This window comes from Cetorhinus maximus, chromosome 22 (assembly GCF_964194155.1).
Source record: "Cetorhinus maximus chromosome 22, sCetMax3.hap1.1, whole genome shotgun sequence".
NCBI lineage: Eukaryota > Metazoa > Chordata > Chondrichthyes > Lamniformes > Cetorhinidae > Cetorhinus > Cetorhinus maximus.
This window is the reverse complement of record NC_135900.1, coordinates 103,361-169,810: the sequence shown is the minus strand read 5'-3', so window position 1 is coordinate 169,810 and position 66,450 is coordinate 103,361. Positions and strand designations below refer to the sequence as shown.

The 66,450-nt window shown below is 44.7% G+C and overlaps 1 protein-coding gene and 1 long non-coding RNA gene across 2 annotated transcripts; both read left to right on the top strand.

The window, feature by feature from the left end:
- Positions 1-5,972: 5,972 nt before the first annotated feature.
- Positions 5,973-21,381, top strand: LOC144696386 (uncharacterized). Its single transcript, XR_013580163.1, has 3 exons — positions 5,973-6,009; positions 6,145-6,195; positions 20,541-21,381. It is a non-coding gene; the product is annotated as an uncharacterized LOC144696386 (long non-coding RNA).
- Positions 21,382-61,260: 39,879 nt separating this feature from the next.
- Positions 61,261-61,863, top strand: LOC144696336 (pleckstrin homology-like domain family A member 1). Its single transcript, XM_078567551.1, has 2 exons — positions 61,261-61,499; positions 61,584-61,863. The coding sequence occupies exons 1-2, from the start codon at positions 61,261-61,263 to the stop codon at positions 61,846-61,848; spliced, it is 504 nt and encodes a 167-aa protein (XP_078423677.1). The 3' UTR covers positions 61,849-61,863.
- Positions 61,864-66,450: the final 4,587 nt, after the last annotated feature.

Genomic DNA, 66,450 nt, shown 5'->3' with positions numbered 1-66,450 from the left:
TGCTGTGCTAAATGGGATAGATTTAGAAGAGATCTAGCTATTCAAAACTAGGCAACTACAAAGCGCTGTGGGCCAACAGCAGAATTGTATTCAACCACAACCTGTAACCTCATGGCCCGGCATTTAGGAACATAGATCTTAGGGGCAGGAGGAGGCCATTTGGCCCTTTGAGCCTGCTCTGTCATTCAGTAAGTTCATGGCTGATCTAGTTGTGGTCTCGACTCTACCATCTTCCTGTCTGCCCCTCCATAACCCCTGACTCCATTGTCTATCAAAAGTCTATTTAACTTAATGACCCAGCCTCCACTGTTTTCTTAAGAGTGTTCCACAGACACACACAGTCTCTCTCTCTCTCTCTCTCTCTCTCCCCCCCCCTCTCTCTCTCTCTCTCTTCCCCCCCCTCTCTCTCTCTCTTCCCCCTCTCTCTCTCTCTCTTCCCCCTCTCTCTCTCTCTCTTCCCCCTCTCTCTCTCTCTCTTCCCCCCTCTCTCTCTCTTCCCCCCCTCTCTCTCTCTTCCCCCCCTCTCTCTCTCTTCCCCCCTCTCTCTCTCTTCCCCCCTCTCTCTCTCTTCCCCCCCTCTCTCTCTCTTCCCCCCCTCTCTCTCTCTTCCCCCCCTCTCTCTCTCTTCCCCCCCTCTCTCTCTCTTCCCCCCCTCTCTCTCTCTTCCCCCCCTCTCTCTCTCTTCCCCCCCTCTCTCTCTCTTCCCCCCCTCTCTCTCTCTTCCCCCCCCTCTCTCTCTCTTCCCCCCCTCTCTCTCTCTTCCCCCCCTCTCTCTCTCTTCCCCCCCTCTCTCTCTCTTCCCCCCTCTCTCTCTCTTCCCCCCTCTCTCTCTCTTCCCCCCCTCTCTCTCTCTTCCCCCCCTCTCTCTCTCTTCCCCCCCTCTCTCTCTCCCCCCCTCTCTTCCCCCCTCTCTCTCTCTTCCCCCCCTCTCTCTCTCTTCCCCCCCTCTCTCTCTCTCTTCCCCCTCTCTCTCTCTCTCTTCCCCCCCTCTCTCTCTCTCTCTCTCTCTCTCTTCCCCCCCCCCCCCTCTCTCTCTCTTCTCTCTCTCTCTCTCTCTCTCTCTCTCTCTCTCTCTCTCTCTCCCCCCCCCCCCCCCCCCCTTCTCTCTCTCTTCCTCTTCTCTCCCCCCCACCCCTTCTCGCTCGCTCGGGTGACCCCCTCATGTTCTCAAAAGGAGATCTCATATTAAACTGTGCCCCCTAATTCTAGTGTCTCCCCACAGGAGACAGTATCCACCTATCAAGTCCCGTCAGGGTCTTGTATGCTTCAATAAGATCACCCCTCTACTAAACTAATAGGTATAGGCTCATCCTAATTTTTGTTCATTCACTTAATCTATCTAAATTCCTTTTGTAGACCCTTTATCTCCTCTTGACCACTTGCTTTACTACCATATATTTAGTCCCTCCATCCAAGTCATTGATATAAATTGTAAATAATTGAGGTCCTAGCACTGGTCCTGGTGGTACTTCACTGATTACAGTTTACCAACCTGCAAATGACCTATTTTCCCTACACCCTGCCTCCTGCTAGCCAAACAATCTATCCATGCTAATGTTATCCACTACACCATGAGCTTTTATTTTGTAGTAACCTTTGATATGGCACCTTATCAAATATCTTTTGGAAATTCAAGTTCACCACATCTACAGGTTCCCCTTTATCTGTCTTACTTCCTCAAACACCTCTAATCAATTAGTTAACATGATTTCCCTTTCACAACAACCATATTTGACTCTGCCTGATCCCATTTTGATTTCTAAGTATCCTGCTTGAACCTCGATGAATTGGAGCAATTCCCCTATGATAGATGTTAGGCTAACTGGTCTGTAGTTCTTTGTTTTCTGTGTCCCTCCTTCCTTGAATAAAGGTGTTGCATTTGCAATTTTCCAATCTGCTGGGATCCTTCCAGAATCTAAGGAATTTTGGAAGATTATAACCAATGTCCCTACGATCTCTGCAGCCACTTCTTTTAAGTCTTAAGATGCTGGCCATCTGGTCCTAGGGACTTGTCAGCCTTTAGATCCAATAGTTTTTCCAGCACCGTTTCCCTGGTAATGGTGGTTTTAAGTTCTTCCCTTCCTTTTGCCTCTTGATTTTCAAGAATCTTTTGGGATTTTTTCTGAATCTTCTACAGTGAAGACAGATACAAAACACCTGTACAACATTTCCACAGTTTCCTTGTCTCCTACACTGTAATGACCAGCATTAATTTTAAAGTGTCAAGTCCCCTTGATACTTCCATGTCATTAACATTGCTGAAACCCCCACTATCAACATCCTGGGGGTTACCAGTGACCAGAAACTGAACCGGACTAGTCATATAAATACTGTGGCTACAAGAGCAGGTCAAAGGCTAGGCATCCTGCAGCAAATAATTCACCACCTGACTCCCCAAAGCCTGTCCACCATCTACAAGGCACAAGTCAGGAGTGTCATGGAATACTCCCCACTTGCCTGGATGAGTACAGCTCTAACAACGTTCAAAGCTCAACACCATTCAGGATAAAGCAGCCTGCTTCACTGGCACTACCATAAACTTTCACTCCCTCCGCTGATGCACAGTGGCAGCAGTGTGTACTATCTACATGATGCACTGCAGCAACTCGCCAAGGCTCCTTTGACAGCACCTTCCAAACCTGTGACTTCTACCACCTAGAAGGACAAGGGCACAGATGCATGGGAACATCACCACCTGCAAGTTGCCCTCCAAACCACGTATTATCCTGACTTGGAAATATATCACCATTCCTTCACACTGGGTCAAAGTCCCTTCCTAATAGTGCTGGGCATACCTATATCACATGGACTTGCAGTGGTTCAAAAAGGCAGCTCACCACCATCTTCTCAAGGGTAATTAGGGATGGGCAATAAATGCTGACCTTGCCAGTGATGCTCACATCCCACGAGCGAATAAATAAAAAGAAAGTTATTTATATATTTGGAAATACTTGAAACTCTTACTATCTGTTTCTATATTTCTAGCTAGCTTTCTCTCATACTTTCTCCCTCTTACTTTTTTTTTGTCATTCTTTGCTGGTTCTTAAAATCCCACCAATCTTCTGCCTAACACTAATCTTTGTAGATTTGCACTTGTGTTTCTTTCATTTTGATACTATCCTTAACTTCCTTATTTAGCCACGGGCGATGCATCCTTCTCAAATCTTTCTTTCTCACTGGGATAGACCTTTGAGAGTTATTAAATATTTCCTTAAGTCTGTCACTGCATCTCTACTGTTCTACCTTTTTAACCCAGCTACCCAGTTCACTTTTTAGCTCTGTCTTTATATCCTTATAATTACCTTTTTAGGTTTAAAACACTAGCCTTAGACCCACATTTTCCCTCTTCAAACTGAGCATGAAATCCTTTTGTGTTAGGAGCAATGTATAACTTTAAGTTTACTTTATACTTATATTTGTGTGTTAATTGTGGAACAAGGTTTCAGTTTCACTTAGTTTTTTTTGAGCTTGGTACTGAAGTCTGGAGGGCCTCCTAGCAAGGAGGTCAGGTGCCTGGATTTGTTTGTATGCATTTTTAATGGTGTTTTATAACCCTTGAAGTGAAGAGATGGGTTACAAAGGGGTTAGCAGTTTAATGATTTTGGAGGAGAACATGGTAGAAAAAACTCCGTTGTTGCCTAGTACCGGGTCCAGTGAGACACTGGGAAAGACAGAAAAGAAGTTCCGAGTGTGACAGAGAGTGAAGACAGGAGCTCTAAGCTCTCTGATAAGAAATACTGCAAGGCTGCTGGGGAGTGAGTTTGGGAAACTTGTGTGTTTGCTCTGCAGTTGAAGTAATAGTGAGTGCAGAGTGGTTTTGGGTGTATTGGAGAGATACCAGCTGGAGAAAAAGCATACAGTGAAAGCTCCGAAATCTGCCAGAAGAAAACTGTTTGCAACCTGGCCAGCCTAAGCAAGAAGATTTGGTGTTAAAACAGTGCTAAATCTAAACTGGGTTTTGTCTGTAAGGGTATTGGTGCAAGTTTGAATCATTTTTGTGCATTTGTACTGAGATCTTCCCAGCCTTTTTCTCTGGTGTAATGTAGTTCATTTTTTTCTTGTTTAATGTTTTCTTCTTTGTTAAAAGTTCATCAGTGAGCTCCTGCGAATTTGTTCAGTAATCTTCCCCCCCCCCGCCTGCCCCAGCCACCACCGAATTGTTTGAAAAAAAATGTTAGGACCCATAAAGCCAGGTTTCACTCTGGGATCTGACTTGTCCAGTATTGGGATCGTAACACGTGTTATGATCACTGTCCCCGAGAGGCTCCTTTACCATGAAGTTAGGTGGAGTGGTGGTAACATCACTGAACTAGTAATCCAGAGGCCCAGACAAATGCTCTTGGGACATGGGCTCGAATCCCACCAAAAAAGAAATTAAGTGCCATATATTAGGCTTGTCAACCCCTGGAATAAAAGGAACAATGGTAGCATGGATATGAAGTTGTATGAGAGAAAGAAAACTGAGTGGTTAACAGTTGGAGGAAAGTATGCTGTGGGGTTCCCCAGAGGTCATTACTAGGATCACTCCTTTTAATGATTTAGATGCACAGGACACAATTTCAAAATCTGAAAATGACAAAACATGAAAATATTGTGAACTGTGAAGAGTATCGTGATTGGCTTCAAGAGGAGATAACCTGATAGAATGAGCAAACAAGTGGTAGATGAAATTTAATGCAGAGAAATGTGAAGTGATAGACATTTTGGTAGGAAGGAAAGCCAATATAAATTAAAGGGTACAATTCTAAAGTGGGTGCATGAACTGTGGATAATATGTGCACAAATTATTGAGGTTGTGTAAGGTAGGTTGAGAAAGTGAAGGTAGGCATTTTGTACCCTGGGCTTTATAAATAGAGGTATATAAGAGTACAAAAACAGAGTTATGAAGAACCTTGATCATTTTAGGATTTCCTTTTCCTTGGTACATCCCATTCAATGTGATTGAGGGCAATGTTGTTGCTTCCAATAACTGGAACAGATTTGCTCCACCCTTACTGGCAGTGAGTTTCAGGTCATTAACACTCGCTGTGTGTAATTTAAAAAAAAAACTCTTCCTCATATCCTCTCTGAATCTCTTGCCCAACACCTTAGATCTGTGACCACAAATCCTTGTGCCAGCAGCTAATGAGAACAGCTTTTCTTCATCTATTGTATCTAAACCAGTCAAACTCTCACACCTCTATCAGATCTCCTTTGCTCCAAGGAGAACCACGAAAGCTTTTCCAACCTAACCATGTAGTTCCCTCAACCCAGATTCTGGTAAATCTCCTCTGCCCTCACAACCTGAATATGTGGCGACCAAAATTGGATGTAATACTCTATTTGGGGCCTAACCAGAGCTTTATAAGGTTGAGCATACCTTACTTGCTTTTGCACTCGATACCTCTATTCATGAAGTCCAAAATCCCATATTATTTGCTAACTTTGTTAAACATACCTTGCGACCTTCAAAAACCTATGTACATGAATCCTCCAGCTCCCTCAGTTCCAAGAGTGTGCAAGGACAGAGGGCCATTAAAGATATACTTAATATTTCTGAAAAGAGAGACAAAGGAACATAGGAAATAGGAGCATGAGTGGGCCATTCTGCCGTCAATCCTGCTCTGCTATTCAAACAGAGCATGGCTGATCATCTACCTCAATGCAATGTGGTTGACTCTGAAATGCCTACTGAAATGGCCTAGCAAGCTACTCAGTTGTATTGAACTGCTACAAAGTCTCAAAAAAGGAATAAAACTGGATGGACTGAAGGAGCTTTTAAAAGTGCTTGCAATTGAATTTTTATAACTACTCAACTTGTACAATTAAACATGCAAGAAGTTGAGCGCTGGGTGGTAGGGGTTAGAATAAGGCTTATGAAATACTCTTGAATTATACAAACTGACTTGAGGTATGTATTGTTCTCACTGTGGCAATGATTTTCTCGTTGAATATGGAATGCAAAAAGCCTGATTGTTATTTCTTCTTTTAATACAGTATGATGAGGAGGGCGAAGAGGCAGATGATGAGGTAACGTTTTTCCATTTATGATGGGAGAAATACTAAGCAAGTTTGTAATTGCATTATGTTTGTCTTTGGATTGTCTTGTTGCTCTGACAATGGAAAGTAGCAGGGCCACCTTAATTATTCTCTTTCTTTAAACAGGAAGGGGAGGAAGAAGCAGATGAAGAAAATGACCCTGATTATGACCCTAAGGTGGGAGTTTGAGTCGTTTACTTTCCAGAACATTCTTTCTCCCTTGCAGGAGAAGTGTTAGTGTCATACTAAGCCTGTACATAGCTGTATAATATGTACAGTATTTCTGAAGGTTAACATTATTATGAATTATTTTAACCACCTCTCTAATCTCCTTTGTGGTATCATGTCAATTACAAACAACACTGAAATGGTTTTGAAACATTTTCCCAAGTCTTCATCCTAGCTAAAATATTGTGTGGTGGAGGGGGGAGCGGCGGGCAGGGTGGGGGTGATTGTTGGCAGCTTAAGCCTGTTGTGAGCAGGCTTAAGCTCCAGCAGAAATGGGCCTGTCTCAAACTGGTTCCTCTTTTTGAGCTGAAAGAATACCAACGAACACTGGAAAGGTGAAAAATTGCCAAATGTTGCAGTATAGATATTGTGAGACTTTAATTCAATGGAGAGGTTGGAGTTCTTCTCCTTGATCAAAGAAGTTTAATGGCGGTGTTCAAAGTCATGAAGGGCTTTGATAGAAGATATGATAAGGTAATTGACAAAAGTACCAGAGGGGAGATGAGAAATATTTTTACATTGCATTGTGATCTGAAATGCAGCGCCTGAAAGGGTGGTGGAAGCAGGTTCATTTAGTAACTTTCAAAAGGGAATTCGATGACTACTTAAAGAGGAGAGTTGCACGGCTATTGAGAAAGATCAGGGGAATGGGTCTAATAGGATAGCCCTACCAAAAAGCCAGCACACACAAGTGCATTTGTTTGGTGCTGTTGTGTTCTCGTTTAGGAAAGGTGGAGGATATGTAGGACAAACTTCAGTTTTATGAGCATTTCTGAAAAACATGAGCATTGATGAGAAAACAGGGGTTAGAGGAGATTAATCTTCCGTCAGATGTTTCCCATTTGTGCTGAATTTGAGAGATACTGGTAGTAATGAAGTCTTTTGACAGGTCTGAATTATTGAGGGGAAGAAAGTGTTCAAAATGGAAGAGAAAGTTATTTAAAAGCAGTTTTCAGAATTGAGATTGAAAATAAGTGCTGAAATAATCAGCAGGTCAGGCAGCATCTGTGGAGAGAAACAGTTAACGTTTCAGGTCAAGATGACCTTTCATCCTCTTGAGGATAAAAGGTCATCATGACCTGAAGTATTAACTCTTTCTCTCCGCAGATGCTGCCTGACCTGAGTATTTCAGCATTTTTTTGTTTTCATTTCAAATTTCCAGCATCCGTGGTAGTTTGCTTTTGTTTCCGAATTGAGGCGTTCAGTATCATTTCAGCTTCAGATGGTGAGGCTAAATGTTTGTTTAGGTAAGGACAACTAAGTTAGCCATCAAACGTGAGTTGATAGCCAAATGACCGCAGATGTTGGGAAAACTGGGACAATGCTGGAAACACTGGTCAGTGAGCAATGCCCCTTTTGAGCAGCTGAGAGCTATTGATTCAATTGTGTCTCTAAAATTTAAAGCAAACAGACTTTGCTTGCTGTACCAAGGTAAAGATGAAGTGAATCTGAGCAGAGTAGAGGTCATGTAAGTTGATGTCAAATGAAAGCATTAAATAGAAAAAAGGCCTAATTTTTGCCATAATTCTTGCACATTTCTGAGAGATCAGTGTTTGTGGGAGTCAACACAATGTATTTTAAAACTCAGGAAATGTCCTGTGTGTGAGCTGATTAGGACCTGCACAGTTACTTCGTCACAAAGGTGAAAAATTGAATCTGTTCACCCATTTTAAATATTTGTTGTCTGCATGTCCAATCGTTGCATTGCTGGACTAGACAATGTCGTATCAGAAGTGAAACTAACTTTTTGGTCTATAAAACACTCTGGTACATGGAGTTTCACATTAACGTTAAATACAAATAACTTCAGTACACAGTGTCTCCCCAGTTTCTGGTTAGTGCAGATTTGATTTGCATTGAGTCGTTTCTACTCCATTCCTACTGAGCTGGAAATTGTTGTGCATTTAATTAGAAAGGAGGACAGAGCTATAAATATTCATAGATTTTAATTTAGAGGACTTCCTTAAATTCAGCTGTTTAACCTGTGACCATATTAATGGCTGGTAGAGAAATGGATAAAAACAATAGTGTAAGATTTGGGGCGGTGAAGGGGTAGAAGATTATTACTATATGTGGCACTTCTTTGGGTGGGTATCAGGTTGAGGGTGGATAAAATGGAAGAAGCATACAGACACACACTGCCTATTCGGGAATCAGTGGGACTCTTCCAAGATCTTATCTAGGTGCTGAATAAATTATAAAGATTTTTCTAGGATATTACTGGCCTTTGGTAATGAGTTTCTTGTTTTTGATAGGCCAGATGCCTTTTTGGAAAGGGTTAGATTTACAAAGATGGGAATGTTTTCAGGTTAAACTTGGAGTAGGAAGAAGGTTGATGGATGGCAAAACAAGTGGGTTTTGAGCTCAGTGGGCCAATGACTTGGTTATCTGAAACTAGCTGTTCAAATATTGAGCCTTTGAGAGCCAAACCTTTGTGGTGTGGTGAAATAAATCACCAGTACAACTACTGCAGCATGTATCTCATTTACAATTTTTCAAACCAAGGATTAAAATAGAACACCATGGGTTTGTTTGGTTCTGATCCTCACTGAAGAAACTTAACTGGGCCAAGAGAGCTTTATATTGATTTATACTTGTACATCACACCTGGGTGTAAATGCAAATTTGCTTTCACCACTTCCCCAGTTGCCGTTAGTTAATGAGGTTGCATTGTCTGATGGCCTGGGTAAGCATTGATTGGGCTGATGGTATATTTCTATATATAACTTTGTCTAACTGCTGTAAACTGAACTTCTATAATGGAGGGTGTAGTTTACCTTGAATGATTGATATATAATGTTCCAAAGAGTCCAAATTTAACTTAGCTTTTGATGTTTATTTGCACTAAGATATCTACTTTAAATGTTTTTACAGTATAAAACAGCATAGTATTGAGGTTTTAACAGTTGAGAAATTATATATGGATTTAGGTATATTTTTGTTACTGATAATTCCTTTTGGAATTTCAAAATCTTATACTGGCTTCAAGTCTTGTACTTTCATGTCAGCTGCTCTCTGAATTTTTCCTTACTAGGTTTAAATGATGGCTAGAAATAACCCTACCCCTGGTAGGTAAGGCTTGCTGATCTTTATTATATAATACTTTTCATTTAACTAACTTGCTCTGTTTTTGCTTTTGTCAAGTACTAATTAGTGAGTGGCACCTTAATCTGACTCTTGTTGCAGTAATAACCAAAGTTTTGACAGGTTCTTTGTTTTGAAAACCAGCAATACAAAAACATCAAGTTGTGACTACTGCAGAGAGACAGAATAATTTGTAATTGAGTTTAAATCCACCCGAGCGCTTGTAGTGCGTGCTGTACAACTTACACATTCAAAATCACTTTCATGTGTGGGCCTTGGAGGTGCTTTGGGATCTGTAGAATTTTAGTATTTAATTAAAGATGCAAAGTGAATGGGCTGTTAGTTTTCTTTTTCGCAAACTGGCTATGTTTAAGTACCAGCTCGAGTGCTTTATTATAGCTCTAAATTCTCTTAACATGTGCCTGAAGTAGCTGATCATTCAGTTGATAATGCCAACTCCTGCATCATGTATAGCCAAAGTCTAAAATGAATGTGCCCTGGAGTTGGAGGGGAGTTCTGTGACCATTGAGCCCTGTCCATTGTTTGGAAAGTAGGAAGGCATTCAAATTGCTGTTGGGACTTCTTACAAAATATTTAATCTCATCTATAAACACTGCAGATTGTGCCAGAAAGTAAATCATTCTTGATCAAGAGGTAAACATCCCAAAGAATCCTCTTAAACCCAATGAATTACAGTAATAAAAACAGAAAAGGCTGGAAATAGTCAGTGGGTCTGGCAGCATGTGTGGAGAGAGAAACAGTTCATGTTCTGAGCTGGTAAACGTTAAAGATGTAATAGGTTTTGAGCAAGTGAAAGGGGAGAGGATGGGAAAAACAACACAAGGGAAGGACTGTCATTGGGTGTAGGGAAGGAGAAATTAAATGACAAAAGCTTTCAAAGTAAAGGAAATGAGAGAATGGGACAGATACAGTCTAGGGCCTGTCAGCCAGGGTTGGGGGGTGGGGGTAGATTCTCGGTTGAGGAAAAATTTAAGACACATATGGGAGGCTGCATCGCCTGAACAGATGACATGGAGAAACTGGGAGAATGGAATAAAGTCCTTGCGTGAAGTGGGGTTTGCAGATATGTAGTCAAGGCAGCTCTGAGAGTTGGTGGGTTTATATTGAATGTTGATTGATGCCCTATCCCCAGAAATAGAGACAGAAAAGTCAAAGAGGGGAAGAGTTCGAAATAGACCATGTGAAGGCAAGAGATGGGTGGAAATTGGAAGCAAAGTCGATTAAATATTCTTATTCAGGGCAAGAGCAAGAAAGAACACACCAATACAGTCGTCATTGTACTGGAAAAAGAGGTGAGGGTGGGGGCCTGAATGGATAGGACTGGAACAAAACTGTTTTGCATATCCCACAAGAAAGCAGGCAGTGAGGATCAATGTGGGTATCCATAATGACACCTTTTATTTGAAGGAAGTGAATGAGGTTGAAGGGGAAGTTGTTTAATGTGAGAACAAGTTCAGACTGATGGGAAGAGGGTGATGGTGAATGGGGACTAGTTGGGCCCCCATTCAAGGAAGAAGCAGAGGGCTTTCATGTTTTTGGTGGGAGATGCGTGTGTTCAAGGATTGGATGTCCATGGTGAAAAGGAGATGTCTAGGGCTACGAAACTGGAAACTTAAAGAAGAACCACAGGTGTAGGGGGGGGAAGAGACTGAAAAAGGAAAAAAGTATATAATTGAGATAGGAAGCAATCAGTTCAGTGAGATAGGAATGGGTTGAAACAATGGGTCTACCAGGGTGGTCCTATTTGCGGGTTTTGAGAAGGGGGTAGAAGCAGCTTGTTTGTGATTGGGGGGTGGGGAGAGGTTGTAGGTTATGGGGCACTATCTGCAGAGATGAATTCAGTGACGGTCCTGGGAACAATGGCTTGATGTTCAGTGACGGGGGTCATGGCCTGGGTTTGGGAGGGAGGGCTGTGTTGGGTGGGGGGGGAGGAGTAGGAAAAGGTGTCAACAGTTGACTTTAGATCTCAGCTATCAGTGTGAAAGGTTCGAGGATATCCTGAGTACATGGCAAGGGGTCAGATTGGAAGAAGGGATTGAGTTAGAGGGCAGTAAAAGGAAAGAAGGATCCAGAGAGGTGAGGTAACCATGAGTTATTGAAGCTTGTGATTCTTCACACCTGAAAGGAAGGGAAAAAATGTTAATGCTACACGAGGCGAAGGATTAAATGAAACTGCAGACCAGGACAGTCAAGATAAGTCAGTGTGCTGAAAGAAGAGGTCAAGAGCTTGCATATAGCAAGCTCTCCCTACAGTAGAGAGAGAAACCATTCATGTCTTGGGTCTGACCTTTCATCAGAACTGGAATTAAAACAGTGCTGGAAAATCTCAAATTAAATGCAAGTCTGGCAACTTCAGTGGAGAGAGAAACAAAGTTAACAGGTTTGTCATCAACAGAAGTGTGAAAGAAATGGGTTTTGAGCCTGTCTGAGGGGGGAGGGTGAGAAGAACAAAAAAAACGTAAGGCCTGTGATGAGGTGGAGGGCAGGGGAAATTAAAGACATGGTGCAAAGCCAAAGAGAGTGATAATGGGACAAGTAAAGAAATGGCTAGCGGTGGTGTGGGTGTGAATGGCAGGATCCTGAATTGTTGTCATCTGAAAACAAAGGAAATGAGAGAAAACAAACCAGCAAAGTATCAATATACACTAACAATTGTGGTTCATGTACTTGGAGACTGTCTACTTGTATTTGGGGTAGTTGCTGAGCCTGACAGTTTGAGATTGCTGAAGTCCTGAGTTATTTTCACACTAAACTAATAAATCAATAGTTAACCTTCCGCTCCAATGAGCCTGAAAACAAATAGGAGCAGGAGTAGACAATAAAGCTGATCGAAACTGCTCTGCCACTCACTATTATCATGGTTGATGTTTGGCCTCAACTCCATTTTCCTGTCCACTCCCCATCTCTTGATTCTCTGAGACTAAAATTCTGTCTCAGCCTTAAATTATTCAACAATGCAACATCCACAACCCTCTGGGATGGAGAATTCCAAAGATTCACAACCCTTTGAGCGGAGAAATTTCTCATCTCAGTCCTAAATGATCGGCCCCTTATCCTGAGACTCTGTCCCCATGTTTTAGATTCTCCGACCAGGGGAAATAATCTCAGTATCTACCCTGTCAACCCACTTTGGAATCTTGTATGTTTCAATGAGATCACCTCTCATTCTTTTAGATTTCAGAGAGTATAGGATCAATTTACTCAGTCTGCCATCATAGGACAGCCTTCTCTTCCTTGGAACCAATCTAGTGAAACCTTCGCTATACTGCCTCCAAGGCAAGTATATCCTTTCTTAAATGTGGAGACTAAAACCGTGCACAGTATTCCGGGTGTGGCCTTGCCAAAGCCCTGTACAATTGTAGCAGGACTTCTTTATTCTTATACTCCAATCCCCTTGCAATAAAACGATTGCAAATGGCTACACCCTTGTTCAAAAAAAATAAGCGCAGCAACTACAGGCCAGTCAGTTTAACCTTGGTGGGGATGTTTCTACAAACAATTTGGGACATAATAGTCACATGGGCAAATGAGGGTTAATTTAAAAAGCCAGCAAAGATTTAAGGGTAAATCAAATTTGAACTTGCTTGAGATTTTTGGAGAGGTAACAGAGGCTTGAAGAGGGCAGTGTTGTTGATGTGTACATGGACTTCTAAAAAGCATTTGAAGAAGTATCGCACAACAGACTTGAGCAAAGTTGGAGCTTGTGTAATAAAAATAACAGTCGCAACATGGATAAAAAATTGGTTGAGTGACTGGAAACTGAGAATAGTGGTTAATGGATGTTTCCAATGGGGTTTCCCAGAGGTCAGTGTTAGCACCCCTGCTATTCCTGGTGTATATGAATGATGACCTAGACCTTGGTGTACAGGATACAATTGCAACATTTGCATACAAATACAAATCTTTAAAGTATTGTGAATGGTAGAATTCAAAAGGACACAGGTGGGTGGAATGTGCAAACAAGTTGAAGATGAAATTTAATGCCGAGAAGTGTAAAGCGATTCATTGTGGTAGTGATATAAAAATGGATTGAATTCTAAAGGGGGTGCAGGAGCAGAGGGACCTGGGTGAATATGTACATAAATCATTGAAGGTGGCAGGACAAGTTGATAGAGCGGTTAAAGTATACAACATCTTAGGCTCTATTAATAGGTGCATAAAGTACAAGAGCAAAGAAGTTATGTTGAACACTTTAAAACGCTGGTTTAACCTCAACAGTAGCATCGTGTCCAGCTCTGGGTGCCACACTGCAGGAGGGATGTGAAGGCATTAGAGTGCAGAAAAGATTCCCAAGAATAGCTCCAAGATTACGGAACTTCACTTGTGAAGATGGATTGGAGAAGTTGGGACTCTTTTCCTTGGAGAAGAGAAAGTTGAGAGGAGATTTGATAGAGGCATTCAAAATCATGAGTCTGGACAGAGTAGATAGGGAGAGACTGTTCCCATTGGTGGAAGGATTGAGAACCAGAGGGCACAGATTAAAGGTAATTGCAAAAGAAGCAAAGGTGCCATGAAAAACGACTTCACACAGCGACTGTTTAAGATCTAGAATGCACTCTGAGTGTGGTGGTGGCAGCAAGTTCAATCGAGGAATTCAAGAGGGAATTGGATGATTTTCTGAAAAAGAAGAATGTGCAGGGCCATGGGGGGAAGGTGGGGAAATGACATTAGACCAATTGCTCCACAGACAGGGTGGGCTGAATGGCCACCTGTGCGGTAACCATTGTGTTTAAGACATGCTATTTGCCTTCCTAATTGCTTGTACTTGCAATACTAACTTTGTTCCTAGTATGAGCACCCAAGTCCCTCTGAACATAAAAGCAAAATACTGCGGATGATGGAAATCAGAAATAAAAACAATGAATGCTGGAAATCTCCAGCAGGTCAGACAGTATCTTTGGAGGGAAGCAGAGTTAATGTATCGGGTTGATGATCTTTTGTCTGTTCTGATGAAAGGTCATTGACCTGAAACATTAATTCCATCCCTCTGAATATCACCATTTGCAAGTTCAGTGCCTTTTAGCTGTCAGCTCTCCCCTCATACCCGTGCAGCTGGCTTTAAGTTTAAGATTGTTGTCTGGGACTGGAGCACAACAGATGTCAGCAGATAAGTCGACCTTTGAAGTCTCAAAATCCTTCCAAAAACTGAGGCTGACTTGAATGCCGAATATAAAAGTGAACTGGTGGTGTGGGTGGTGGCCATTTTGAAATGTCATCAGTATCCAGTGCAGAGTGGCGTGTCTTAACACTCTTGCATCTTTGCAATACTGGTTTTGTATCACTTGTTTGATCCTGTGTGCCCAGTTAAAGGTACTGGTAAGTAAAACGTGTTTGTGGGGTAAAAATTTGAAGCTGACTACTAAAATTAGTATAGCATATCGTGACTGATAAGGAGGTTGACTTATTCACCAAGTATATGTAAAAACATGATTTTTGAGGCTGGGAAAATGGGGTTGACTTCTACGCTGTGATTTATAGTATTCCACTTTCAGACTTGGTACAGAATTTAACTATTATGATCACTTTTCTCCAGTGGATCTTTTACAATGAAATTGCTAATTAACCCTATCACATTGCAGAATACTTGTTTCCACAATGTATTGTTCCAGGAAACTGTCAGGAAAGCACCCTACAAACTCATATGCCCCAGGCCATCTTTGCCAATTTGTTTTGCCCAGTCTATGTAGATTAAGGACCCCCCCCCACCCAGACATTACATTGCCTTTGTTACAAGCTCCAATAATTTAAAAAAAAATATTCATTCACAGGATGTTGCCTTTGCTGGCTGGACCAGCATTTATTGCCCATCCCTAATTGCCCTTTGAGAAGGTGGTGGTGAGCTGCCTTCTTGAACCGCTGCAGTCCATATGGTGTAGGTACACCCACAATGCTGTTAGGGAGGGAGTTCCAGGATTTTGACCCAGCGACAGTGAAGGACCGGCGATATATTTCCAAGTCAGGATGGTGAGTGGCTTGGAGGGGAACTTCCAGGTGGTGGTGTTCCCATCTATCTGCTGCCCTTGTCCTTCTAGATGGTAGTGGTCGTGGGCTTGGAAGGTGCTGTCGAAGGAGCCTTGGTGAGTTGCTGTAGTGCATCTTGTAGCTGGTACACACTGCTGCTACTGTGCGTTGGTGGTGGAGGGAGTGAATGTTGGTGGATGTGCTGCCAATCAAGCGGGCTGCTTTGTCCTGGACGGTGTCAAGCTTTGAGCATTTTGTGGGGTCTGATGAGAGTCGGCATCAGGCGCCTTAACCTGGCGTTCAGTTCACCCCGCAGCGCCAGTCCTGCTTACCAAAAGTGGCCCACTGGGTGCGCTCATTCCACGCCAGCGAGTCAGGCTGCTTAGCCGTTTGAAGTTTGAGAATAGGTTGCTTAATGTTTTGTCCAATGGTATTAGTACTGTTGGGGGATCTATAAACTGCTTCCATCAGCATTTCCTGACTCTTGTTATTCCTAAGGCTGCGTTTATTTGTGCCATCACTCTAGGGGAAGCACTTCCTGCACATGCGCAGATGCAGTCAGCATCACTGTGTAAGTGAGGTGCTTTTAAGCTGCTGTTGGTGAATTCTGCATTTTTTTGCAAGTTGGTGTCTTTTTTAAATGTCTCCTTTACAACAAAATGAGTTGATGGGGAAAAAAACTTGCAGCTAAGAACAACCATTTTAACAATAATGCTCTTGTAGTGGCAAAAATAATGTAAACTTATGGTTTGTTTCAACATTGTGATATTTTGTCATCAGATGTTTAGACAATTGTGTTCCCATTCCAGGCTAATTTGACTGATTATGATGGACCATGTTTTGGTGTTTTATGATGGAGAGTTTAACTTTATGCAAAGGTTTGCTAATTATTTTTTGAAAAAAGCATTACTGTTCGGCAAATAGTTATTTCAATAGTGAATACAAAACGCCTGGGAATGGCAGGTGGATAATTAAGATAAGCATTTAAGAAAAATATAAATTCTTTTTCAAAAAATCACCAAATGTGGGGCCCGAAACCATGATGCTGGCATTAAGAGTCCCATTATCTCCTAGCTGACTGGAAAATCCCTGCGCTTGTCGAACTTGTTTACCTTATAAACACAGCCTTTCAATAAAACAGGGACGGATTACACTGGGTTGAAATACAGCTCCACATGTGACCCCCACCCCTTCAAATATTTCAAAATCACTTCCTACTACCTGCCGACCAGAAAGGCATCCGGCCCCAGCTGCTGCATTGTGGGCGGAGTGTGCACACACGCAACTGTTCCTGATCACTTCCAGGCAGCGACAGAAGTTAATGCATTCCTAATCTCCACTCATTCTACCTCTGATCTTCTGAGCCAAGATCCTTTCTCATTAATGTTCTTGCATCATCCTTTATCCTTTTCCATTCTGCCTTGCTTTTCAAAGGGTTACGTGCCCTGGACCTAGATCCACATCTTTACCAAAAACCATTTGCTTCTTCCTTGGGCCATACTGTATCTGTACCAAATTTCATTGAAATCTGTCAGTTTGTTTTTGAGATGTTGTATACAGACAGACAAATGGGGTGAAGGCATTACTTCTGCCCACCTTTAATAGAAGAGGTAATAATGAAATGCTAACAAGCTCAAAAACACTCTTTCCATCAAATTAGGTGTGAACATAATTTTGTGCAGGTCAATAACAATTAATCCTGGATCAGCTTGCTGAGTTGAGTAGGGTAGTGCTGTTATTGGATAGCTAGCTCCAGCAGAAGAGTAGCTGTACATTGAGCACAGCAGGCAGGGAGGGAACAGTTGAAAAATCAGGACCCCCGAATAGTGCATCAGACATGAGGCATCACCTTAGTCTTGATCTGTGACATTGCATCAATTTTCTACAATGTTAATGATTTTAAACTAATGGCTTCTCCTGGGTGAACATGAAACCAACCCAGGTTTCTAAATATAGCACATTCCTGTTTTGAGAGAGCTGCACAGTTTCAATCAGTTACTTTAGCAGCTCACAGAGGGATTCTGATGGCTGGTTAAAGAAAGAATGCTCTTTGTATTAACACTTCTTGGCCTGTTGACTGTAATTCCAACCCCAAAATAGCTTGATTCTTTCTATCCTAGAAAGTGGTTTAAATAATCTGTATAGTGAAACCCAAGTGCCCTTCCCCTCCACCACCCCATCTCTAAAAGTGATTAGAGCTAAGATGCCTGTGGCCATTTTAATGTTGGCTTTAAGAGATGAATTTCAAGGATGGTGAAGTATTTGAACTCTGCTACAGTGGCTTCTTAATTGGCTTCTTAGTTGCCTGGCTGAGTGCAGCTTCAACAACACTCAGGAAACTTGACTACCGTCCAGGACACAGCAGCCCGCTTGATTGGCACCCTGTCCACAAACATTCACTCCCTCCACCACCGATTCACAATGGCAACAGTGTGTACCATCTACAGGATGCACTGCAGTAACTCACCAAAGCTCCTTTGACAGCACCTTGCAAACCTGCAACCCCTACCACCTAGGAGATGGGTAGCAGGTACAAGTGAACACCATCACCTGGAAATTCCCCTGCAAGCCACTCACCATTCTGACTTGGAAATATATCACCGTTCCTTCACTGTCACTGAGTCAAAATCCTGGAACTCCCTCCCTGACAGCACTGTGGATGCACCTACACCACGTGGTCAGCAGTGGTTCAAGAAGGCAGCTCAGCACCACCTTCTCGAGGGCAGTTAGGGATGGGCAATAAATGCTGGCCTTGTCAGTCATGCCCACATTCTGTGAATGAATTTTTAAAAAAAATTGAATTGGCACATCGAGAAGCCAACTTGTCCCTGTCTTGTGTCAAATTGTTAACAAAATTCTTGATGGGATGCAATTGTCAGCAATGCTGATGTAAAGGAAGCAAATTTTGAGTTATCAACTTACATTTATTTTGTGCCTTTAACATAACCATTGCAAAGTGCTTCACAGAAGTGCTATCAAATAAAATTTTACACTGACCAAGCTGTGGTTACCTGTCCTAATATCTCCTTACGTGGCTCAAAGATGTAGATTTTAAGGAGCACCTTAAAGGAGGTGAAAGGCAAAAAAGTTTGGGTGGGGGTGGGGGTGGGGTAAGTTGTCAAGGTTAGGGCTTACACAGCTGAAGGCCCGGCTGCTAATGGCGAAATGATTAAAATTAAGGATGCCCGAAACCAGAATTGGAAGAGCACAGACCTCCGGGTTGGAGGGCTGTAGGAGGCTACTAATGGGGTGGGATAAGGCCGCAAAGAGATTTGGAAAAAAGGGACGAGAACTTTAAAATTGGATGAATGGGACTTTTGCAAGTTAGTATGTAGGCAGCAGGCTTTAGAATGAGTTTAAAACAAATTGCAGTTTGGACCAGTTTCGAGCAACAGATTTTTTTAGGCAGTAACATATGATGAGGATAAGATTTGAATAATAGGAGCTGACATCTGGCACATTGATGTTTTACTTTTTTCTGTTTACCCAAGCTATCTCCTGTTCCACGCTTTAAATCTCGTAATGAAGGTAGAGTTACCCATGCTGCTGCATCAGAGAGAATGAAACAACTGTAAGGACAATGGCGAAGGCCATATATATTAGCATGAAATTCTATATTTTGCATATGTACGAGCTTCAAGGTGTGCTGTAGAAATTTGAGTCTCCTATGCTTGCTCCCAACTATGTTTGAAAATGTTGGTGACATTTTGGTACTGTTAGCATGAATGCAGATGAAGAACAGATTTGGAGTTTTTTTATAAGAAATCTGGGTGCATGAGGCTCAAAGATTGGAGGGTGCGCTTCCATCCAAAAATGCCTGCTTTTTGTTGCCTTCAGTAGAATTGCTGGAGCTGAGTCAGTGTGAATGAAGTGTCATCAACTTCATGGCTGCCCAGACTCCCAGCCAAGCCCAACGTTAGTGTGTGTATGACTAGGGAATGTGTCTGCACTCCCTCAACCCTCGCTGTGTATATGGCACTGCATCTTGGGATGATGCAGACATTTAGTTTTATTCTAATAACATAATGCGTTGATCTAAAATGACAGGCTCTTTCATCTTGCTGTGCTCAAAATTGGCCTCGCTCGTAACTACCCATCAAGTATTCTACAAGCAAAATACTGCAGATGCTGGAAATTTGAAATATAAAAATGCTGAAAATATTTGTTAGGTAACATCTGTGGAGGGAGAAGCAGAGTTAATGTTTCTGGTAATTTTGTTAGATCTGGGAACAGTTAGTTTTAGGTGAGTGCAGAGACAGGGAAAAGGAAGGTGGAAGAAAAACAAATGGAAGGCCGGTGATAGGGTGGAAGGCAAGAGAGATTGGTTGATAATAGTGGTGCAGGGTAAAAGGAGATGGTAATAGGACAAGTAAAGAAACAAAAGTTGGGTCTAGAGGAGGTGTTGTTCCCACTTAACCCTCGAGGCCCATTTTTGTTAATCTTGCTCCATTGGAATCTCTTGCCTTGCAACACTATTGCTTGTCATTTACTCCCTTCTGCCTATCCCAGACCTTCCCTTTCACTTGCCCTTCCTACTTTCCCCGCCTTTGTACTGCTCAAACCTGTTACATCTCTTGTTTTTTTTCCAGTTCTGACAACCAATCACCAAGCTGAAACATTGAATGTTTCTTTTTCTACATGCTGCTGAACGGTGTTTCCAGCATTGTCTGCTTTTATTTCATGGAGTGTTCTGGTCTCTTTTGTCGTCTTTGTGTGAAAGTTGAACAATGAAAATTGATGACCCGCTTTTAGTATAAAGTTCTTTTGAATGCATTTTGGTCTCATGCACCAAGTTCTTTTCCCTACTTATCCTTCTGTTTTCTCACTGAAACTCCGCTAGCTCTATCCTTCCAATATTTAGAGTCCATGAGTTGCAGTGACTTTAGGCTATGAGCCAGCCTGTTGTGCAGCTGAAGTTTTCCCCAGTGCTCTTCTAATTGGAAAATTTGTTCACTAGTGTCTATGCAGATAATAGCACTGAGTGAATCAAAGCAAATGAAGGATGGGTAATATTCTGCCTTCAAGAATTTAATTTCCCTGAACAGCTTGTGCAATAGATTACAGAATGTTATAATTGATGTTTTTAGTGAAGGGGTGTAAATTGCAATTCAACATTGAACCTTTATGGTCAACCACTTCATGTAACATTCCTCTTATACATGTTAGCACTACATTGGGCCATTTGTATGTGCTTACGATTCTCATGTGCTTTTCTCTCTCATTAACAGAAGGACCCAAACCCACCATCTGAGTGCAAGCAGCAGTGAAGCCTGCTCATGTGGCCTTGAGGAACAACTGCACTGTACTGGCTTATTATAAACAACTAATAGTTACTTAACAGCCTTATAATGTTTTGTATTTTCTTGGTAGGACAAATTTCAATTAACATTTTTTTTGGTTAATCTTTGGTTAATCATGAATCCTTGAATCAGCCAGTTCAGAACATGGTTACTACTCTTGCCTTGTGTTTTTTAGTTGGTTATTGATGGAATGGAGTTTTTAAGTTGTGAATTTGTCATCCCACTGTTACAGAATTTGCGTTCTTCAGAATTCTTGCGTTAGAAGCAGCACCAATGGAAGGCTTTTAGAACGACAAAATTCAGAGACCAATATTTGTTTAGAAATATTCTGCTGGAGAACAATCAACCAAAGTAATTATCCTTTTCTTCAGCCCTGTTGTCTGAATATATAAAACTGTGGAAAGATTCATTTTGTAGTTGGATGGGTGTAACGTAGACTTTATACAAAATGATAGAAATAAAATTGTGCAACATGTCTGTGCTTACACTAGCTGTGCCTTCATTACTCACATTCCTGTAAAGATGCAATTAGAGTTACTTACCAGGAGACACTCATTGAAACTGTGGCTGGCTCCATGTATGGAGTTGCAGAATAGTTAATGGGAGTTATTCAAAATGTCCAAATGTGTACTGCTCATACATTGTTTGCTTAATTATGCTATGGTTTTTGTCTCATTTGTTTTAGTGAGGTTGTAAACAACATGAAAGCTTAGCCACCACCTGAAGGTCATACTGTACCACTTGGTGTGAATAAAAACTAGTATTTTCATATTTTCTTACTGAACTTTCTTCCAACTGGTGTGATGCATCTTACACATTGGTACTGCACAATAGCATTTCTTGCTGATTGGACTATGACCATGGGACAGCGCTTGCATCTTTGACTGAAGACCTGAGTCCCAGTGGTTAGTCATCAGCTCAGTGCTTTTCGTTTCAAAATCTTGCCGAGTGTACACCTTTATGACACAAAATTAGCTTTGCCTGTGTTTTCCTGAAGAGAGACATGTCTAAGCTTTTTATTCTGCACTCACCAGGACACCTTGACAGAACACCAACACGGAAACAACAATCTACACTGCATGTGAAGGGAGCACTGATTGGCCAGCAAGTGGCGTTGCCATGGAGAATGCACCAGTGATGGTGACTGACAGTTAACTGCCAAGCATTGTTTAGCACATTTGCATGTGTTAGAAGCTACATATATTAATACACCGGGCCCTGTTCTTCGCAGACAGAACTTGTACACACACTGCCTGTTTCAGTTATACAAATAATGATAGCCATTCACTGACTCATTCCTCAGGGCAATGACTTGACCAATCAGGGTCAAGCTATCTGGTTTGAATTTCAAACAATGCTTGGCAGTTAACTGTCAGCCACCATGACTGGTGCATTCTCCATGACAATGCTACTATCGCTGAATCCCCCACTATCAATATCTTGGGGTTACCATTGATTAGAAACTCACCTGGACTAACCATATAAATAATGTGGCTCCCCAAAGTCTGTCCACAATCTACAAGGTACAAGTCAGGAGTGTGATGGAACACTCTCCACTTGCCTGAATGCAGCTCCAAAAATACTCGAGCTTGACACCATCCAGGACAAAGCAACCTGCCACCCCATTCACTGTAGGTTTACCTACACCACATGGACTGCAGCAGTTTAAGAAGGCAGCTCACCACCACCTTCAAGAGCATTTAGGGTTAGGCAATAAATGCAGGCCTAGCCAGCGAAGCCCACATCCATTGAATGAATAAAAGAAAAGGACCCAGGGGACTCCTGCACTACCTGCCTTGTGCTCTTACTCTGTCTGGTGGTCACCCATTCCCTTTCTGCCTGTGCAATCTTTACCTGCGGTGTGACCGCCTCACCCTACGTGCTATCTATGAATAGATCATCCTTGCGGATGCTCCACAATGACTCCACCCATGGCTCCAGCTCCAAAACATGGATTTCGGGTAGCTGTAGCCAGAGATGCCTCCTGCACACGTGGTCGCTGTGGACACTGGAAGTGTCCCTGACTTTCCACATCACAGGAGGAAGTATTCCACTTGGGCGAGCTGCCCTGCCATGACTTACCCTTAAATTACTCCCCTTTACTTTTACTTCCTCTAGTTTAGAAAATGTTAGAGACCGTCCAAATACCATTGAAGCCTCGCATCCTCAACACTCATTCACACCTAATGTTATGTGTTATTGAGACTAGGACCCGAGGGCACAGCCTCAGAGTAAAGGGAAGACCTTTTAGAACAGAGATGAGGAGAAACTTCTTTAGCCAGAGAGTGGTGAATCTATGGAATTCACTGCCACAGAAGGCTGTGGAGGCCAGGTCATTGAGTGTATTTAAGACCGAGATAGATAGGTTCTTGATTGGTATGGGGATCAAAGGTTACGGGGAGAATGGGGTTGAGAAACTTATCAGCCATGATTGAATGGCGGAGCAGACTCGATGGGCCGAATGGCCTAATTTCTGCTCCTATGCTTTATGGTCTTATGTCATCAGCAAACTTGAGAATATTACATTTGGTCCCCACATCCAAATCATTGATACAGATTGAATAGCCAGGACACGAGCACTGACCCACTAGTTACAGCCTGCCCGCCTGAGAATGATCAGTTTATTCCTACTGATTTCTGTCCATTAACCAATCCTCAATCCCCATGAGTTCTAATTTTGTGTGCTAACCTGTGTGGGATCTTATCGAAAGCCTTCTGAATATCCAAATACACCATATCCACTGGTTGTCCTTTATCTATTCTGCTAGCAACATCCTCAAAAAAAAAACTCCCAACATTGTCAAACATGATTTCCCTTTCATAAATCCATGTTGAGTCTGCCCAATCCTACCTTTTCTAGGTGCCCAGTTATCACATCCTTTGTAATAGATTCTAGTATTTTCCCTACTACTGAAGCCAGGCTAACAGGTCTGTAGTTCCCTGTTTTCTCTCTCCCACTTTCTTAAACAGTGGGGTTACATTTGCTACCTTCCGATCTGCAGACACTGTTCCAGACTCTATAGAACTTTGAAAGATGATCACTAATCATCCACTATCACTACAGCACCACCTTCAACACACGGGGATGGAGATGATCAGGCCCAGGGGATTTATCAAATTTCAGCCCCATTAATTTCTCCACTACTTTTTTACAAATACTAATTTCTTTCAGATCCTCAATCTCACTTTCCCCATGGCTCTCAAAATTTCAGGGTGGTTTTTTGCACCTGTGAAAACAGATGCAAAGTATTTTAATTTCTCTGCCATTTCCTTATTCCGCAATATAAATTCTCTGTCCTCTGCCTGTATTGGGCACACATTTGTCTTTAATAACTTTTTCCTTTTTACTAACCTTTAGTAGTGGTCGTAGGTTTGGAGGTGCTGTCTAAGGAGCTTTTGTGTGAATTCCTGCAGTGCATCTTGTAGATGGTACACACTGCTGCTACTGTGCGTCGGTGGTGGAGGGAGTGAATGTTTGTGGATGTGTTGCCAACCAAGTGGGGCTGCTTTGTCCTGGATGGTGTCAAGCTTCTTGAGTGTTGTGGGAGCTGCACTCATCCAGGCAAATGGGGAGCCATCACATTCCTGACTTGTACCTTGTAGATGGTGGACAGGCTTTGGGGATTTGGGAGGTGAGTTACTCGTCGCAGGATTCCTAGCTTCTGACCTGCTTTGTAGTCACAGTATTTTTATGGGTCTTCCAGTTCAGTTTATGGTCTATGGTAACCCCCAGGATGTTGACAGTGAAGATTCAGTGATGGTAATGCCATTGAACATTAGAGGGCGATGGTTGGATTCTCTCTTGTTGGAGATGGTCATTGCCTGACACTTGTGTGGCACAAATGTTACTTGCCACTTGTCAGCTCAAGCCTGGATATTGTCCAGGTGTGGCTACATTTGGACATGGACTGCTTCAGTATCTAAGGATCTTAAAGGAATATAAATTGTATTAATTCTTGAAATGCCATTGCCTGTCAAACATTATACCTTTTTAATTTAGTTTCCCAATCTACCTCAGCCAACCTGGCCCTCATACAAGTTTCCATTGTTTAAATTAAAGACCCTAGTGTTGGATTGATTTACATCACTTTCAAGCTTAATGTAAAATTCTATCATATTATGGTCACTCTTCCCTCAAGGTTTCTTTATAACGAGATTATGAATTAACCCTTTCTCACTGCACAATGCTAGACCTAAAATAGCCCGTTCTCTAGTTGGTTCTTCACATACTGTTCCAGAAAACCATTGTGCACATTCCAGGAATTGACCTCCTATGCATTTGTGCTAATTAGTTTATTCAGTTCCTATGTAGGTTGTAGTGCCCCATGTTTACTGTATTACTGTTGTTACATGCACCTCTAATTTCCTGATTTGTACCATGTTCTACATTACAGGCCACCAAATAGTAGTGGTAAATAGCTCCAACCAAATTTTGCTGCCCCTTGCTGTTTCTTAGCTCCACTCAAACTGATTCTACATCTTGATCTTCTAATCTAAGATCTTCTCTCACTAATGTACTGATCTCATCCTTTATTAACAGTGATGCCTCCCCCTTTTCCATTTTCCTATCCTTCCGAATTGTCGAATATCCTTGAACTTTGGTTTCCCTGTAGCCACGTCTCTCTAATGGCAATTGGATCACACCTGTTAATTTCTAATTGTGCCGTCAATTCATTTACCTCGTTGTGAATGCTGTATCATTCAGGTACAGTGCCTTTAGTTCTGACTTGCTATTTTACAATCTTTAGGCCCAGCCATCTTCAGCTGCTTCATTAATGACCTTTCTTCCATTATCAGGTGAGAAGTGGGGATGTTCGCTGATGATTGCACAATGTTCAGCACCATTCACAACTCCTCAGATACTGAAGCAGTCCGTGTCCAAACGCAGCAAGACCTGGACAATATCCAGGTTTGGGCTGACAAGTGGCAAGTAACATTCGCGCCACACAAGTGCCAGGCAATGACCATCTCCAACAAGAGAGAATCCAACTGTCGCTCCTTGACATTCAATGGCATTACCATCACTGAATCCCCCACTATCAATATACTGGGGATTACCATTGACCAGAAACTGAACTAGACTAGCCATATAAATACTGTGGCTACAATAGCAGGTAGGAGGCTAGGAATCCTGTGACAAGTAACTCACCTCCTGACTCCCCAAAGCCTGTCCACCATCTACAAGGCACAAGTCAGGAGTGTGATGGAATACTCTCCACTTTCCTGGATGAGTGCAGCTCCAACAACGTCCAAGAAGCTTGACACCATCCAAGACAAAGCAGCCCACTTGATTGGCACCACATCCACAAACATTCGTTCCCTCCACCACCGACGCACAGTAGCAGCAGTGTGTACCATCTACACGGTGCACTGCAGGAATTCAGAGAGCACCTTCCAAACCCATGACCAGTACCATCTAGAAGGACAAGGGCAGCAGATAGATAGGAACACCGCCACCTGGAAGTTCCCCATCCTGACTTGGAAATATATCACCATTCCTTCACTGTCGCTGGGTCAAAATCCTGGAACTCCCTCCCTAACAGCACTGTGGGTGTACCTACACCACATGGACTGCAGCGGTTCAAGAAGGCAGCTGACGGCCACCACCTCGAGGGCAACTAGGGATGGGCAATAAATGCTGGCCCAGCCAGCAAAGCTCTCATCCTGTGAATGAATAAAAACAAGTTCCTCTCCAGCCCAGAGCAGTTGTCCTTAACATTGGCACCGGATAGGCAACACATGTCTGGACATGCGCTTTCGACTGCAGAGAACAGTATCTGTATCCCTGACTATACTTTCTCCTATCGCCACCATGTTCCTGTTTGCTCCCCCCACTTGAATGACACCCTTCACCATTGTCAGTCCACTCATCCACCTTGCAGTCCTTTTCCTTATCCACATGTAACACACAACCATAACTGTTGGACAAAGTCGAGGACTGAATCTCCATCATTACATGCTGGTTCCCCTTATAGATCTGACTCGCAGTCACACCCTCCGGTCCCTGACCACTGACCAAAGTTCTGCCTAACCTAAGAGGAGTGACTACCTCCTGGAACAAAGAGTCCAGGTAACTCTCCCCACCCCTGATGCCCTGCAGTTGCAGAGACTCTGTAAATATGGTTGTCTGGGATTGCAGTGCATTCCACAGATTCCCACATGCTGCAGTCTTGGTACACTACCAGCCCTGCCATTTCTGTCCAACCATATTTATTTAATTAGTCAATAATTTACACAGATAAAGTCATTGAAGGCTGTACTTATCTGTCTTGGAGACAGGAAAGGAAACTCACCTACTGAAGGCTGAAAGAAAAGTAGAAAAAGAAGCACTTCTTTGTCCCTCAACACCAAATTACCACCTGAGTCAAATTCCCAACTCCTCACTCAATCTACATCTCACTCGGGCATAGTCTCGTGTCCATGCACCCTTCCAAGGTACGTAAGAAAATACCACAATAATCATAGGTGACTAATCTACTTGTAGATTGGGTGAATCTTTGTGCAATGAGACAGGATTAATCAATAATCTCATAGTAAAGGACCGCCTATCATGATAGAATTTCATGTTCAGTTTGAAGAGAATAAATATGGGTATAAGTCTACTGTTTTAAATGAAAGGTAATTATAAGGGTTTGAAGCCAGAGTTGGCTAAGATGAACTGGGAAATCAGGTTAAAAGGTAAGACATTGAGATGCAGTGGCAGACTTTTGAGATATTTAATAACTCAGCAAAAATCTATCCCAGTGAGAAAGAAAGACTCTTTGGCTAAATAAGGAAGTTAAAGATAAGTAAGATGTAGGTTCTTAAAAAGGAAGAGAGAGGCAAAAGTCAAAACAGGCCCCTTACAGAATGAGGCTGGGGAAATAATGGGGAACCAGGAAATGGCAAAAGAGTTGAATAAATACTTTGCATCAGTCTTCACAGTAGAAGATGCTAATAGCCTTCCAAAAATACTAATTAGTCATGGGGTAAAAGGGGGTAACAATCATTAGAGAAAAAGTACTGGGGAAACTAATGGGACTAAAGGCTGATAAGACCCCTGGACCTGATGGGTTGCATCCTGGGATATTAAAGGAAGTAGCTACAGAGAGTGAGTGCACTGGTAGTAATCTTCCAAGAATCCTTAGATTCTGGGAAAGTCCCATAGCATTGGAAAACTGCCAATGTAACACACTTATTCAAGAAGGGAGGGAGACAAAAAATAGGATCTGTCATTAACATCTGTTATAGGGAAAATGTTGGAATCTATTATAAAGGATGTAATAGAGCATTTAGAAATGCATAATCTAATCAAACAGAGTCAGCATGGCTTCATGAAGGGGAAATCATGCCTGACAAATTTATTAGAATTCTTTGAGGAGGTAACAAGCAGGATAGATAAAGGGGAACCAGTAGATGTAACATATTTGGATTTCTAAAAGGTGTTCGATATGGTACCACACATAAGGCTACTTAATAAGATAAGAGCCCATGGTGTTAGGGGTCATATATTAGCATGGATAGAGGATTGGCTAACTAATAGAAGACAGAGAGTTGGGATAAGGGGGGTCATTTTCAGGATGGCAACCTGTAACTAATGGAGCCACAGGGATTTAATGACTTGGATGAAGGAAATGAATGTACTATCGCCAAGTTTGCGGATGACACAAAAATAGATGGGAAGGCAAGTGGTGAGGATGACACAAAGGGTCTCCAGAGGGATATAGACAGGTTAAGTGAATGGATAAAAACTTGGCAGATGGAATGTAACATGGGAAAATGTGAGGTTATGCACTTTGGCAGGAAGAATAGAGGAGCTGAATATTATTTAAATGGAGAAAGCTGCAGCACAGAGGGATTTGGGGGCCCTCGTGCATGAATCCCAAAAAGCTAACATACAAGTTCAGCAGGTAATAGGGAAGGCAAATGGAATGTTAGACCTTTATTTCAAAGGGAATGGAGTATAAAAATAGGGAAGTATTGCTAAAACTATACAAGACACTAGTTATACCACACCTAGAATACTGTGAACAGTTTTGGTCCCCTTATCCAAGGAAAGATATACTGGCATTGGAGGCAGTCCAGAGAAGGTTCACTCGGTTAATTACGGGCATGGAGGTATTTTCTTATGAGGAGAGGTTGAGTAGGTTGGGCCTGTACTCATTGGAGTTTAGAAGAATGAGAGGCGATCTTATTAAAACATATCAGATTCTTAGGGGGCTTGACAGGGTAGATGCTAAGAGGTTTTTTTTCTCCTTGTGGGACAGTCTAGAACTAGAGGGCATAATCTCAGAGTAAGGGGTCGCCCATTTAAAACAGAGATGAGGAATTTCTTCTCTCAGAGACTAGTCAATCAATCTGTGGAATTCTGCACTGCAGAGGGCTGTAGAGGCTGGGTTGTTAAGTATATTCAAGGTGGAATTAGACAGATTTTTAATCAGTAAGGAAATCAAGGGTATGGGGAAAAGGCAGGAAAGTGGAGTTGAGGTTTATCAGATCAGTCATGATCTCATTGAATGATGGAGCAGACTCTGGGCCGAATGGCCTACTTCTGCTCCTACGTCTCATGATCTTATTACTCATCCTTTTTTGGCACTGGGTGGCTGTCCTCTTTTGTATGGTGTTGGCACTGACCACTGCTGCCAACGTGCCCCATGCTGGATTGGTGACGTTGCTGCTCCTGCAGCCAGGGCAGGGGCAGAGGACATCATGGTGAGCCTTCAGGGTGTCCAAAGGGCACTCGAGAGGTGTTCATTAAACCAGGGGGCTGCAGACTTCTTGCCTTTCGGGGCCTTGTCTTTGCAGCAGTCCTGGGCTGGAAGCACAGAGGTGAGCACATGGCTGCAGTTTAAATATGGCGCCCGGCGTGATGGAGCGACGAGGTGATGGTGTGACGGGTGAATGAGAGCCTGCCCGCCATTGAAATGAAGTTTTTCCTGGGAATGCATAATTAATGAGGTGGGATTGGGATGATATGGCGTGAAAACCCACAATTGCAGCCAGTGGGTAAAACGCCCTTTTCCCCACCTGCTGCCACACTTAATGCCAATCTGGGACGATCTTGCCCATTGCTTTTATTATCTTTAGACTCAATTATTCCACTGCTTGCTTGGCTGTCCTCCATCTTTCTACTTGAATTCATCCAAAATTCTGCCATGTTACCTTAACTTGAATCATGTGACTCACTGGGCTACATTTTCTCCTGATCCAATGTCTCAAGTTTAAAAAAAATTCTTGTCCTTGTTTACAAATCCCTCCATTGCCTCCTCACTATCTTAATAACCACCTACAACCCCCATCAGAACTCGTGTTCTTCAACCCTGCCCTCTTATGTATCTTCACCCCCACCCCAGTCTCTATGTACAACTTTCCTACCTCTATTATTAAATGTTTCAGCTTGATGACCTTTCATCAGACTCATTGTTTGGATCAAGAATAGTGCCAACAGCCTGCATTTCCTTTATGTCAAATCTTTTGAACATTGAGTTTGAAGATGCTTCATTGCGCCTTAAGGAAATTGATGTTGAATCTGTAGAAAGTGAGGGGATAAACAGAAAGGATTTACACCCTGTCTTTTCCCTCCTTCCTACACCCACTCCTTTCCACATATGTAGAAGTCACCCTACAGGATTTTTCTAAAGTGTTATAATTCTCAAATTGGTTAAGTATTAAGAGATAGGAGTTGGGTGTAAACACTTGGTGTGACACAGCGACACCCATCAAGCCGTGGATTGATCCTTAGCATTTCTCAGCTGGAAGAGCAGTCAGGCTATTGCAATTGAGCCTCTCTGTAGGTTTTCAGGATAAGCAGCAAAGGTGTACATGAACGCTATCCAGTGCAAACCGGCATGCCATTGCTTGTAGGAATTAAGGTGAGGTTGTTTCTGTGGTTTAACTGTTCAAAAACCCAGAATGAGTTATGTCTGACAGTGACCTGTTGTGGGTATTGCCTTGCAGGAGAGTCAGATCCTCCCCTTCAACAGACAATGTAAAATTAACAGTCTCCTTACTTAATCTCTGAAGGGATGACTTGGTTAATATTAACTCTGAAGAGTGAAGTAATTATTTTATTCTCCCTCTCTATCCCCAATCATTTTGATAGTTTATTGAAACTAGGTATTGATGCCACCTCCCCCATCACGAAATTTAACTGAGTGATGTCGGTCTATATTTTCAACATAGTAAAACTATTGTGCTCTTGGGTATCAGATCTAAGTATGCTTTAAACCTAGGACCTCTATTTATTCAATTGTACTTGATGGGATTTAAGGTTGTACCACATTCATACTATTGGAACTGAGGTGAAATCATACCTCAAACCTTTTCCGCTTCCAGCTGACAGCTAATTTTATGTATGCGTGTTACATGTGACTAATGTGCACATTCTTTCATACATTCTGTGCTGTTTCTCAGCCGTTCACTTGATTGATCATTGCTCCTTCAATTAATACCCTACTCAGCTGGCTGTGGAGCTTGGTGTCATCACGCCTGATCTATAAATAGAGCAGTTGGAGCAAATCGCTAAACCTCTTGGGTTTGCTGTTGATTGCCATTTATCACAACAATCAGTTTCGTATTACAGAGCCAGTTCAGCTCAGTCCGAGTGCACCGGGGCTACTAACAATGTGGAGAGGGAAGGCAAGAGCTCAGTGCGGGAGCAGCCCATGGGTGGGGTTGCGGGTGTGGGAAGGGGTGGGGGTGGTGGTGAGGGTGGGGGGATGGGGGTGGTGGTGAGGGTGGGAGGGTGGGGGTGAAGGTGTGGATGTGGGGGTGAGGGTGGCTGTGGGGGCACGGGTGAAGGTGGGTATGGTGGTGGGGGTGAGGGCAGGTATGGGAGTGGGGGCGGAGGTGGGGGTGAGGGCGGAGGTGGGGGTGGGGGTGAGGGCAGGTGTGGGAGTGAGGGTTGAGGTTAAGGGCAGGTGTGAGGGTGGGGTTGGGGGTGAGGACAGGTGTGGGAGTGGGGGTGAGGGTGGAGGTTAAGGGCAGGTGTGGGGGTGAGGGTGGAGGTTAAGGGCTGGGGTGGGGGTGAGGGCGAGGGCAGGTGTGGGGGTGAGGTTGGGGGTGGGGGTGGGGGTGGAGGTTAAGCAGTTTCCAGTCAGATCCCAGATTTGGAAAGAACAATTGAGGTGTGACATCACAGGGGTGCAGGTAGGTGATTGGCTGGTGAGTATTTTGGATTTAAACTAAGGAATAAACTGGTGAGTCATCTTTTTAAAAGTAGGGTTTATTACTATTCACTAGGTGTATTAAGTATGAGTAATATTTATAGGTATTAGTAATGTTTATTAGTATTGATAAAGGTTTATTTGCACTAAGATTTATTATCAGTGCCATGTTTATTAACTAACAGAGAAATGGCGGGGCTGCTCCAACCGCAAGAGTGCGCATCCTGAGCCATGTGGGATCTTCAGGACACTTCCCATGTCCTGGATAACCATTTGTGCAGGAAGTGTCGTCAGTTGCACCAGTTTGAGCTCAGGGCTTCGGAACTACAGCAGCAGCTGGTGTCACCGTGAGACTGAGAGCCTCGTGGATAGCCTATAGATTTGGTTACCCAGCAGCTTAACAGTACGCAGGGAGAGAGGGAGCGGGTGTCCACCAGACAGTCAAAAAGAAACAGGCAGGTAGTACAGGAATCCCCTGAGTGTATCCCACTCTCCAACCAGTATTATTCAGTTCTGAATACTGGTGCGAGTGATGGTTCACCTGGAGAGTGCAGCCATAGTCCCTTGTTGATGGCCTTCACAGGCCTTTTAATTGCCGGCAGGCATGCTGCCGATTCCCATGCGCGCCCACCGACCAAAATATCGCACGACTGCGCATTGATGTCGGGATGCTTGCCTGACGTCAATGTGCGCCATTTTACACTAGAGTAGGTCGGGCGCACGCCCGTCTGCCTAGGTAAAAATCCTGCCCGTGGAGGCAATGAAATTTACATATTAAAAAGAGAGAAACATGTATAAAGGAGAATGAGGCTATGTGTCAGGAGAAGGCATTGTAAGATCTAACAGAAGTGTGTGAAGTTGCCTCCAGTGTTAAGCCTGCTGTCTACAGAAACCGAAGCTGGGAGAGCTATTTGAATTCCACTGTCTAGGGTATTGTGTTAATTTGCTGGATCTATTTAAAATCTAAGAATCTATTTTTGGACCGTTGCCTGAAAGACTGGGAGCCAGGTTAATTAGGAATTTTAGGAGTTATTATAGCAACAATTTACAGACTTATGTACGTGCCTGAAATCTTTTCTTTTGTTAATAAATATTTTAATTTTAGTTTTTAAAAATATCTCTAAAGTCATGGTGGACTTACTGCTTCTGAATTCAGGGCACGCATCTCAAAACAACTACAAATGACCAAACAGTTGTGATGGAGTTTCCCTCATGGTTTTGATCTACCTGGCACACACCATCTGTCACGTCATAACCAGGACACAAGTAGAAAGAAGGATGTGGTCCTGCAGTCAGAATTTAGGAAATTAGCAAGCAAGACCTGAAATGTAGTAATCTCCGGATTACTCCCAGTGCCCTGCACAAGTGAGTATAGAAATCGGAGGATAAAGCAGGTGAGTGTGTGGCTGGAAAAGTAGTGCAGGAAGGAGGGCTTTAGATTCTTGGGACATTGGCACTGGCTCTGGGGGAGATGGGACCTGTATAGGCCGGACAGCTTGCACCTAAACAGAGCCAGGGCTGAGTTCCTTGTGGGCTGTTTTGCTGGTGCTCTTCAGGCAGCTTTAAACTAACTTGGCAGGGTTCTGGGAACCAGAAGATAATATCAGAGAGGAATACTAAGGTGCACAGTATGCTGGGAGATAGTGCTAGAATAGGAAACACTAAGTTATTAGGTGGGGTCAGAGTAAGGGAGAAAGTAATAAAGTCTAAATCAGGATTAATGTGCATGTATGTGAATGCACGGAGTGTGGTAAATAAGATTGGGGAGTTACAGGTGCAGATTGTCATGTGGAAATATGATGTGTCTATAAGAGAGACCTTGCTCAAAAAAAGGCAGGATTGGGTGTTAAATATTCCTGGATGCAAGGTGTTCAGGAAAGGAGGAAAGGTTGAGAGATGGTGGTATTGAGTAAGAAAAGCATTGCTGTGCTGGAGAAAGAGGATGTCCCAGAGGGGTCAAGGATAGAATCGATTTGACTAGAGCTAAGGAATAAAAAGGGTGCGATTACATTGCTCGGTGTTATCTATAGGCCAACAACTAGTGGGAAGACTGTAGAGGAACAAATCTGCAAGGAAATTACAGGCAGGTCCAAAAACTATAGAGTAGTTATAATGGGAGTACTTTAATTATCTGAATATAGACTGGGATAGCAGTAGCGGAACGAGCAGAGGGGACAAGAGTTCCTAGAGTGTGTTCAGGAGAATTTCCTCCAGCAGGATGTGCCCTGTCCAAGGAGGCACTGATGGACCTGGTTCTTGGGAATGAGCTGGCCAAATGGATCAAGTGTCAGTGGGGGAACGCCTGGGAGACAGTGGTCATTGTATCATAAGGTTTAGGCTGATTATGGAAAAGGACCAGGAACAATACGGAGTCAGGATAATTAACTGGGAGAAAGCCAATGGGGCCGAATAAATTGGAGTCAAAGATTGGCAGGAAAAATGGCAACTGAACAATGGGCTAACTTCAAAGAAGAGAGAGCTCGGACACAGTCAAGGTATATTCCCTTGAAAGGGCAAGGTAGGGCAAACAAATCCAGAACTCCCTGGATAACAAAAGGGATAGAAATTAAGATGACAAAAAAGTGTGCCTGTGACAGATGTCAGGTGGAAATTACCCCACCCCACCCCCACTAGGGCTATCTGTACCTTGCTCGTCCTGCTTTCTACCCTTAATTAGCACATTCCTTAGATAATATCACCACCTTCAACACCTCTTTGTCCTTTTGTCTGTGACATCTTTTGGTTATCTCCACCTATCGCTGGCCCTCTATCCAGCTCTTCTTGTCCCACCCCCCCCTTAAATCAGCTTATATTTCACCTCTCTTCTATTTTTACTTAGTTCTGTTGAAGGGTCATTCGGACTCGAAACGTTAACTGTGTTCCTCTCCGCAGATGCTGCCAGTCCTGCTGAGTTTTTCCAAATTAATAAATGGACCTGTGTGTATATCTGCATAAATCATTGAAGGTGGCAGGACAGGGTGAGTGTGCAGTTAATAAAGCATATAGTATCCTGGGCTTTATCAATAGAGGCATAGAGTACAAGAGCAGGGAGGTTACGTTGAACTTGTACAAGATAATAGTTTAGCCTCAGCTGGGGTATTCACTTCTGGTTGCCACACTTTTGGAAAGATGTGAAGGCATTGGAGAGAGTGCAGAAAGGATTCATGAGAATGGTTCCAGGGATGAGGAGATTCAGTTATGAAGATAGATTGGATAAGATGGGACTGTTTTCCTTGGAGAAGAGAAGGCTGAGAGGAGATTTGATAGAGGTGCTCAAAGTCATGAGGAGCCTGGACAGAGTTGATAGGGAGAAAGTGTTCCCAATCGTGAAAGGATCGAGAATAAGAGGGCACAGATTTAAAATAATTGGCAGAAGAAGCAAAAGCGACATGAGCAAGTGGTTAGGGTCCGGAATGCACTGCCTGAGGGTGGTGGAGGCAGGGTCATTTGAAACATTCAAAAGAGAATTAGACTGTTAACTGAAAAGGAAGAATGTGCAGGGTTACGGGGAGAAGTCGGAAGAATGGCACTAAAGAATTGTTCATTAGGAGAGCCAGAACAGAGAGAAAGGGTTGAATGGCCTCCTGTAACAATTCTGTGATTCTGTAAGTTACCCTGGTTGCTTAGTTTAAAAGTAATCTAAGCATTATGCATCAATGGTGCTTTCCAAGTTTAGGAATGATGGTGGGTAGTATAATTAGAAGATAGTTCACTTGCTTACAAACTAGAATCTAGTAGTTAATGGCAATGGTTTGTGAATCTACAGACCTGATAAATAAGGTATGACTAAATAGGTAAAATACAGATCTGCCAGAATTGAATGTCAGAATAGGCTCAAGGGACTGAATAGCCTTCTACTCTTCCTGTTTACTTACATTTATACTCCGCCACAGGCAATATCAGATGAAAGTTAACTGCATATAGAAGAGGAGATGTCTGTAGAAATAATGAAATATTATGGTTTATCAGAATGCCAGTGACTTTTGTGGCATTATCCTTCCAAATTACAACACTTTCAAACAACGCTAATTGAATGTTGCTTGCCTATCAAAGCAAGTTCTGAATTACCATTGGGGTGCAGCTGACTAACCGATTGGAGACTTGGCGAGCGGGGGCAGGGTCCACTCGCCGAGGCGTAAACTGATGCGGGGTGATGTCGGGCGTGCGTCCCAGTATCACTGCGATTTTCAGTTTGGCGGGCACGCAGCCCACTTGGCTGCCCACCTGCCCACTGAGCTGCCAAAGGCCTGTTACGGCCATTAATTAACTCATTAAGCCTATTGAGAAAAATGCCCGTCCAGCCTTTAAGTTTTTGGGCAATGAAGAGTCCAGGTGGCCTTTACATTTCTCATGGAGCCTCATCCACGGGTGGGACAAGGTTTCAAGAAGGGTTTATAAACTAAATAAGTTTTTTCATTAAAGTTCATTGACATGTCCCAGCTCATGTGACACTGGCTCATGAGGTGACATGTTTTAAATTTTTTTCCTTTATTAAAATTTTTAAAACTCTGTGCCTCGGGGAGATTTCTGGGCTCTTTCGCACATATGCACAAAAGCGCAAGCCCCAACTCAGGGAAACAACACCCCCCCTCCACCCCCCCCTCCACCCGCATAGGGAGCGCACAGCACTCTCCACATTCACCCTGTCACGTCCCCTCAGGATCTTATATGTTTCAATTAAATCACTTCTTACACTTTTAAACTCCAGTGGATACAAGCCTAGCCTGTCCAACCTTTCCTCATAAGACAACCCACCCATTCCAGGTATTAGTCTGGTAAACCTTCTCTGAACTGCTTCCAACGCATTTACATCCTTCCTTAAATAAGGTGACCAATACTGTACACAGTACTCCAGATGTGGTCTCATCAGTGCCCTGTACAACTGAAGCATAACCTCCCTACTTTTGTAATCAATTCCCCTCACAATAAACGATAACAATCTATTAGCTTTGCTAATTACCTGCTGTACCTGCATACTAACATTTTATGATTCATACACTTTGCATCTCAGAGCTCTGCAATCTCTCACCATTTAGATAATAAGCTTTTTTATTCGTCCTGCCAAAATGGACAACCTCACATTTTCCCACCTATATTCCATTTGCCATATCTTTGCCCACTCACCTAACTTATCTATATGTTTTTGTAGCCTCCTTATGTCCTCTTCGCAACTTACCTTCCTACCAATCTTTGTGTCATCAGCATATTTAGCAACCATAACATCAGTTCTTTCATCCAAATCATTTACATAAACTGTAAAGAGTTGAGATCCCAGCACTGATCCCTGTGGCACACCACTCATCAAATCCTGCCAACCAGAAAATGACCCATGCCAATATGTTACCCCCTACACCATGAGCTTTTATCTTCTGCAATAACCTTTGATGAGGCACCTTATCAAATGCTTTCTGAAAATCAAAGTTCAGTACATCCACTGGTTCCCCTTCATCCACAGCACATATTTCTTCAAAGAACACCAATGAATTGGTTAAACATGATTTCCCTTTTATAAAACCATGTTGGCACTGCCTGATTGCCTTGAATTTATCTGAGTGCCATGATAACATCTTTAATAATAGGCTCTAACATTTTCCCTATGATATATGCCAGGCTAACTGGCCTGTAGTTTCCAGCTTTCTGTCTCCCTCCCTTTTTGAATAAAAAGAGTTACTTTAGCTATTTTCCAACCTCATGGAACCTTCCCGAATCAGGGAGCTGAAGATTTGAAAAATTAAAAATAAAAGAATTTTAAAATGTTAAAAAACATGTCCCCTGATGTGACTCTGCCACATGAGTAGGGACATGTTGTTCATGAAAAGTTAAAATTTTTATTTTATTTTTAATTACTGTTGGAAACCTCATCCCACCCATGAATGAGGTTTCCTAAAAAATGCAAAGGCCACTTGACCGTTTCACCTGCCCACCAACTGTAAGGTTGGATAAGCAGCGAAAAATTACATTTAATTGGTACTTTAATGGTCTTAGTAGGCCTGTTAATTGTCGGCGGGCAGGCTGCCGACTCCCCTGTGCGTCTGCCGACTGAAGTATCGAGCGAGTGCGCGATGACGTCGGGATGCTCGACCGACTTCATTTTACACTCGTCCGGGTCAGGCATGCACCTGCCCAATGAGCGGAAAATTCTGGCCACACACAAGACTAAATTACTATTATAATAATTCCTAATTAACCTGACTCCCAATTACACCCCCTTTAAGGAAATGGTCCAAAAATAGATTTTAGATTTTAAACAGATCGAGCAAATTGACACAATTCCCTGGGCAGTGGAATTCCAAATGGCTTTTCTCCATTTTCAGTTTTGGTAGACAGCAGACATATGCAGAAATACTGGAGGCTTCATTAAGACTATTTCACACACATTAATTAGATCTCTCAATGCCTTCTCCTGACACATAGCTTCATTCTCCTTTATATATGTTTCTCCATTTTTAATATGTAAATTATATTGTTTCATATGTCTTTGAAATTGTATCTCCCTCACAATATAAAAACTCTCATGTTGCTATTATTTATTGTCAGTAAGCTTCGGGAAAAATAAACACATTCCTTAGCCTTGCTCACCTGGCTAGTTGTAAATAGACTGAGATCCCTTTGAAATCTAAATCTCCCTTCATTTATCTAAAGATGCAAATTCCCTTCACACCTTACATGCTAAGCCAGCATCCATGTTTACTTATTAGCATATAAATAACCGAGATTCTTTTGATGAGTTAAAGCTTGTAGTCTATTTGACTCCAAATGTAATTAAATCATAACACAGGCAGACCCAACTATACTTACCCCCCATAAACCTACTTCACAATAAACCAGAAACTATTATGAAAATTATTATACTTTCATGACACCTTCCCTTTTCCCTTTACCTCAGAGATGCATTTTCCCTCCATCTCTCCCATGTCCTCTCGGGGAACACGGCCCAGTTTCTACTCCCTTGTGACACTTCAACAAGGTGAAGCATCTCCCTCACTTTTGGCTTCCCTGTCTGGTATCTTTCCTGTTCCCTATTTAAGTCCTAGTAAAAGATTTCCGTTAACCATATCTCTGGTGCATTCCCTTCAACATATTCGGCTTTTACCTTGGCTCCTTTACTTTTCACTAACTCTATCACGACCTCTTTAAATTATATTGACTTTCCTTTAGCCCTTTTAATCTTTACTGGCCCTATCACCCCCGTGGGATTTTTGGAATATTCTCAGCCCTATGCAGAATTTTACATTTCCCTCAGTTTTTGCCATATAAAATGCCTTTACTGAGCATGGCAGCGTATATGTGAACTGGAGGTTATTAGTAATGAGGAGAGGTTGGAGAAACTCGGATTGTTCTTACTGGAGTGACGGAGATTGAGGGGCGACTTGACAGAAGTTTACAAAATTATGAGTGGCATGGACAGAGTAGATAGTCAGAAGCTTTTTCCCAGGGTGGAAGAGTCAATTACTAGGGGACATAGGTTTAAGGTGAGAGGAGAAAACTATAAAGGTGATGTGTGGGACAAGTTTTTTATGCAGAGGGTAGTGAGTGTCTGGAATTCGCTGCCAGAGGAGGTGGTGGAAGCAGGTACGATAGTGATGTTTAAGAGGCAGCTTGACGAATACATGAATAGGATGGGAATAGAGGGATACGGACCCCGGAAGTGCAAAATGTTTTAGTTTGACAGGCAATATGATCGGCGCAGGCTTGGAGGGCCGAAGGGCCTGTTCCTGTGCTGCACTTTTCTTTGTTCTAGATCATTAAAAGGGGCAGGGTGAAAAAACAGTTAATAAAGCAAACAAAATCTTGTACTTTAAAAATAGATGCCTGGAGTATTAAAGCAGTATAGTTCTGATATATTTGTATAAAACACTGGTTCAGCCTCAATGGGGACAGAATTTTCCTGCTGGCGTGTGGGGGTGGACCCTGTGTAAAATGACACACGGTGATGTCGGGCGAGCGTCCCAATGTCACCGCGCTATCGCGATATTTGGGAAGGCGGCGCTATGAGTTTGGATGCGTGCCTACCGTCAATTAACGGGTTAACAGTTAAGGCCCTTGAGGCATCAATTGATCTTGATTTTTCACAGCCCATGTGATCTTCAGGATGTCGCACGAACGCAACGGGCAGGCAGGTAGGAGACATTTGTATAAACCTCATCCACGGGCAGGATAACAGGAGTGAGTGGGGTCACGAATGTGATGTTTGAGGTATAAAAGTGTGAAAGTAACTTTTACTTGCCTGTGTGAGCAGGAATATTTCAAAACTCATACCAGCTGCTAGGACAGGAGTAAAAGCCTTGGTCAGGACTCTACTGTAAAGATCATTTCCGGGGCCTGCAGCTTTCAGGAAGCCTTCCCTTAGCCTGGGAATGGGAGCTGAACTCTCCACTGGAGGCACCTCCTCTGAGGAGGAAGGGAGGGCCAGAAGGGGGAGGAGGCCAGGAGTCCACATTCAGCCTCCAGGGGAGCCACCTTTGGGAGGACAGGTGCAGGCACAAGGGGTGCACAGCCAAGAGGTTTCCAAGGTGGAAGGGGCCGCAGAACAGGCCACTATCCTGCTGCCAGGGTATACAGGTGGAGAAGCAGCTACCTCAATATGTCTGAGGTGCAGTACCGAAGGAGGCTCCACCTCTCAAGAGAGACAGTCAACTCTATCTGTCAGCAGCGAATGCAGTAGACTAAATTGAGGGAAGTGCAAGTGAAATGCTGCTTCACTTGAAAGGAGTGTTTGGGCCCTTGGACGGTGAGGAGAGGGGAAGTAAAGGGGCAGATGTTGCACCTTCTGCGGTTGCATGGGAAGGTGCCGTGGGAGAGGGTTGAGGAGTAGGGGGTGATGGAGGAGTGGACCAGGGTGTCCCGGAGGGAACGATCCCTATGGAATGCCACCGGGGGGGTGAAGGGAAGATGTGTTTGGTGGTAGCATCATGCTGGAGTTGGCGGAAATGGTGGAGGATGATCCTTTGAATGTGGAGGCTGGTGGGGTGATAAGTGAGGACAAGGGGGATCCTATCATGGTTCTGGGAGGGAGGAAGGTGTGAGGGCGGATGCGCAGGAGATGGGCCGGACACGGTTGAGGGCCCTGTCAACCACCGTGGGTGGAAAACCTCGGTTAAGGAAGAAGGAGGACATGTCAGAGGAACTGTTTTTGAAAGTGGCATCATCAGAACAGATGCGACAGAGGTGAAGGAACTGAGAAATGGGATGTAGTCCTTACAGGAAACGGGGTGTGAGGAGCTGTAGTCGAGGTAGCTGTGGGAGTCGGTAGGCTTGTAATGAATATTGGTGTAGAGTCTATTACCAGAAATTGAGACAGAGGGGTCGAGGAAGGGAAGGGAAGTGTCAGAGATGGACCATGTGAAAATGGAGGGGTGGAGATTGGAAGCAAAATTAATAAATTTTTCCAGGTCCAGACGAGAGCATGAAGCAGCACCGAAGTAATCATCGATGTACTGGAGAAAGAGTTGTGGGAGGGGGCTGGAGTAGGACTGGAACAAGGAATGTTCCACATACCCCATAAAGAGACAGGCATAGCTGGGGCCCATGCGGGTACCCATAGCCACACCTTTTATTTGGAGGAAGTGAGAGGAGTTTAAGGAGAAATTGTTCAGTGAGAGAACAAGTTCAGCCAGACGGAGGAGAGTAGTGGTGGATGGGGATTGTTCGGGCCTCTGTTCGAGGAAGAAGCGGAGAGCCATCAGACCATCCTGGTGGGGGATGGAGGTGTAGAGGGATTGGACGTCCATGGTGAAGAGGAGGCGGTTGAGGCCAGGGAACTGGAAATTGTTGATATGATGTAGGGTGTCAGAGGAATCACGAATGTAGGCGGGAAGGGACTGGACAAGGGGAGAGAGAATGGAGTTAAGATAGGAAGAAATGAGTTCCGTGGGGCAGGAACTGGCTGACACGATTGGTCTGCCAGGACAGTCCTGTTTGTGGATTTTGGGTAGGAGGTAGAAGTGGGCCATCCGAGGTTGGGAGACCATGAGGTTGGAAGCTGTGGAAGGAAGATCTCCAGAGGAGATGAGGTCAGTAACAGTCCTGGAAACAATGGCTTGATGTTCAGTGGTGGGGTCATGGTCCAGGAGGAGGTAGGAGGAAGTGTCTGAGAGTTGACGCTCAGCCTCTGTGAGGTAGAGGTCAGTGCCCAGACAACAACAGCACCACCCTTGTCAGCAGGTTTGATGACAATGTCAGGGTTGGACCTGAGAGAACGGAGTGCAGCAAGTTCAGAGAGAGACAGGTTAGAGTGGGCGAGAGGGGCAGAGAAATTGAGATGACTGATGTCACGCTGACAGTTCTCAATAAAAAGATCAAGAGAAGGTAAGAATCCAGAGGGAGGGGTCCAGGTGGAGGGAGAATATTGGAGGCGGGTAAAAGGATCCGTTGAACGGAGAGAGGACTCCTTCCCAAAGAAGTGAGCACGGAGACGAAGACGGCGGAAGAAGAGTTCAGCATCGTGCTGAGCCCGAAATTTTGTGTTGGATGATCTGCCATAATCATAATGAGTGGCAGAGCAGGCTCGAAGGGCTGAATGGCCTACTCCTGCTCCTAGTTTCTATGTTTCCACGTGAGTGTCCCTGGCAAGACCAGCATTTATTGCCACACATAATTGCCCTCGAGAAGGTGATGGTGAGCCAGCTTCTTGCTTTTACCCCCAAATATAACCTCACTTATCTAGCCAATGGACCAGGGTTGGGGGAGAGGGGTTGGGTCATTAAATTCTTCCAAGCTCACTACACACATATTTCAGCCACATTCTCAACCGTATGGAAGCAATACCTTCAACCACAGTCTGTGATTGTTGGAAGGATTTCAGCATCCTCATAGTCATAGGGATAATTAAGGACTCATGAGGTGAGGTTATTTATTTTTTTACTCATTCATGGGAAGTGGGCATCGTTGGCTAGGCCAGCATTTATTGCCCACCCCTAATTGCCCTTCTTCAGAGGGCATTTTAAGAGTCAACCGCATTGCTGTGGGTCTGGAGTTACATGTAGGTCAGACCAGGTAAGGATGGCAGATTCCTTACGCTAAAGGACATTAATGAGCCAGATGGGTTTTTATGACAATTATAGTCATCATCAGACTTTTAATTCCAGGTTTTTATTGAATTGATTCAAACCCGGGTCTCCAGAGCATTATCCTGGATTACGAATGCAGTGACAATACCACTGCGCCACCCCGAGAATCAATGATAAATGCCTGCTGGAAAAATGTTTGGCCTGAGGCTGTGAATGAATTCACCGGGTTCCCAATGTGGATGTTGAAGTGACCAAGATTGTTGAGTTAGCAAAACAAGTTGGAAGGGAGGGATTTGAAGACCTGGCTACAGATGAAGTAGGGGAACAAAAACAGAATTACCTGGAAAAACTCAGCAAGTCTGGCAGCATCGGCGGAGAAGAAATCAGTTAACGTTTCGAGCCTTCATGGCCCTTCGGCAGAACTGGAGCATAGTTAGAAGAAGGGAGAAATATAAATTGGTTTAAGGTGGGTGGGGGGGGAGGTGGTGGGGGTGGGGAGAGACACATTGAGGGTGTGGTGATTGTGGAGATGAGCAGATAATCAAAAGATGTCACAGACAAAAGGGTCAAAGAGGTGTTGAAGGTGGTGGTATTTGTCTGAGAAAAGTGCTAATTAAGAATGGAAGACAGGATATTCAAAGTACAGCTCTAGTGGGGGTGGGGTGGAAAGACTAAAGGTTTTAGTTTTAGATTTAAAAATAATGGAAATAGGTGGGGAAAGAAGAATCTATATAAATTATTGAAAAAAAAAAGCAGGGGGGGGGGAAAGAAACAGGGTGGGGATGGGGGGAGGGGGAGTTTAAGATCTAAAGTTGTTGAATTCAATATTCAGCCCGGAGGGCTGTAAAGTGCCGAGTCGGAAGATGAGGTGCTGTTCCTCCAGTTTGCGTTGGGCTTCACTGGAACAATGCAGCAAGCCAAGGACAGACATGTTGGCAAGAGAACAGGGTGGAGTGTTAAAATGGCAAGCGACAGGGAGGTTTGGGTCTGGAGGAACTGGAGGAACAGCACCTCATCTTCCGACTCGGCACTTTACAGCCCTCCGGGCTGAATATTGAATTCAACAACTTTAGATCTTAAACTCCCTCCCCCCATCCCCACCCCGTTTCTTTCCCCCACCCCCCGCTTTTTTTTTTCAATAATTTATATAGATTCTTCTTTCCCCACCTATTTCCATTATTTTTAAATCTAAAACTAAAACCTTTTGTCTTTCCACCCCACCCCCACTAGAGCTGTACTTTGAATATCCTGTCTTCCATTCTTAATTAGCACTTTTCTCAGACAAATACCACCACCTTCAACACCTCTTTGACCCTTTTGTCTGTGACATCTTTTGATTATCTGCTCATCTCCACAATCACCACACCACACCCTCAATGTGTCTCTCCCCCCCCCACCACCCACCCCCCCCCACCCACCTTAAACCAATTTATATTTCTCCCTTCTTCTAACTATGCTCCAGTTCTGCCGAAGGGCCATGAAGGCTCGAAACGTTAACTGATTTCTTCTCCGCCGATGCTGCCAGACTTGCTGAGTTTTTCCAGGTAATTCTGTTTTTGTTTTGGATTTCCAGCATCCGCAGTAGCTTTTAGCTTTTTGTTTTTATCTTTGCAGATGAAGTAGGGGATTCACTTCAGTCTCAACAAGAGGAACTGTCTACAGAAGAATTGTTGGTATTGATGAAATTAAGTGAATTTAAACATGTCATGAAGCTATTAAGGGACATAATGTTATTGAAAGTTATTTTTTTTAAAATAAAGGTTTAGTCTGTGGGTGTGTCTATGTGAGTTTTAATTGGATTAAAACCAGCTAGTCTGTTTGCTTTGATGTATAGCAGTTTTGAGATGTAAACAGAAAGGTAGAGGTACATTTGCATTTTGTTGAACAGAGGATTTAAGAGTGGCAGTGAAATTTTGCACCTAGCTAGGAGACACCAAGCAATGTTACTAATAAAATTGGTACTATGAAAGGGGTTTTATTGTTAGGAGAGGGGGAGTTCAAAGGGGCTGGTGATACAATGAGAATTTACATTCAAAGAGATGTGCTGGGTTTAACAGACAGTAGTTTTGTGTGTGCAGAGCAGAGGCAATGTAACATCAAAGCAACTGTAAATCTACCACTGTGTCTGCACAGGAACCAAAGTGAAAGGATCCTCATTTTGAATTTGTACGGTAAAAATGCCATGTCTGGTGTCTAGTTAAAGTTTAAGGGTTGTTGTTGCCTTAATGGAGATTAGTTTGGGAATTTGTTAAAAGTTATGATAGTAATTTGTAGCCATGTTTATATGTTTAACTTGTGTAAATTCATAAATGCCTCTCAAGAACTGGTGATCTTATTCCTGAATTCAGAGTTCCATCTCAAACATACCAATTGAAAATGTAGGTTCTGACAGTTGTTTAAAGCTTCCCTCTGGGATTTTAAATAACTCCGCTTTATCAACAGCTGCGTCATAACAAACAGGAGCAGGAATAAGAGCCTAAGAAAGCTCATTTTACACCAAGATGATAGCAGACCTCATGAGATCAGCTGAATATTTGAAAAACCAGGAGATAGACTATGATACAATCATGGAAAGAAGAATTACCTTTAGTAGAGTGATTAACACTGCTATTGCTCCTTACCAAGAACTTTACAAAATTGAAATGCAAAAGATGAAGCAGTCAGCAATAACATCATTGTCTTATTATCCACATCTACATCGGCCACTTCATCCATTTCCTCTGCCTCCATAGTACTTTACTTTAGTCACATTTACATTGTTCTTCTTTTATTGCTTTATTAAACTATTTTCCAGAAGTTTGTCTTAAATTTACTAAACACATTGATTTATTGCCTGTGATCCTGATACATGTCAAATTTTAGGATGGCGACCTGTCTAACTGACTCCCGTTGTAAGATATGTTCATTGTTTGTGATTTCACCCTTTGTGAGGTTCCGTGGAACTTAAACCCAGTAAACAGCAGGACTTTACTGTTTTTCCTGCCAGCCTTTGTTTCCAATATATCAGGGCCAGATCTGTTCTTACCCCATTGAAGTTGGCTTTCCCCCAGTTAATTATTCTAACTCTGGACTGTTCTTTGTCCTTTTCCACAGTCATCCTAAAACTTGTGATACAATGATCACTGTCCCCTAAATGTTCCACAGCTAACACTGGATCTACCTGGCCCACCTCATTCCCAAGAACCAGGTCTACCAATGCATCCTTTCTCATTGGGCTGGAGACATACTGATGTAAAAGAATTCTCCTGATCACACTCTAGGAACTTATGTCCCTCCCTGCCCTTTACACTACCATTATTCCAGTCTATACACTACCATTATTCCAGTCTATATTTGGGTAATTAAAGCCCCACCCCATTATAACTACTCTAAAATTCTTGCACTTACAGTTGTTTTGTGGTACAGAACTTGAGTATTGATGAAAAAAAGAGACATCGAAGCTTTTTGTCGTGCACTCATCAGGACATTTTGCAAGAATACTAATATAAGGGGAAAACAACAATTTATACTGTATGAGAAGAGAGTGCTGATTGTTTGGCAAGTGGACTCTGATTGGCAGAGACATTATCATGGAGAATGCACCAGTGATGGTGACTGAGTTAACTGCCAAGAATTGTTTGAAATTTAAACCAGGCAGCTTGACACTGATTGGTCAAGGCATTGCCCTGAGGAATGAGTCAGCAAACGGCTGTCACTTATTTTGTTCTTTCTGTCTGCAAAGAACAGGGCCCTGTGTATTAATATATGTAGCTTCCAGTACACACACATGCCCCACACTGTGAGCCTGACTGACAATCTTAAATTGGTTTGTCAGTGCAATTCTTAGCACTCTGAGGATTATTCAGCAAATGTTGTCCAATCGCGGAATCACATCTAATGTTGGACATTGTGTTTTGAGTTTTGCAAGCACGGCCTGGTTGGGTACAGTCTGTACCCTGCCCATTGTGAACAGCGGTTAGGACATGATGTTTCATACAACTCGCCAGTCTTTGGGATGTACAGCCCACATACCCAGCATCACACTGGCACTGAAATTCATATACCACATTACTCATTTATATGATAGGCAGAACGTCTTTTTGGCTTGATGGCAGCATCCTGTTAGTGGCAAATACCACTCTTGTTGCTACTGCCTAGTAGCAGCGTGAAACAGCTAGCTTCACCTGTTGCTATTGTCCACTTGCCAACCAATCAGCACTCTCTTCACATACAGTATAAGTTGTTCCTTTCCCCTTCTATTGCTTTCTTGCAAAGTGTCCTGATGAGTGCAAGATGAAAAGCTTCAACATGTTTCTCTTTTCAGCAATTCTTGCACCTCTCTGTAATTTCCTTGCAAATTTGTTTCTCCACATCTTCCCACTAGTTGGTGGCCTATAGACAACACCGAGCAACATAATTGCACCTCCCTTGTTCCTTAGCTCTAGCCAAATAGATTCTGTCCTTGACTCCTCTGGGACCTTCTCTCTCTCCAGAACTGCAATGAGAACATAAGAACATAAAAAATAGGAGCAGGAATAGGCCATTCAGCCCCTCAATAAATAAGATCATGGCTGATCTGCCCCAGGCCTCAACTCCTCTTTCCTGCCAGCTCCTCATAGCCCTCAACTCCCCGATATTTCAAAAATCTATCTACTCCCTCTTTAAATATTTTCAATTATGTAGCCTCCTCAACTCTCTGGGGTAGAGAATCCCAGATATTCACTACCCTCTGAGAGAAGAAATTCCTTTGCAGCTCAGTTTTAAATGAGTGTCCCCCTTATTCTGTAACTATGTCCCCTAGATTCCCCCACTAGTGGAAACATCTTCTAAACATCTACCCTATCAAGCCCCCTCAGAATCTTGTACGTTTCAATAAGATCACCCCTCATTCTTCTAAACTCTAATGAATAAAGGCCTAACCTGTTTAGTCTTTATTTTTTTAGTCTGTTTAGTCTTGATAAGTCAACCCCTTCATCCCAGGAATCAGCCTAGTGAATCTCTTTTGAACTGCTTCCAGTGCCAGTATATTCTTTCTTAAATATGGGGACCAAAACTGTACACAGTACTCCAGGTGCAGCCTCACCAACACCCTGTACAGTTGTAACAAGACTTCCCTATTTTTAAACTCCAACCCCCTAGCAATACAGGACAAAATTCCTTTTGCCTTCTTAATAACTTGCTGCACCGGTATGCTAACGTTTTGTGTTTCATGCACAAGAATACCCACTGCTCATCCACTGACCTTCCTCTTAGTCTATTTTCCCAGCCCACTTTAGACAACTCTTTCTTCTCACCTCTGGAATTGCCCTTAATTAAGTTGAGGACACTGGCTTGAGACCTGAGTTGCTCACCTTCAAACTGAATTTGAAATTCTACCATGTTCTGATTGCTACCCCCTAGAGGGTCCTTAAGTATGATATCTCTTATTAATCCCACCACATTACACATTACTATATCTAAAATAGCCTGTTCCTGGATAGGTTCTGCAACGTATTGCTCTAAGAAATGATCCCTGATGCACTCTACAAATTCGTCTTCTATGTTACCCCTGCCAATCTGATTTGTCCAGTCAATATGCAGATTAAAAACACCCATGAAAATTATAGCGCCCTTCTTAGACACCTCCATTATTTCCCGATTTATACCTTGTCCTACAGTGAGGCAACTCTTCAGGGCCCAGAGACAACTCCCACCCATGACTTCTTTCCCTTGCTATTCCTTATTTCCACCCAAACTGATGCCAATCTATTGCACCTATATCTCTACTCACCACCGCACTGATACCTTCCTTTATTAACAAAGCTACCCCACCTCCTTTTCCTTTTTGCCTATTTTTCCAGAATGTCGAATACCCTTGAATATTGAGTTCCCAGTCTTGGTCACCCTGCAGCCACGTCTCTGTAATATTTATCAAGTCATATCCATTTATTTCTATTGTGCCATCAACTCATCTATCTTGTTACAAATGCTGCGTGCATTCAGATAAAAAGACTTAAGCTTTGACTTTTTACCATGATTACCACCATCAGAAGAGAGTGGGAGAGGAGGGCTGTTGTGACAAAGCAGTTGGTAAAGCTGAGTTATTTAAAAATCCCAGAGAGAAACTTTAAACAACTGTCATAATCTATTTTTATTTTTGTATGTTTGAGCTGCAATTCTAAATTCAGGAATTAAACCATCAGTTCTTCAGAGGTTTTTATATCAAAATACATGAGAAATTTATTAATTTACACAAGTTAAGCATACACACATGGCTACAAATTACTACTATCATAACTTTTAGCAAATTCCTAAACTAATCTCCATTAAGGCAACAACAACCCATAGACTTAACCAGACACCTGGCAAAGCATTTTCACTTTACAAATTCAAAATGAGGTTCCTTTCACTTTGGTTCCTGTGCAGACACAGTGGTAGATTTACAGTTGCTTTGATGTTCCATTGCCTCTGCTCTGCACACACAAAACTGCTATCTGTTATACCCAGCACATCTCTTTGAATGTAAATTCTCATTGTATCACCAGTCCCTTTGAACTCCATCTCTTCTAACAATAAAACCCCTTCCATAATACCAATTTTTAAAGTAATATAAACATTGTTTGGTCTCTGCTAGCTAGGTGCCAGATTTCACTCCTCTTCTTGAATGTTCTATTCAACAAAATGCAAATGCACTCTACCTCTCTTACATCTCAAAACTGGTACACATCAAAGCACCCCGACTAGCTGGCTTTAATCCAATTAAGACACACCCACAGACTAAACCTCTAATTTAAAAACAAAATTCCAATAATGTTATATACATTAATAGCTTCCTAACAAGGACCCAGGGACAGGCAGCCAGCAGCACCTAAAGGATCTAGTCAATCTAGAGGATCTAGCTTCTAGTCTATACTCAAGCAGGAGTAAGGGTAAAATAAAAGCAAGGGTCCATATTCTATTTAGTTAAGATATATCTTGGGAGCTCAGTCCCATGAAATCCTAGACGGTCCTGGTGGTCTGGATGACCACGTGAGCAGGAGGTGCCTCCGACTGGAGCAACTCGAGCTCCGGGATTTGGACCTTGAGCGGCTGCTGGGGGTATTACGGTGCATTCACGAGGCTGAGAGGGTTGTGGACAGCACGTTTCAGGATGTGGTCACCCCGCAGCTTAAGGAAGTACAAGCAGAGAGGGAATGGGTGACCGCCAGACAGACGAAGGGGACCAGGCAGGTAGTGAGGGAATCCCCCGAGTGCATCTCACTCGCAAACTGTTTATCGGCCTTGGAAAATGGTGAGAGTGACGGTTCCTCTGTGGAGGCCAACCAGAGCCAAGGCCCTGGCAATGCGGGTGATCCAGCTGCTCAGTGGGGGAGGGCGATGGCAAAAGTGATAGGTGATTTGTTGGTGAGGGGAGCAGGCAGGTGCTTCCGTGGCCGTAGACGTGACTCCGGGACTTTATGTTGCCTCCCAGGTGCCAAGGTCAAGGATGTTACTGAACGGCTGCAGGACATTCTGAAGGGGGAGGGTGAACAGCCAGAGGTCGTTGTCCATGTTGGGACCAATGACACAGGAAGAAAGAGAAATGAGGTCCCGCAAACAGATTTTAGGGAGTTAGGTAGGAAATTGAAAAGCAGGATTTCAAAGGTAGTAAACTCCAGATTACTCCCGATGCCACGCAGTAGTGAGAATAGGAACAGAAGGATACAGCAGATGAATGTGTGGCTGGAGAGATGGTGCAGGAGGGAGGGCTTTAGATTTCTGGGGCATTGGGACTGTTTCTAGGGGAGGTGGGACCTGTACAAGTTGGACAGGTTACATCTGAACAGGAACGGGACCAACATCCTCGCGGGGAGGTTTGCTAATGCTCCTGGGGTGGATTTAAACTAAATTGGCAGGGGGTGGGATCCTGAAAAGTAGTTCAGAGGGGAGAGAAGCTGAGATGGAATTAGAAGTCAAAAGACTGGTAAGTGAGTCTGGAAGGCAGAGGGAACATCGGTTAGATAAGAAAGAAGTGAGTTTAGTGAGGCTAAATGGAATATATTTTAATGCAAGGAGCCTGAGGAATAAGACAGACGAGCTGAGGACACAGATAGGCATGTGGGAGTGTGATATCATAGCGATCACCGAGACTTGGCTAAAAGAATGGCAGGATTGGCAGCTCAACATCCCAGGTTATAGAGTATTTAGACGAGATAGGGAGGGGGATAGAAGAGGAGAGGGGGTTGCAATATTGATCAAAGGATCAATTATAGCAGTGAGGAGGGATGATATCTTGGAAGGATCATCAAATGAGGCCATATGGGTAGAAATAAAAAACACAAAAGGGGTAAACACGCTGTTGGGTGTTTACTATAGGCCCCAAAACAGTCAGGGAGAGATAGAGGATCAAATATGTAATCAAATTTCAGAGAAATGTAAGAATAATAAGGCAGTAATAGTCGGGAATTTTAATTACCCAAATATTAACTGGGGTAGTTTTAGTGTGCAAGGTAGGGAGGGAGCAAAATTCTTAATTTTCATCCAGGAAAGCTGTTATAGCCAGTATGTAGAAAGCCCAACAAGGGAGGGGGCAGTTCTGGACCTAATATTCAGAAATGAGCCCGAGCAGGTGGAAGGTGTATCAGTCGGGGAGCATTTTGGAGATAGTGACCATAACTCGGTTAGATTTAGGATAGTTATGGAAAAGGACAATCTTGGGCCAGGAATAAAAGTTCTAAACTGGGGAAAGGCTAATTTTATTAAGATGAGATGTGATTTGGCCCAAGTGGACTGGGAGCAGCTACTTGTAGATAAAACTGTGTCAGAGCAGTGGGAGGCATTCAAGGAGGAAATAGCGAGAGTACAGGGCAAATACGTTCCCATAAAGACAAAGGGGGGATCAAGTCCGGAGAACCTGGATATCAAGGGACATAAAGGTTAGGATTAAAAGAGAAGCTTATGGCAGATACCGAGGGCTAAATATGGCAGAGTCCCCAGAGGAGTTTAAAAAGTGTGGGGGGGACCTTAAAAAGGAAATTAGGAAATCTAAGAGAGTGCATGAGAAAGCATTGGTGGGTAGAATAAAGGAAAACACACAGGGTTTTTAAAAATATATAAAGAGCAAGAGACTAACTAGGGAAAGAGTAGGTCCAATTAGGGACTATAGAGGTAATGTGTGTGTGGAGCCAGAAGACGTGGGTACAGTCCTCAGTGAATACTTTGCATCAGTCTTCACAATGGAAAAGGACGACGCAGATATAGACATCAGGTTGGAGGACTGTGAAATATTAGAGGAAATTAACATAGAGAGAGAGGAAGTACTAGTGGGTTTAGGGGCCTTAAAAGTGGATAAATCCACAGGCCCGGATGAGATGTATCCCAGGCTGTTGAGGGAGGCAAAGGAAGAGATATCAGGGGTCCTGGCAGTAATTTTCAAATCCTCTCTGGCCACAGGTGAGGTGCCAGGGGACTGGAGGACAGCTAACATTGTCCCATTATTAAAAAAGGGAGCAAGGGATAGACCAGGAAATTACAGGCCAGTCAATCTAACCTCGGTGGTGGGGAAGATACTAGAAAGAATTCTGAGGGACAGAATATATCTGCACTTGGAGAGACACAGATTAATCAGGGATAGTCAGCATGGATTTGTTAAGGGAAGGTCGTGTTTGACAAATTTAATTGAATTTTTTGAGGAGGTAACCAGGGGTGTTGATGAGGGTAATGCATTTGATGTGGTCTACATGGACTTTAGCAAGACTTTTGATAAGGTCCCTCATGGCAGACTGGTCAAGGAAGTAAGAGCCCATGGGATCCAAGGGAAAGTGGCACATTGGATCCAAAATTGGCTGAGAGGCAGGAAGCAGAGGGTGATGGTAGAGGGATGTTTCTGTGACTGGAAGTCTATTTCCAGTGGGGTTCCACAGGGCTCGGTGCTGGGGCCCTTGCTGTTTGTGGTGTACATAAATGATTTGGACTTAAATGTAGGGGGTATGATCAAGAAGTTCGTGGATGATACGAAAATTGGTAGGGTGGTAAATAGTGAGGAGGATAACCGTAAACTGCAGGAGGATATCAATGGACTGGTCAGGTGGGCAGAGCAGTGGCAAATGGAATTCAACCCAGAAAAGTGTGAGGTAATGCAATTGGGGAGGGCCAACAAGACAAGGGATTACACTATGAATGGTAGGACCCTGGAAAGCACTGAAGATCAGAGGGATCTTGGTGTGCACATCCATAGATCCCTGAAGGTAGCAGGGCAGGTAGATAAGGTGGTTAAGAAGGCATATGGGATACTTGCTTTTATTAGCTGAAGCATAGAATACAAGAGCAGGGAGGTTATGCTGGAACTGTATAAAACACTGGTTAGGCCACAACTGTGTATAAGATTGAGGGACATAAGTAGAGTGGATAGGAAGGCACTTTTTCCATCATTAGAGGGGTCAGTAACCAGGGGGCATAGATTTAAGGTAAGAGGTAGAAGGCTAAGAGGGGAGTTGAGGAGAAATTTTTTCACCCAGAGGGTGGTGGGAGTCTGGAACTCACTGCCTGAAAGGGTGGTTGAGTCAGAAACTCTCGTAACATTTAAGAAGTATTTAGATATTCACTTACATTGCTATAGCCTCTAGGGCTATGGGCCAAGCGCTGGAAAATGGGATTAGTGTAGTCAGATCTTTGTTGACCAGCATAGACACGATGGGCTGAATGGCCTCCTGTGCTGTAAATGTCCATGAGTCTATGATTCTATGAGTAATCATTCTGGTTCTAATTTCTGCTGCACTCTTCTGCTTATATTTTCTGCCCTTTCCTGTCACACTTTGATTACCATTCACCTCTTCACTACCCTGCACCTCTGCTCTCTCGTTTCTTTTTGATTTTTTAAACTCCCCCATTCAATTGAACCCTCCTCCCAACTAATTAGTTTAAAGTCCTATCTACAACCCTAGTTATACGATTTGCCAGGTTACTGGTCCCAGCATGGTTTAAATGAAGCCCGTTCCAATGGAACAGCTCTCTCCTACCCCAGTACTGGTGTCAGTGCCCCAGTGAATCAGAATCCATTCCTCCCACACCAATCGTTGAGCCTCGCACTTACCTCTCTAGTCTTATTTACCCTGCGCCAATTTGCAGGTAGTAATCCGGAGATTTTTACCTTTGTGGTTCTGCTTTTTAAGTTAGCCCCGAGCTGCTCGTAGTCCCTCAGCAGAACCTCTCTCCTAGTCTTACCCATGTCGTTAGTACCTACGTGGACCACGACAGCTGGATCCTTCCCCTCCCACTCCAAGTTCCTCTCCAGCCCAGAAGTGATGTCCTTAACCTTGGCACCAGGTAGGCAACACAGCCTTCGGACTCTCTGTCTTTGCTGCAGGGAACAGTATCTATTCCCCTAGCTATGCCATCCGCTATTACTACTACATTTCTCTTTTCTCCCCCCACTTGAATGGCACTGTGTACCACGGTGCTGTGGTCAGTTTGCTCATCCTCCCTGCAGCCTCGTCCACACCGGGAGCAAGAACCTCATACCTATTGGGCAAGGGCACTGGCTGAGGGTTAGGGCTATGGGGATCCAGACCTAACTGGATCCCCATACCTGCCTCACTTGCAGTCACACCCTCCTGTCCCTGACCATGGACCAAATTTGATGTAATTAATCTAAGGGGTGTAACTGCCTCCTGAAACAGTGTGTCCGGTTAACTCTCCACCGCCCTGATGTGTCGCAGAATCTGCAGCTCGGAATCCAGCTCATCAACTCTGAGCCCAAGTTCCTCGAACATCCAACACTTGCTGCAGATGTGGTCACCGTGGATCATACTGGCATCTACCAGGGGCCACATACTACAGCTGCAACACATCGCCTGCCCAGCCATCGCTAATCAATTTAATTAATTAACTTGGATGTTAAATATTTTAAAAGTGAATTTCTTAACTGTACTCTACAGCTGCAATAATGTCTCCTGATTTAAACCACTTGGTCAGTCAAAAGACATGGAAGAGACACCCACCAAACACCTACTTGTTTTCCTTTGACATCACATTTTGGCTCCAACAAGTAGAAACAAGTCCTCCTCTCGCACTCTCCTCTAGATGCTGCTGGCTGCCTATCCCAGGGTCCTCCTCTCACACTCTCCTCTAGGTGCTGCTGACTGCCTGTCCCAGGGTCCTCCTCTCACACTCTCCTCTAGGAGCTGCTGACTGCCTGTCCTAGGGTCCTCCTCTCACACTCCTCTAGGTGCTGCTGACTTTACAAAATGTATCACCAGGTGCATCAGTACAAACAATATTACAATCATTTACAGCCTTTCATTTTGATCTGTACAGCCCGAGGGGCTCTAAACAGTTCCCAGTCTCTCGGTGCGCTGTGGTAGAAAGGTCTTAGACAGCGACCCTTCCCCATTGCGCCTTTGCGGCAGCTGCCCCAAGCTTTAGTGCGTCCCTCAGCACGTAGTCCTGGACTTTGGATTGTGCCAGTCCGCAACAATCGGTCGGGGACAACTCTTTGCGCTGGAAGACCAACAAGTTTCGGGCAGACCAAAGCGCGTCTTTCACCGAGTTGATGATCCTCCAGCTGCAGTTGATGTTTGTCTCGGTGTGTGTCCCTGGGAACAGCCCGTAGAGCACAGAGTCCTGTGTCACAGAACTGCTCGGGATGAACCTCGACAGCAACCACTGCATCTCTCTCCAGACTTTCTTTGCAAAGGCACAATCCACAAGGAGGTGAACAACGGTCTCTTCCCCACCACAGCCACCTCGAGGGCAACGTGCAGAGGGGGTGAGCCTCCTGGCGTGTAGGAAGGATCTGACGGGGAGGGCCTTTCTCACCACCAGCCAAGCTACGTCTTGGTGCTTGTTGGAAAGTTCTGGCGATGAGGCATTCTGCCAAATGACTTTGACAGTCTGCTCGGGGAACCATCCCACAGGGTCCACCCTCTCCTTTTCCCTCAGGGCCTCTAGGACGTTACGTGCTGACCACTGCCTGATGGACTTGTGGTCAAAGGTGTTTTTCTGCATAAATTTTTCCACCAGGGACAGGTGGTACGGCACGGTCCAACTACTTGGAGCGTTCCGCGGCAGCGTGGCCAGACCCATCCTTCGCAACACCGGGGACAGGTAGAACCTCAGCACGTAGTGACACTTGGTGTTTGCGTACTGAGGGTCTACGCACCGCTTGATGCAGCCGCACACAAAGGTGGCCATCAGTATGAGGGCGATGTTGGGCACGTTTTTTCCCCCTTTATCTAGAGGCTTGTACATCGCGTCCCTGCGGACACGATCCATTTTCGACCTCCAGATAAAGCGGAAGATGGCTCGAGTGATCGCCGTCGCGCAGGAGTCTGGAATGGGCCAGACCTGCGCCACGTACAGCAACAGCGAGAGTACCTCACACCTGATGACCAGGTTCTTACCCGCAATGGAGAGGGAGCGTCGCTCCCACATGCCCAGTTTCCTTTTCACCATAGCCACTCGCTCCTTCCAGTTTCTAACGCATGCCCCGGTCCCTCCGAACGATATCCCCAGCACCTTCAGGCCGTCAGCCCTGACAGTGAAGGGGACAAAGGATCGGTCAGCCCAGTTCCCAAAGAACATGGCCTCGCTCTTCCCACGATTTACCTTGGCTCCCGAGGCCAGTTCGAACTGGTCGCAGATGTGCATCAGTCTGCGCACCGACAGCGGATCCGAGCAGAAGACGGCGACGTCGTCCATGTACAGGGAGGCTTTTACCTGAGTGCCTCCACTGCCTGGGATCGTCACTCCTCTTATGCCCGGATCCTTCCTGATGGACTCGGCAAAGGGTTCTATGCAACACACGAAAAGGACAGGCGAGAGAGGACAGCCCTGCCTGACTCCAGATTTAATCGGAAAGCTATCTGTTTCCCACCCATTGATTGAGACTGCGCTACTGATGTTAGTGTAGAGCAGTTGGATCCAATTTCGAATTCCCTCCCCAAACCCCATTTTGGAGAGCACATCCCCCATGTAGGTGTGCGATATTCTGTCAAAGGCCTTCTCCTGATCCAAGCTGATGAGGCAGGTATCCACACCCCTGTCCTGTACATAGGCAATCGTATCCCTGAGCAGCGCCAGGCTGTCAGAGATCTTCCTGCCTGGCACAGAGCAGGTCTGGTCAGGGTGAATCACCAATTCCAGAGCGGATTTGACCCGGTTGGCGATGACCTTGGACAGAATCTTATAGTCCACATTCAACAGTGAAATGGGTCGCCAATTTCTAATTTCCTCCCTTTCCCCCTTGTGCTTGTAGATGAGGGTGATGATGCCTTTCCTCATGGATTCTGACATACTACCGGCCAGGAGCATACTCTCGTACACTTCTAGCAGGTCTGGGCCGATCAAGTCCCACAGAGCCGAATACAACTCCGCCGGCAAGCCGTCGCTTCCGGGGGTTTTACTCTTCTCGAAGGACTCGAGGGCCTTAGTCAGTTCATCAGGAGTTAGCGGTTTGTCCAGGCTCTCCCGCGTACTGTGGTCTAAGACCTCCGTGATAGAGGACAGGAAGGACTGGGAGGCCGTGCTGTCCGTGGGCTTCACGTCATACAATCCGGCATAAAAGGATTTGCTGATCCTCAGAATGTCGGACCGTGATGACTTTACTGAGCCGTCTTCTTCCTTCAGGCTGCTGATCACAGAGCGCTCTCTGTGTACCTTTTGGAAGAAGAAACGTGAGCACGTCTCATCCTGCTCCACGGAGCGGACTCTGGAACGGAAGATGATCTTGGAGGCCTCCGAGGCAAAGTGCGAGGCTTGCTGGCCCTTCACCTCTTGGAGCTCCTCCTTGACATCGACCCCCATCGACTGCAGCCGGAGCAGATTCTGCATCTTTTTCTGGAGTCGGGACATTTCCCTCTGTTCCTTTCTAGCTTTCTGGGTGCCTTTGAGGATGAAAAATCTCTTGATGCTTCCCTTGATCGCTTCCCACCAGTGTGTCAGGTACTCAAAGAGGGGTTTCACGGTTCTCCAACCTTTGTAATCCCTCTTGAGCTCCTCAATGTTCTCTGGGGTCAGCAGTTGCACATTTAGCTTCCATGCCCCCCTGCCCACCCTCAGGTCCTTCTCCAAGTGGCAGTCCGCCAGTAGGAGGCAGTGGTCAGAGAAGAACACCGGCTTGACGTCGGTGGATCTGACTGTGAATGCACGGGACACAAACAGGAAGTCTATCCTGGAACGAATGGACCCGTCTGGCCGCGACCAGGTGTATCTACGCTGCGCTCCGTCTGCAGGGTTGCTGAAGACGTCGTGCAGCTTGGCATCCTTAACTGTTTCCATCAGGGATCTGGACGTAGCGTCCAATCTGCTGCCGGCCCTGCCGGATCGTCCAGCCGCATCGATGATGCAGTTGAAGTCACCGCCCAGAATGACCGGCCTGGAGGTCGCCAGCAGCAGTGGGAGCTGCTGAAAAACCTCCAGCCGCTCAGCCCCTTGTGCCGGGCCGTACACGTTAATTAACCGGAGTGGAGCGTTCTTGTACATTACGTCTGCTACCAGGAGTCGCCCGCCCACCACCTCCTTAACCTCGGAGACGGTGAAGTTGCCTCCCCGCAGCAGAATACCCAGGCCGGAGGAACGAGAGTCGTTTCCGCCCGACCAGATCGATGGCCCGTGGGACCACCATCGTGACCATTGCCTGTAGGAGCTGAGGTGCGGTATCGCACACTCCTGCAGAAACAACAGGTCAGCTTTGACCTTGGCTAGGTAGTCCAAGGTCGCAACGCATCGCGTAGTAGATTTAATGCTACGCACATTTATGGATACAATCTTTAAACCCATTTTAAAGCATTTATTCTCCTACCAAACCCACTGTCTCTGAGAGTCCCAGACCTTTAGTCTGCTCCTTCATACCCGTAGTGAGCTCAAATTCCTTCACTTTGGATGGGCTGAGGTAGATCTCCTTGGCCGTGTTCTGCTCCGGTGGCATCTGGAGGTTCACGTAGAGAGTGGGTTTTGAGATGACCTTTGCTGGAGAAGCTTCTCCAAAACTCACCCCCTCTGGGGTGTTGCTGTTCCCGGCTTCCTGGAGCTGGGGTGCGATGATTGCCTCACTGCTCCCAGATTCCAGGGGCTGTGGTGCACTGGCCTCCTCAGGTTGCAGGCAAAGTTGGGGTGCGCTGGTCTCCTTGTTGTCTCCAATTTTCTGGAGCTCGGGTGTCTCGTCCTCCAACGCCCTGGAGCTTTGCCGCCTCTTCTGTCGGTGCCGCCCTGGCACTTCATCATCCGAAGAGCTGCTGCCCTTGTCATCCGTGTCGGATGGGAGACGCCTCTTGCCGCTTCTCTGGGAAACGCCTTTGCTTCTTCTTCGCTCCCTCTTACTTTTCTTGTTCTTCACCGTCCGCCACTCCCCCTGCTGCTTTTCCACTGCTGCCTCCTCCTCCATTGATTCGCTGTCCTGAGGACTGGGAGGTTCAGGGGGTAGTGCTGTTGATTGGCTCTCTGTTGCCTCAATCTCTTGCTGACTGCCTGTCCCAGAGTCCTCCTCTCACACTCTCCTCTAGGTGCTGCTGACTGCCTGTCCCAGGGTCCTCCTCTCACACTCTCCTCTAGGTGCTGCTGACTGCCTGTCCCAGGGTCCTCCTCTCACACTCTCCTCTAGATGCTGCTGACTGCCTGTCCCAGGGTCCTCCTCTCACACTCTCCTCCAGGTGCTGCTGACTGCCTGTCCCAGGGTCCTCCTCTCGCACTCTCCTCTAGGTGCTGCTGGCTGCCTGTCCCAGGGTCTTCCTCTCGCTCTCTCCTCTAGGTGCTGCTGACTGCCTGTCCCAGGGTCCTCCTCTCACACTCTCTAGGTGCTGCTGACTGCCTGTCCCAGGGTCCTCCTCTCACACTCTCCTCTAGGTGCCACTGACTGCCTGTCTCAGGGTCCTCTCCTCACACTCTACCCTTAATGCTCTCCTTAATCAATGCCATCATCCCTCCCCCTTTTCTTCCTTTCCATCCAGGAATATTTAACACCCAGTCCTGCCCTTCTTTGAGCCAGGCCTCTGTTATCGTCAGAATATCATATTTCCACATGACAATCTGTGCCTGTAACTCCCCAATCTTATTTACCACACTCCGTGCATTCACATACATGCACATTAATCCTGATTTAGACTTTATTACTTTCTCCTGTATTCTGAACGCACCTAGTAATTTACTAACTCCTCTTAGTCTGCACTTATCTAATATGGAACTACTCCCTTCTCTTGCACTGCCTAATATTCGAACTTTATGCACCTTTACTACTTTGATATGCTGCTTCCTGTCTCCCTGTGAATTTAATTTAAACCCTCCCCAACCAAGCTTGTGAACCTCCCTGTGAGGATATTGGTCCCAGTCCTGTTGAGGTGCAAACTGTCCCTTTTGAATCGATGCCATTAGTCCAAGAACTGGCCCCAATGCCCCAAGAATCTGAAGCCCCCCTCCCCTCCTGCACCATGCTTCAACCACGCACTGACCCCCCCCCATCTTCCTGTTCCTACTCTGGCTAGCGTGTGCCACTGGGAGTAATCCCGAGATTACCATCCTCCAGCTCCTACTTTTTAACTTTCTCCCTAGCTCCTGAAGATCTGCCTGGAGGACTTTGACACCCGGCTTCCCTGTGTCACTGGCACCAAGGGCAGAGCACAACTTCCAGCTCTCACACTTTCCTCCTGTAGAATGTTCTGCACCCTCTTTGTCATCAATAAGGGCATAGATTATAAAAGCAAGAAAGTTATATTAAATTTGTATAAAACTCTGGTTTGGCCTCAGCTGGAGCGTTGTGTCCAATTCTGGCTGCCACATTTTATTTTGAATGTGAAGGCATTCGAGAGAGTGCGGTAAAGTTTCACAAGAATGGATCCAGGGGTGAGGAACTTCATCTATGTAGAAAGATTGGAGAAGTTGGACTGTTTTTGTTGATGAAATGGGACTGTTTTTGTTGATGAAAAGAAGGTTGAGAGGAGATTTGATAAAGGTTTTCAAAACCATGAGGGGTCTGGATGGAGTGGATAGGGAGAGACTGTTCCCATTGGTGGAAGCATCGAGAACCAGAAGACACAGATTGAAGGTATTTGGCAAAAGAAGCAATGGAGACATGAGGAAATATTTTTTCACACAGCGATTAGTTAGGGCCTGGAATGCACTTCCCGTGAGTGATGGAGGCAGATTCAATTGTGGCATTCAAGAGGGAATTATCAGTACCTGAAAAGGAAGAATGTGCAAGGTCCTGGGGAGAAGGTTTGGAAAACTGGATAAGTTGCTCTTTAAGGGAGGCAGCAGAGACAGGATGGGCCAAGTGGCCTGTGTGTAACTAGTCTGTAATTCCTTTTCAACTCCCACACATCCTTTTCAGTCCTGATTTACACACTGGCCCAGGGCACATTCCTTCTGCCGACACATGGTGGGAGCAGAGTGTCTGGGAAAATCTGGGAATGATTGGGAAGAGGAAGAGAGGAGCCGGCTGCAGGTTGCAGACTGACTGCAACCGCTGGGAAGCGAAGAGCGACACCAGGAGAAGAGGAAAAGGCAGGTTTCCCCCGGGGGGAAGATTGTTCCAAAGCCGAGGCTGGGATTTGGTGTGTTTGTGGTTCGATGGGGAGCGGAGAGGTGATGAAGGAGGGGGTGTTGGAGAAGAGGAGCGAGGGGCTGCTCCAGCTCTGGAAGAAGAAACATTGTGTCCTGACTGGGGAGGGTCTCCTCCTGCTCCGTCCCAAGCAATACCTGCAGCAGCCCGGGCACCAGGAGCCGCAGCCCGGGCACCGGGAGCCGCAGCCCGGGCACCGGGAGCCGCAGCCCGGGCACCGGGAGCCGCAGCCCGGGCACCGGGAGCCGCAGCCCGGGCACCGGGAGCCGCAGCCCGGGCACCGGGAGCCGCAGCCCGGGCACCGGGAGCCGCAGCCCGGGGCCAGGAGCAGTTGCAGCGGCGGCAAAGAGCTTCGCTTCGGGGACATGAAGACGGTGGACGGGGTGGAGAGGAAGGGCAAGTACATGTACTTCACGGTGGTGATGGCGGACAAGCGGGAGCTGGACTTTCGGTGCCCCCAGGACGCGGGCTGGAATGCCCTCATCACCCTGGGCATGGTGCAGTATCAGAACCGCAGGGCCATGGAAGCGGTTCACTCCAGCCGCCAGAAGCTGGCACAGAGGGGCATCGGCACCGGCATCCACAACCCAGCCTGAGGCTGGTGCTGGACCAAACCCCACCCTCCTCCTCACACCCTCCCCTCCGCCAGAGGTGAGATCAGCACTTGTGCTCCTTTTAAACAGAGTTCACTCTAACTCCAGGTTAATCCTTCCCCCGGTCTGTTAGTTATTGGGTAAAGACACAGCGATGACCAGCCTCACACATCCCTGTCCAGGGAGAGGAGAGTGAACAGGGTTGTTATTGTTTGCTGCCTCATCCTTACCTTTTCGACTGGAGCTTAATCCGCTAAAGTTTTGCAAATTTTGTGAAATAAATAGTTGGTTGTGACCAAGCACTTTATGGACTAGGAGCTGCTCTTTATCCGGAGATTAACCGGCTGGTGTACAGTGTAAATATTGCACCTCCTCAATGCAGCATTGCACATTGTGGTTAACCATGTGCAGGTCTGAAGTAGTTTTTCCAATTGAAAGCGCCCAGGGATTTCTGCTAACCGATTGCATCACAGAATTTAACATTCAGAAAATTGCAGACCAGGTTTCTAACCGAACAATCATTTATTTTCCAATCGAGAGCAATCTCAAATAAACACAATTGCAAGCAGTCATTGAGAAGCAGTAGTTTTGTCAAACTGTTTCTCAATGTATAACATTCTAAATTCAACCTTGCATTATTTTTTAAAAAATAAATGTTACTGTGTAAAGTATTTCCTCTAACTCCGGTACTAAAGTTATCGTTAGTCACCTGTAAAATCGGATGTGTCCTTTGTGAGGGAGTGTGGGAGTGGGCTCATATGTCTGTAAAACATTTGCACCTAATACCATTGATGTCCATCATCATTAAGGTGTCAAACACATTTACATTTTCTTAAATCACATTTAGAGAAAAAGCAGAATGGCTTCCAATTGACCTGAAGATCTCACAAGGGAGACAATGGGCTAGTGGTATTATCGCTGGATTAGTAACCCAGAAACCCAGGATAATGTTTGAGTGTGCTTGCACACAAACAGAGGAGTGAGCACATCCTGAGTGGGGCACAGCCAGATTGGGTTTTGGCAATTTGGTGCAAAGTGGGAATTCGGTGCATAGGGGACAAGGTGCTCTTTGCATTTTTTCCTTGCTATCCAACTTCTTAAATCTTCAGAGCGTAGGTCTTGCCCTGCTGCAGCAGTAGAGGCTACAAGGGAAAGGAATGACTGGTAAGTAGTGGGTAAAGTATTTACTATTTTAATCGCTTATAGTTTAAGGTTTCTTTGTGGTTTATAGTTTGTATATTCTTTAGTAACGAGGATCAGGAAAGGAGAGCCCTTGAGTAATTGATTTAAAAGGTTTAATTTAAAGGGATAAGTCATAGCAGGAGAGCTCAAAGCCGTGGTGTGCTCCTCGTGCTCCATGTGGGAAGCCGGGGACATTTCCAGTGCCTGGGACCAGCATGTGTGCAGGAAGTGTGTCCAGCTGCAGCTCCTGGAAGCTCGGGTTTCAGAGCTGGAACGGCGGCTGGGGACACTGTGGAGCATCCACGAGTCTGAGAGCATCGTGGATAACACGTTTAGAGAGGTGGTCACACCGCAGATACAGGGACTTGAGGAAGGAAGGGAATGGGTGACCACCAGGAAGTCCAAGAGAAACAGGCAGGTAGTTCAGGAGTCCCCTGGGGTCCCACTTGCAAATCGGTATTCCATTTTGGAGGCTGATGAGGGCGCTGGTTTCTCCAGGGAGTGCGGACAGAGCCAAGCTTCTGGCACCACAAGCAGCCTGTCTGTACAGGAGGGGAGGAAAGGAGGAAGAGCAATAGTAATAGGGGATTCTATAGTCAGGGGAACAGATAGGCGCTACTGTGGCTGTCAATGTGACTCCAGGATAGTATGTCGCCTCCCTGGTGCCAGGGTCCAGGATGTCACTGAACGGCTGCAGGGCATCCTGAAGGGGGAGGGTGATAAGGCAGAGGTCACGGTACATGTTGGTACCCATGACATAGGTAGAAAGAAGGATGAGGTCTTGCATCAAGAATTCAGGGAGCTGGGCAGTAGACTAAACAGCAAGACCTCTCGGGTTGTAATCTCTGGATTACTCCCAGTGCCACGTGCTAGCGATCTCAGAAATAGGAGAATAGCGCAGATGAATACGTGGCTTAAGAGTTGGTGCAGGACGGAGGGTTTTAGATTCCTGGATCACTGGGACTGTTTCTGGGGAAGGTGGGACCTGTACAAGTGGGACGGTCTACATCTGGACCAGAGCGGGACTAACATCCTTGCGGGCGGGTTTGCTAGTGCTGTTGGGAGGAGTTTAAACTAATTCGGCAGGGGGAGGGGACACAGAATGTTAGCAGAATAGGGACACATCATAATACAGTAAAACAATCAAGTCAGAGGGAGTACAGCTGCAATAAGCTTCAAGGGAGTAAGGCAAGGCTGGATGGCCTCTACTTTAATGCCAGGAGTATTACAAGTAAAATAGATGAGTTAAGGGTGAGGACTGACATGTGGAATTGTGATATAGTAGCCATCACTGAGACATGGTTGAGGGAGGGGCAGGATTGGCAGCTCAACATTCCGGGATATAGAATCTTCAGGCGAGACAAGGGAGGGGGTAAAAGAGGAGGAGGCGTTGCATTATTAGTTAAGGAGTCAGTTACTGCAGTAAGGAGAGATGATATCTTGGAGGGGGCATCGAATGAAGCTTTGTGGGTGGAGCTTAGGAATAAAAAAAAAGGGCAGCCACATTGTTAGGTGTTTATTATAGACCCCCAGATAGTCAGCGGGAAATTGAGGAGCAAAAATGTGCACAATTTGTGGAGGTGTGTAAAAACAATAACAATAGGGTAATTATATTAAGTGATTTCAACTTTCCCAACATTAATTGGGATAGACATAGTGTTAAGGGCTTGGATGGAGTGGATTTCTTGAAATGTGTACAGGAGAACTTTTTAGGTCAATATGTAGAGGGTCCAACAAGAGACAGTGCAGTGCTGGACCTAATTCTGGGGAATGAAGCCGGACAGGTGGCTGAGGTGGTGGTGGGCGAGCATTTTAGTGATAGCAACCACAACATGGTACAGTTTAAGTTTGTAATGACAATGAAATAGGCAAGTTGCAAAAAAATGTTTTAGATTGGGGGAGAGTGGATTTTAGTAAAATAAGGCAGGATCTGGCCAAGGTAGACTGGGAACAGTTACTTGTGGGGAAATCTACAGAGGAACAGTGGGGGGTGTTCAGAAAGGAGATGGGGAGGGTACAGGTTCAACATGTTCCCTCTAGGGTGATAGGAAGGAGTAACAAGCCCAGAGAACTATGGATGACCAGAGATATTCAGGTTACGATGAGAAGGAAAAGAGAGGCTTTTAGCAGGTACAAGGGAAGCAAATCAGCGGAGGCATTAGTGGAGTACAGAAAGTGCAGGGTGGAGCTTAAGAAAGCAATTAGTAGAGCAAAGAGGGGATATGAGAAAGCTCTGGCTGGTAAAAGTAGGGAAAACCCCAAGATATTCTATAAGTGTATCAATGGGAAGAGGATAACCAGGGAAAGAGTAGGGCCCATCAGGAACCAAGGGGGCAATCTATGGTGGAGCCAGAGGACATCGCTAGAGTGTTGAATGAACACTTCACATCCGTCTTCACCCAAGAGAATGAGGATGAAGGTATGGAACTCGGGGAGAGAGACTGCGAGGTTCTTAAGCAAATTGATATAGGGAGTGACAAGGTATTGGAGGTGTTGGCAGGCTGAAAAGTGGACAAATCTCCAGGTCCAGATGATTTGTGTCCCAGACTGCTGAGGGAGGAGGCAAGGGAGGAGATCACAGGGGCTCTGACCCAAATTTTTAATTCCTCTCTGGCCACGGGGGAGGTGCCAGAGGACTGGAGAACAGCTAATGTGGTTCCGCTATTTAAAAAGGGTTGTTGAGATAAACCAGGGAATTATAGGCCAGTGAATCTCACGTCAGTGGTAGGGAAACTATTGGAGAAAGTTCTGAAGGAGAGTATCTGTCTCCACTTGGAGAGGCAAGGTTTGATCAGGGATAGTCAGCATGGCAAAAACAGAATTACCTGGAAAAACTCAGCAGGTCTGGCAGCATCGGCGGAGAAGAAATCAGTTAACGTTTCGAGCCTTCATGGCCCTTCGGCAGAACTGAAGCATAGTTAGAAGAAGGGAGAAATATAAATTGGTTTAAGGTGGGTGGGGGGGTGGGGGGGTTGGGGGAGAGAGCGACATTGAGGGTGTGGTGATTGTGGAGATGAGCAGATAATCAAAATATGTCACAGACAAAAGGGTCAAAGAGGTGTTGAAGGTGGTGATATTTGTCTGAGAAAAGTGCTAATTAAGAATGGAAGACAGGATATTCAAAATACAGCTCTAGTGGGGGTGGGGTGGAAAGGCTAACAAGGTTTTAGTTTTAGATTTAAAAATAATGGAAATAGGTGGGGAAAGAAGAATCTATATAAATTATTGAAAAAAAAGCGGGGGTGGGCGGGGGGTGGGGGGGGGGGGGGGGGGTGTGGGGGGTGGGGGGGGTGGGGGGGCAGTTTAAGATCTAAAGTTGTTGAATTCAATATTCAGCCCGGAAGGCTGTAAAGTGCCTAGTCGGAAGATGAGGTGCTGTTCCTCCAGTTTGCGTTGGGCTTCACTGGAACAATGCAGCAAGCC

Excerpts from the sequence above, each read along its gene's own strand:
- LOC144696336 (XM_078567551.1), top strand. The coding sequence starts at position 61,261 with ATGGGGAGCGGAGAGGTGATGAAGGAGGGGGTGTTGGAGAAGAGGAGC. Across the intron at positions 61,500-61,583 it reads CAGCCCGGGCACCGGGAGCC|TTGCAGCGGCGGCAAAGAGC; the intron begins GCAGCCCGGGCA and ends GGCCAGGAGCAG.